Here is a 72,089-nt window from a genome sequence, read left to right as displayed (position 1 = left end):
GAAACTTTTTTTAATGATATACCTGACATGCTTGTCTCAGGACCGGTCAGCTGACATCATTACATCCAGCAGGCAGAAGGACTCCACACACTCAACTGGGTGGTCCTTTACAACAACCGCTGGTTGAGAGGCCCTGTCAGCATGTTGACTGACTTCCTGTGGTTTAGAAACATCCTCAATAGCATGTTGACTGACTTCCTGTGGTTTAGAAACATCCTCAATAGCATGTCGACTAACTTTCTGTGGCTTAGAAACATCCTCAATAGCATGTTGACTAACTTTCTGTGGCTTAGAAACATCCTCAATAGCATGTTGACTAAGTTTCTGTGGCTTCGAAACATCCTCTATAACATGTTGACGAATTTTCTGTGGCTTAGATACATCCTCAATAGCATGTTCACTAAGTTTCTGTGGCTTAGACACATCCTCAAACTTACTGTGGCTTAGACACATCCTCAATAGCATGTTGATTAAGTTTCTGTGGCTTAGAAACATCCTCAATAGCATGTTGACTAAGTTTCTGTGGCTTAGAAACATCCTCAATAGCATGTTGATTAAGTTTCTGTGGCTTAGAAACATCCTCAATAGCATGTTGATTAAGTTTCTGTGGCTTAGAAACATCCTCAATAGCATGTTGATTAAGTTTCTGTGGCTTAGAAACATCCTCAATAGCATGTTGACTAAGTTTCTGTGGCTTAGACACATCCTCAATACACTTAGTTCTGTGGCTTAGAAACATCCTCAATAGCATGTTGATTAAGTTTCTGTGGCTTAGAAACATCCTCTATAGCATGTTGACTAAGTTTCTGTGGCTTAGAAACATCCTCAATAGCAGTTTCAAGGATTACTAAATGTAAAGACTTTTCTTTTCAGTTGATTGTTTTGAAAAAGGACAAAAAAACACCTGTTTGCTCCTTTACACCCCAAAAATGTTTTTTTTCTCTAATGCACCACAGGGCAATTGTTGCAGGTGTGTCTGGGTACAAGAATCTACCTCTAATATAATGTAATAATGCAGATTCCCACTTTAAATATACTTTTCTTCAATATTCTGTTCATGTAGAAGGAAATATAAGACCTGTTTGCATCTTCTCCCCCCAGAAAAACATGAGTTTATCTCGTGGTTTTTCATGTTGTTTGTCTGTAATTTTTTTTGTAATGACTCGCTGCTGCCTATCTTGGCCAGGATGCTCCTGAAAAATAGATTTTAAATCTCAATGAGCCCTTCCTGGTTAAATAAAGGTTAAATATATATATTTTTTTAAAACAGGTTGTTATATTGATGATGATGATGCTGTGTCCGTCAGGTAGTTGAATACAGGTTGTTATATTGATGATGATTGGCCTGCATGTCTATTGCACCGTCATAGTGTTCGTCCCAAATGGCACCCTATTCCCTATGAGGGCTATGGTCAAAAGTAGTGCACTACATAGGGAATAGGGTGCCATTTGGGGAATAGGGTGACATTTGGGACGTAACCACAGTGTATATTTAATATCTCTTTGTCCATCAAATGACAGGGTACCAATCAGATGGTCTGGCCCCTTGCTGAGACCTTTAGTGTGTGTGTGTGTGTGTGTGTGTGTGTGTGTGTGTGTGTGTGTGTGTGTGTGTGTGTGTGTGTGTGTGTGTGTGTGTGTGTGTGTGTGTGTGTGTGTGTGTGTGTGTGTGTGTGTGTGTGTGTGAGAGGCGTTCATTTTAATTTCACGGCCGACTGAGATGTGAAACTGACGAGGCTTCTGATTCTAACCAGACAGAGACCACGATGCAATGCTTGAGTTGTTACTATATCACACACACACACACACACACACACACACACACACACACACCACTGCACCCCTGATGCCACTGGCCTCTCTCTCTATCATCGCCATCATCTAGGTGCTGTAGTTAGCAAGGGGAAATGTATGCATCCTAAATGGTACAGTGTGTAGTACCACAGCCTTGTGCACTCCACACACACACACACACACACACACACACACACACACACACACACACACACACACACACACACACACACACACACAGGCTTTAAATGAGCAGCTCTCAGCTGGTGGTCTGAGATGATAGTTAGCAGGTCCAGATGATGCCGTGGTGTGTGTGTGTGTGTGTGTGTGTAGCAGAGTTCAGAACGTACCGTAAGCTCACTCCACAGCTAGCTTGAAATGTTTCCAATAAAACCTGCTGTATAGCTCTAACAGTAGGTATGTTGTCAAGGTGAACGGTCTGATGTCGATCAGAGGGTTACTGCTGTCAAGCCCAGTAGGGGTTAAGGGTTAGGGTTAGGGGTTATGGGTTAGGGGTTAGGGTCAGGGGTTAGGGGTTAGGGTTAGGGGTTAGGGTTAGGGGTTAGGGTTATGGGTTATGGGTTAGGGTTAGGGGTTATGGGTTAGGGTCATGGGTTAGGGGTTAGGGGTTATGGGTTATGGGTTAGGGGTTATGGAATAAGGGTTATGGGTTAGGGGTTAGGGTTATGGGTTATGGAATAGGGGTTAGGGTTATGGGTTATGGAATAGGGGTTATGGGTTATGGAATAGGGGTTATGGGTTATGGGTTATGGAATAGGGGTTATGGGTTATGGAATAGGGGTTATGGGTTATGGAATAGGGGTTATGGGTTATGGAATAGGGGTTATGGGTTATGGGTTATGGAATAGGGGTTATGGGTTATGGAATAGGGGTTATGGGTTAGGGGTTAGGGGTTATGGAATAGGGGTTATGGGTTATGGAATAGGGGTTATGGGTTATGGAATAGGGGTTATGGGTTATGGAATAGGGGTTATGGGTTATGGGTTATGGGTTAAGGGTTATGGAATAGGGGTTAGGGGTTATGGAATAGGGGTTATGGGTTATGGAATAGGGGTTATGGGTTATGGAATAGGGGTTATGGGTTATGGAATAGGGGTTATGGGTTATGGAATAGGGGTTATGGGTTATGGAATAGGGGTTATGGGTTATGGGTTATGGGTTATGGGTTATGGAATAGGGGTTATGGGTTATGGAATAGGGGTTATGGGTTATGGAATAGGGGTTATGGGTTATGGGTTATGGAATAGGGGTTATGGGTTATGGAATATGGGTTATGGAATAGGGGTTATGGGTTATGGAATAGGGGTTATGGGTTATGGAATAGGGGTTATGGGTTATGGAATAGGGGTTATGGGTTATGGAATAGGGGTTATGGGTTATGGAATAGGGGTTATGGGTTATGGGTTATGGAATTTGTATTTATTTATGTTATTTATTTATTTAACCTTTATTTAACCAGGTAGGCAAGTTGAGAACAAGTTCTCATTTACAACTGCGACCTGGCCAAGATAAAGCAAAGCAGTTCGACAACATACAACAACACAGAGTTACACATGGAGTAAAACAAACATACAGTCAATAATACAGTAGAAAAATAAGTCTATATACAATGTGAGCAAATGAGGTGAGATAAGGGAGGTAAAGGCAAAAAAGGCCATGGTGGCAAAGTAAATAGAATATAGCAAGTAAAACACTGGAATGGTAGATTTGTAGTTTGAAGAAAGTTCAAAGATAAAATATAAATAATATGGTGCAAAGGAGCAACATAATAAATAAATAAATACAGTAGGGGAAGAGGTAGTAGTTTGGGCTAAATTACAGATGGGCTATGTACAGGTGCAGTGATCTGGGAGCTGCTCTGACAGCTGGTGCTTAAAGCTAGTGAGGGAGATAAGTGTTTCCAGTTTCAGAGATTTTTGTAGTTCGTTCCAGTCATTGGCAGCAGAGAACTGGAAGGAGAGACGACCAAAGGAGGAGTTGGCTTTAGGGGTGACCAGAGAGATATACCTGCTGGAGCGCGTGCTACGGGTGGGTGCTGCTATGGTGACCAGTGAGCTGAGATAAGGGGGGACTTTACCTAGCAGGGTCTTGTAGATGACCTGGATGACCTGAATAGGGGTTATGGGTTATGGAATACGGGTTATGGAATAGGGGTTATGGGTTATGGAATAGGGATTATGGGTTATGAAATAGGGGTTATGGGTTATGGAATAGGGGTTATGGGTTATGGAATAGGGGTTATGGGTTATGGAATAGGGGTTATGGAATAGGGGTTATGGAATAGGGGTTATGGGTTATGGAATAGGGGTTATGGGTTATGGGTTATGGGTTAGGGGTTATGGAATAGGGGTTAGGGGTTATGGAATAGGGGTTATGGGTTAGTCCAGCCAGGTCACCCGTGATACTGGCCACTAGGTGTAACAGTGTGGATTGGCTTGATGGGCACTTCAGACGTAAAATATTGTTAATCCTCAGTTATACTAGAGACATGAGGGGTGCCATAGTCTGGTTTCTACACCAGACATGAATCGGTATCTGTATGAGGGATATATATGGTGGATGTACTTTAGCTTGGAATGTACTGAGTGAAGGAAAGACGATCACATGTTGGCAGGCAATGATAACAGATGTGGTTTAGTGAGGAACAGGGAGGGGGCCGAGGTCAGGTCAGGTCACGTTAAGGGAGAAGGAACAGTTTGTTGCCCACGTCACAGAAATTCCTGCCTAGCAACAGAGATGTAATGTTTAGAGAGAAGGAGGAGACTCCACCCCAAATTGGGGTGTATATTTTACCACTGGTGGAAATATGTCTTTGTCTTATGCAGCTGTATGACCTAATGGGTGAATAAACTCGGTCTAAGCTTTACTAATCGTCCGCGAGTTTGACTAGGTTCATTTAAAACCTAACACCAGTAAGCACTGATGAATATTTAAAGTGTAGCAGGAAGTGAGTTGGTTAGAGTTCCCCGAGGTTCCAGCTGTTGCATCATGGGAGATCAGTGATGTTGTGATGTAACAGAGCTGTTGATCATCTTTCGTCTACCTCCCAAATAGCACCCTATTCCCTATATAGTGCACCAGGGCCGGGAATAGGGAATAGGGTGCCTCTTGGGACTCGGGCCCTGTCTCCTGCTGGAGATGAAAGAGACACCTTGGGGAGGGGAGGTTCCCTGCGTGGTTCTGTCTCTGATGTCATCATCTGGTGTCCTCTTCCCAGCCAGATACTTTCTCTCTGTCTGTCTGTCTGTCTGTCTGTCTGTCTGTCTGTCTGTCTGTCTGTCTGTCTGTCTGTCTGTCTGTCTGTCTGTCTGTCTGTCTGTCTGTCTGTCTGTCTGTCTGTCTGTCTGTCTGTCTGTCTGTCTGTCTGTCTGTCTGTCTGTCTGTCTGTCTGTCTGTCTGTCTGGTCGGTGTAGGCCGTCATTGTAAATAAGAATTTGTTCTTAACTGACTTGCCTAGTTAAATAAAGGTTAAATAAATTTAAAAAAGTCAGTATGTATATTTACAGTGTTGTAACGATATTGTATTTACGGTTGTATTTACACTGGTGTGTAAATGAGGGAAATATGTGTCTCTAATATGGTCATACATTTGGCAGGAGGTTAGGAAGTGCAGCTCAGTTTCCACCTCATTTTGTGGGCAGTGTGCACATAGCCTGTCTTCTCTTTAAAGCCAGGTCTGCCTACGGCGGCCTTTCTCTAGCAAGGCTGGCTATGCTCACTGAGTCTGTACATAGTCAAAGCTTTCCTTAAGTTTGGGTTAGTCACAGTGGTCAGGTATTCTGCCGCTGTGTGCTCTCTGTTTAGGGCCAAATAGCATTCTAGTTTGCTCTGTTTTTTTGTTAATTCTTTCCAATGTGTCAAGTAATTTGTTTTCTCATGATTTGGTTGGGTCTAATTGTGTTGCTGTCCTGGGGCTCTGTGGGGTGTGTTTGTGTTTGTGAACAGAGCCCCAGGACCAGCTTGCTTAGGGGACTCTTCTCCAGGTTCATCTCTCTGTAGGTGATGGCTTTGTTATGGAAGGTTTGGGAATCGCTTCCTTTTAGGTGGTTGTAGAATTTAACGGCTCTTTTCTGGATTTTGATAATTAGCGGGTATCGGCCTAATTCTACTCTGCGTGCATTATTTGGTGTTTTACGTTGTACACAGAGGATATTTTTCAGAATTCTGCATGCAGAGTCTCAATTTGGTGTTTGTTCCATTTTGTGAATTCTTGATTGGTGAGCGGACCCCAGACCTCACAACCATAAAGGGCAATGGGTCAATAACTGATTCAAGTATTTTTATCCAGATCCTAAATGGTATGTTGAATTTGATGTTCCTTTTGATGGCATAGAATAGAAGGCCCTTCTTGCCTTGTCTCTCAGATTGTTTACAGCTTTGTGGAAGTTACCTGTGGTGCTGATGTTTAGGCCAAAGGATGTATCGTTTTTTGTGAGCTCTAGGGCAACGGTGTCTAGATGGAATTTGTATTTGTGGTCCTGGCGGCTGGACCTTTTATGGAACACCATTATTTTTGTCTTACTGAGATTTACTGTCAGGGCCCAGGTCTGACAGAATCTGTGAAGAATATCTAGGTGTTGCTGTAGGCCCTCCTTGGTTGGTGACAGAAGCACCAGATCATCAGAAAACAGTAGACATTTGACTTCAGATTCTAGTAGGGTGAGGCCGGGTGCTGCAGACTGTTCTAGTGCCCTCGCCAATTCATTGATATATATGTTGAAGAGGGTGGGGCTTAAGCTGCATCCCTGTCTCACCCCACGGCCCTGTGGGAAGATTTTTTTTTTTTTGACAATGTTGTTTGTGTACATGGATTTTATATTGTCGTATGTTTTTCTCAATTTGTTTAGCAAACCCTCATGCCAAGTTGAGTCGAAGGCTTTTTTTAAAAAATCAACAAAGCATGAGAAGACTTTGCCTTTGTTTTGGTTTGTTTGTTTTGTCAATTAGGGTGAATGCAGGGTGAATACGTGGTCTGTCTGTCACGACTTCCGCCAACGTCGGCTCCTCTCCTTGTTCGGGCGGCGATCGACGTCACCGGCTTTCTAGCCATCGCCGCTCTATTTTTCATATGTCCGTTTGTTTTGTCTTGTTCCATTACACACCTGGTTTTCGTTCCCCAATCAATCTACATGTATTTAGTCCTCTGTTCCCCATCATGTCTCTGTGTGTAATTGTTCATTGTTAATGGTGTATGTTCACGCGCGATACTTTTATAGTTTATATAAACTAATGTGTTTTTGGGCACTTTTTTGTGCCTATTGTTGAACGGAATAAAAGTGCGCCTGTTTACTCTAATCCGCTCTCCTGCCCCTGACTTTGCCTCCCTTGCACAGCCTTAACACTGTCATATGATAATTTGGTAAAAAACCCATTTGTAATTTGCTCAGTACATTGTTTTCACTGAGGAAATGTACTAGTCTGCTGTTAATGATAATGCAGAGGATTTTTCCAACGTTGCTGTTGACGCATTTCCCACGGTAGTTATTGGGGTCAAATTTGTCTCCTCTTTTGTGGATTGGGGTGATCAGTCCTTGGTTCCAAATATTGGGGAAGCTAAGGATGATGTTAAAGAGTTTAAGTATAGCCAATTGCAATTTGTTGTCTGTATATTTTATAATTTCATTGAGGATACCATCAACACCACAGGCCTTTTTGGGTTGGAGGGTTTGTATTTTGTCCTGTAGTTCATTCAATGTAATTGGAGAATCCAGTGGGTTCTGGTAGTCTTTAATAGTTGATTCTAAGATTTCTATTTGATCATGTACATGTTTTTGCTCTTTGTTCTTTGTTATAGAGCCAAACAGATTGGAGAAGTGGTTTATCCAGACATCTCCATTTTGGATAGATAATTCTTCGTGTTGTTGTTTGTTTAGTGTTTTCCAATTTTCCCAGAAGTGGTTAGATTCTATGGATTCTTCAATTACATTGAGCTGATTTCTGACGTGCTGTTCCTTCTTTTTCCGTAGTGTATTTCTGTATTGTTTCAGTGATTCACCATAGTGAAGGCGTAGACTCAGGTTTTCTGGGTCTGTGTTTTTGGTTGGACAGGTTTCTCCATTTCTTTCTTAGATTTTTACATTCTTCATCAAACCATTTGTCATTGTTGTTCATTTTCTTCAGTTTTCTATTTGAGATTTTTAGATTTGATAGGGAAGCTGAGAGATCAAATATACTGTTAAGATTTTCTACTGCCAAGTTTACACCTTCACTATTACAGTGGAACGTTTTATCCAGGAAGTTGTCTAAAAGGGATTGGATTTGTTGTTGTCTAATTGTTTTTTAGTAGGTTTCCACACTACATTCCTTCCATCTATAGCATTTCTTAATATTACTCAGTTCCTTTGGCTTTGATGCCTCATGATTGAGTATTGCTCTGTTCCAGTAGACTGTGATTTTACTGTGATCTGATAGGGCTGTCAGTGGGCTGACTGTGAACGCTCTGAGAGACTCTGGGTTGAGGTCAGTGATAAAGTAGTCTACAGTACTACTGCCAAGAGATGAGCTAGGGGTGTACCTACCATAGGAGTCCCAGTGAAACCTACCATTGACTATATACATTCCCAGCGTGCGCCAGAGTTGCAGGAGCTGTGACCCATTTTTGTTGGTTATGTTGTCATGGTTGTGCCCAGGGGGCCACATTGGGGAGGGAATGCTGTCACCTCCAGGCAGGTGTTTGTCCCCCTGTGTGCTGAGGGTGTCAGGTTCTTGTCCAGTTCTGGCATTTAGGTCACCACAGTCAAGTACATGTCCCTGGGCCTGGGAATGATTGATTTCCCCCTCCAGGATGGAGAAGCTGTCTTCATTAAAGTATGGGGATTCTATTGGGGACATATAGGTAGCACACAGGAGGACATTTATCTCTGTTAAAGATCATTTCATTTTGAATTTCTAGCCAAATGTAAAATGTTCCTGTTTTGATTAATTTAATAGAGTGAGTTAGGTCTGATCTGTACCAAATTAACATACCCCCTGAGGCCCTTCCCTGTTTCACACCTGGTAGTTTGGTGGATGGGACTACCAGCTCTCTGTAACCTAGAGGGCAACCAGTGGGTCTGTCTCCTCTATACCAGGTTTCTTGTAGGATGACAATGTCTGTATTTCCAATTTCTTTGATGAAGTCCAGGTTCCTGCTCTTTAGTCCAAAGGCAGATAACCGCAGGCCTTGGATATTTCAGGATGAGATAGTGAAGGCTTTGTGTTCCATAAAGTGTCCAATGTTGTTGGTCGTGTGGTTAGGCCTCAGACCAGTATGTGTGAGCAGAGCTTGCTGAGCATCTGGTACATGCCATTGGCTTGGGCTAGTGTAAGAGTGGGGCCTGTTTGTCCGCTCACGGCCTGGGCGTATATGTGTGACTTACATGTTGAGGCCCTCTTTGCGGGGGTGGGGTGCATGGGGTGGGCAGGAGGGGCATAGGTCTGATCTGAGGGGACCTAAATGGGGTGTGGGCATGGTTGACTTGGGGGGTGTTGATTGGTTGGTTGGGGTGTGTATGTGGCTGGTGGTGTTGTGGTCTGGATGTAGGTCCTCTCGGCGTGGGTCCTCTATGTGTAGGTCCAGGGGGGGTCCCGCAGGTCTGGGAGAGTGTCTATTGATCTGTTGCTCCTGTGTGAATTGTTGGTGCTGCGTTTGAGAGCGATGTCCTTTAGGGTTCAGGCGAAGGTGGGCACTGCTGCCTTGTATAGGTGGACCTGGTCATAAAGGCTGTTCAAGTCCATGGTTCCATGTCATTGGATTTAGGTAAACATTTGGGTGGAAAAAAAGACTAAATTCCCTTACGTTAATGACTTTTTGCAATATCCAATCAGTTTTCCACTTTGATTCAACGTCGTGACATGATGTGGAAACAACTTTGATTCAACCAGCTTTTGCCCTGTCTCTTCCCACAATCCTCTTTTTTTTTGTAGAATAATACACCTGTAGTGTAACCTATTGTAGAATATTTGTTGGACTTGGTTGACTCCTGGCTGACTCCTGGCTGACTCCTGGCTGACTCCTGGCTGACTCCTGGTTGACTCCTGACTGACTCCTGGCTGACTCCTGACTGATGTTCTGAAAGAGCTGCAAAATCTGGATCCCTACAAATCAGCTGGGCTAGACAATCTGGACCATCTCTTTCTAAAATTATCTGCCGAAATTGTTGCAACCCCTATTACTAGCCTGTTCAACCTCTCTTTCATATCGTCTGAGACCCCCAAAGATTGGAAAGCTGCCACCTTCTTCAAAGGGGCAAAAGTCGCACTGCTTTGCTTTATTCTTGGCCAGGTCGCAGTTGTAAAATGAGAACTTGTTCTCAACTAGCCTACCTGGTTAAACAAAGGTGAAGTAAATAAAATATAAAATAAAAAGGGGCAGGATTAGAAGGGCAAATGTCTTTGATGGATTTCAGTATGGGGCAGTATTCACCTTTAGCCACACGGTAACCTAACCTTATGATGATGTCATATAGCCCGCTTGTCTTTCATTGGCTACTTACGGTACAGTACTGCATATGCCTCAATATTATTTTGTGATTGGCAGAAATAAGAAAAAGGGGATGAAGGGTATCACTTAGTGAACAGAAAATGCAGAAACATTGAAGGTTGAGCTCGTTGTTCTGTTATTATCTGGAAGCCGTAATAGCCAGAGTACAGTGTGTTGTCAACCAATCAATGTTGCTCTTAGTGTGTATTCTGTGAAAACACTGGAAACTATTTGTTCGAAAGATGTTAAAACCGAGTACACGTACAGTATAAAATATGATTAGATGTAGATATTGGCTACTCATATTGCGTGTCTCATTATTCTGTTACTATTATGATTTACTGTAGTATTCAGAGCATAATGTGTAGAAGTCTCAATGTGTCCTGACTGTATAAATAATGGGAAGTATTTGTTTGAAAACGTTAAAGAGACGTCCTCAACAGTACACGGCTAACTACCAGGAAGTTTGAAAAGACAGGCTGAGTGGGCGGGGAGCTTATATTCATGAGCTCGCCTTGAAAACGCCGAGGTCGAGTAACTTGGTTGCAGTAAAATCATCTCAAGCTAATTTGGTGAAACACAAAATGAACTCAAACAACATTGAAATTGCATAAATTATATATGTATACTTCTCCTGTTTGGTATGTGTCTTGTGATACAGCAGCACTGACGGATGTGTTGACATGACAACTGCGTCAGAGTTTTGAACGACCCTTCTCCACCTTTTGTTCCATGCTGGCTGAAGACCTAGCTAGCCAGTAACTAGCTAACACCAGACACAGATGAAGACCTAGCTAGCCAGTAACTAGCTAACACCAGACTCAGATGAAGACCTAGCTTGCCAGTAACTAGCTAATACCAGACAAATGAAGACCTAGCTAGCCAGTAACTAGCTAACACCAGACACAGATGAAGACCTAGCTAGCCAGTAACTAGCTAACACCAGACAGATGAAGACCTAGCTAGCCAGTAACTAGCTAGCCAGTAACTAGCTAACACCAGACTCAGATGAAGACCTAGCTAGCCAGTAACTAGCTAACACCAGACAGATGAAGACCTAGCTAGCCAGTAACTAGCTAGCCAGTAACTAGCTAACACCAGACTCAGATGAAGACCTAGCTAGCCAGTAACTAGCTAACACCAGACTCAGATGAAGACCTAGCTTGCCAGTAACTAGCTAATACCAGACAAATGAAGACCTAGCTAGCCAGTAACTAGCTAATACCAGACAGATGAAGACCTAGCTAACCAGTAACTAGCTAGCCAGTAACTAGCTAGTCAGTAACTAGCTAGCCAGTAACTAGCTAGCCAGTAACTAGCTAACACCAGACACAGATGAAAGGGGAAATCATATAAGTATCTTTGTCATAAATGAATAGGGTAAACTTTTAATTATATTTGCTGACACCCTACAGTTAAATGTTGGCACCAGTAGAGTAGCTATCTAGCTATATAAACCATGACCCTCTGCAAAACACGCCATCTCCGATGTTGGCAACAAGGAGATACTTATTTAAAGAGTGTAGCTAAGTAAAGTAAAATAACATTTGATTTGATTTAAGTAGTCTATGGCGTACAGTGTGTACTGTGCCTACTGCCCACAGTACAGGAAAACAATGTCTACTTTTGATTATGGTTTCATCTGCTATCTACTATGTTAAAACTTCATGAACAGTCAAATTCATGTTTTTCATGAAATTGGATTGTATTTAAAAAAATTTAAAACAGATCAAAATATGACCAAAGTATGAAAAATGACTATTGCTTCTACATTGATAAAGTGTGATCATAAAGTTACTGGTCCCCTCCCCCATGTCAAACACTTGGATGTATTATTCATGGGATAGGGTGACATCACCTTAACTCTCATTTTAATACACCAATGGTAACATGATTTTCTCTTACCTAATTTAAATAATGGTGCCATCTGGAACCTAAAAGGGTTCTTCAGGCTGTCCCCATAAGAGAACCCTGAAGAAACCAATTTGGTTCCAGGTAGAACCGTTTTGGGTTCCAGGTAAGAACCCTTTTGGGTTCCAGGTAAGAACCCTTTTGGATTCCATGTAAAACCTTTTCCACAGAGGGTTCTACATGGAACCCAAAAGGGTTCAACCTGGAAACAAAACGTTTTTTTTTTTTAAACTGGAACCAAAAAGGTTATCCTATGGGGTTAGCCGAATAACCCTAAAAATATAGCTGTGTTTATTGTGAGCGTGGGCGAACACACCACACACACACACACACACACACGCACTCTGAATCAATGCGATGCCAAAAAAAAAGTGGCTGATCATTTTCAGCATGGATCACTACGTGTTGATTTTTGAATGAGGGTCAGATAGTCCCGCAGTGTGCGTATGTTTGTCCAATCAATGCCAAGTTAAAGTGATACAGTAGCCTGTGTCCAGAGCAGTGCTGGCGTACCAGGAGACTGGACCAAGTGAGCTCTAATAGGTGATGATTACAATATGGAATAAACAGAATGACATATACGTACGCTATATATTTACATTGTCGTGGCAATTGTGCGTAAGTAACGAAAACATACATGATTACAAATGAGGTTTTGAAGTTTTTCCAGTAGGTGCTCTGCGTTGCTCTCTCGCAGCCTTGATGAGGAGTGATGTTGTCCCGCACGCGCGTCTCATTGGCGTTTATTAATCTGATGCGCGCCGTGTGTGTGTGTGTGTGTGTGTGTGTGTGTGTGTGGCCTCTATCTACGTCCAACTAGGAGAAGCCTTTTCAGCGTTTTCATCCATTGGATCCATCTGTCTGTTTGTTTTACATAGCTAGATTAGATTACAAGAGGATGCTTTAGTGCTGTCATATGTATGACCCCTGACCCCCCCAGTAACCCCACACCAGAACCCCCTTAGTAACCCCACACCAGAACCCCCTAGTAACCCCACACCAGAACCCCCTAGTAACCCCACACCAGAACCCCCCCAGTAACCCCACACCAGAACCCCCTTAGTAACCCCACACCAGAACCCCCTTAGTAACCCCACACCAGAACCCCCTAGTAACCCCACACCAGAACCCCCTAGTAACCCCACACCAGAACCCCCCAGTAACCCCACACCAGAACCCCCCAGTAACCCCACACCAGAACCCCCCAGTAACCCCACACCAGAACCCCCTAGTAACCCCACACCAGAACCCCCTAGTAACCCCACACCAGAACCCCCTAGTAACCCCACACCAGAACCCCCTAGTAACCCCACACCAGAACCCCCTTAGTAACCCCACACCAGAACCCCTAGTAACCCCACACCAGAACCCTCAGTAACCCCACACCAGAACCCCCTAGTAACCCCACACCAGAACCCCTAGTAACCCCACACCAGAACCCTCTAGTAACCCCACACCAGAACCCCCTAGTAACCCCACACCAGAACCCCCTAGTAACCCCACACCAGAACCCCCCTAGTAACCCCACACCAGAACCCCCTAGTAACCCCACACCAGAACCCTCAGTAACCCCACACCAGAACCCCCAGTAACCCCACACCAGAACCCCCAGTAACCCCACACCAGAACCCCTAGTAACCCCACACCAGAACCCTCTAGTAACCCCACACCAGAACCCTCTAGTAACCCCACACCAGAACCCCCAGTAACCCCACACCAGAACCCCTAGTAACCCCACACCAGAACCCCCCAGTAACCCCACACCAGAACCCCTAGTAACCCCACACCAGAACCCCCTAGTAACCCCACACCAGAACCCCCTAGTAACCCCACACCAGAACCCCCTAGTAACCCCACACCAGAACCCCCAGTAACCCCACACCAGAACCCCCCTAGTAACCCCACACCAGAACCCCTAGTAACCTAGTAACCCCACACCAGAACCCCCTAGTAACCCCACACCAGAACCCCCTAGTAACCCCACACCAGAACCCCCAGTAACCCCACACCAGAACCCCCCTAGTAACCCCACACCAGAACCCCTAGTAACCTAGTAACCCCACACCAGAACCCCCTAGTAACCCCACACCAGAACCCCTAGTAACCTAGTAACCCCACACCAGAACCCTCTAGTAACCCCACACCAGAACCCTCTAGTAACCCCACACCAGAACCCCCCCTAGTAACCCCACACCAGAACCCCCTAGTAACCCCACACCAGAACCCCCTAGTAACCCCACACCAGAACCCCCTAGTAACCCCACACCAGAACCCCCCCAGTAACCCCACACCAGAACCCCTAGTAACCTAGTAACCCCACACCAGAACCCCCTAGTAACCCCACACCAGAGTCATATATAAATAGGTATAGATACAGTATATGGCATACACACAGCCTAGATAGTTTGTGTGTATGCATTGATATGTAGGCTTCATGTGCCTTTTTATAAAAATCTATGTAGTTCTGTCCTTGAGCTATTCCTGTCTATTGATGTTCTGTATTATGTCATGTTTCATGTTTTTGTGTGGAACCCCGGGAAGAGTATCTGCTGCTTTAGGAACAGCTAATGGGGATCCCTAATAAAATACCACAACCGTTCCATTCTGTGTTCTTAGAATCTTTTGACCAGTGAACAGAACATCATTAGTGCTTCTAAGAGTTCTTTTGAGGAAAATGATGAAATGAATGAAACATTTGGCCTGTATCCTCTCATCCTTTCTTGCTACGGGGGACAGGTTTAAGCGACGGACAATCACTGTGCTCTGCTGCTCAGGCACGTAAACGTCATGTTGAATCAGTGTCTGAAGCAGTGAGGCAGTGGAGCCACGCAGAGCCACACAGAGCCATAGGCGGCAATTACAGCACTGGTAGTAGAACAATGTCCGAATATACAGTGACGGAGGCCTATTCTCAACTCTTAAAGCAGTGGTTCCCAACCAGGGGTACAAGGACCCCTGGGGGGACTCGGCCTATCCACAGGGGGTACTTGAGAAGATTCATGAGACCACAGTTACTGGTAAAATGTACAAGAGGGGGTACATCAGGGGTACTCCGGGCAGAGCAATATTCAGTTAGTGGAACCGTAACGGAAAAAGGTTGGGAACCATTGGTGTACAGTACCCTAACACGTGGGTCATCTACCCTAACACATGGGTCATCTACCCTAACACGTGGGTCATCTACCCTAACACGTGGGTCATCTACCCTAACACGTGGGTCATCTACCCTAACACATGGGTCATCTACCCTAACACATGGGTCATCTACCCCAACACATGGGTCATCTACCCTAACACATGGGTCATCTACCCTAACACGTGGGTCATCTACCCTAACACGTGGGTCATCTACCCTAACACGTGGGTCATCTACCCTAACACGTGGGTCATCTACCCTAACACGTGGGTCATCTACCCTAACACGTGGGTCGTCTACCCTAACACGTGGGTCATCTACCCTAACACGTGGGTCATCTACCCTAACACGTGGGTCATCTACCCTAACACGTGGGTCGTCTACCCTAACACGTGGGTCGTCTACCCTAACACGTGGGTCGTCTACCCTAACACGTGGGTCATCTACCCTAACACGTGGGTCATCTACCATAACACGTGGGTCATCTACCCTAACACGTGGGTCATCTACCCCAACACGTGGGTCATCTACCCTAACACGTGGGTCATCTACCCTAACACGTGGGTAATCTACCCTAACACATGGGTCATCTACCCTAACACGTGGGTAATCTACCCTAACACATGGGTCATCTACCCCATGGGTCATCTACCCTAACACGTGGGTCATCTACCCTAACACGTGGGTCATCTACCCTAACACGTGGGTTATCTACCCTAACACGTGGGTCATCTACCCTAACACATGGGTCATCTACCCCATGGGTCATCTACCCTAACACGTGGGTCATCTACCCTAACACATGGGTCATCTACCCTAACACATGGGTCATCTACCCTAACACATGGGTCATCTACCCTAACACATGGGTCATCTACCCTAACACATGGGTCATCTACCCTAACACGTGGGTCATCTACCCTAACACATGGGTCATCTACCCTAACACGTTGGTCATCTACCCTATGGATCATCTACTGAGGGGACACCATGCAGTAATGTTGCCTTGTTCAACCCCTATCTTAGTGTACAGTGTTACCTGTTTTAAAAAGTCCAAGTGTAATGTTTTATAACTTGTTACAAGCATTTCGCTACACTCGCAATAACATCTGCTAACCATGTGTATGTGACTAATAAACTTTTATTGGTCACATAAAATGCAAACATTTCTAAAAACTTGTTTTCGCCTCCCGAGTGGCGCAGCGGTCTAAGGCACTGCACCGCAGTGCTTTAGGCGTCACTACAGACCCGGAATGTGTCGCAGCTGGCCGCGACCGGGAGATCAACGAGGCGGTGCACAATTGGCCCAGCGCCGTCCGGCTTAGGGGAGGGTTTGGCCGGCCGGGATGTTCTTGTCCCATCGTGCTTTAGCGACTCCTGTGGCGGGCCGGGCTCATGCACGCTGACACGGGCGCCAGTTGTACGGTGTTTCCTCCGACACGTTGGTGCGGCTGGCTTTCGGGTTAAGAGAGAAGTGTGTCACGAAACAATGCAGCTTGGCAGGTCTGTGTTTCGGAGGACTCATGGCTCTCTACCTTCGCCTTTCCCGAGTCCGTACGGGAGTTGCAGCGATGGGACAAGACTGTAACTACCAATTGGCTATCAAGAAATTGGGGAGAAGTAAATTATTATTAAAAAAAATTTTTTGCAAATACCTGTTTTTGTTTTGTCATTATGGGGTATTCTGTGTAGATTGATGAGGGGAAAAAAGTAATTGAATCAATTTTAGAATAAGGCTGGAATGTAACAAAATGTGGAAAAAGGGAAGGGGTCTGAATACTTTCAGAATGTGCTGTATGTTGTGAGTGGATGACCGTGGGAAGGTAGCCTAACAAAGGAGACCTTTGAAGTGATTTGTTTGACAATCAGATGAAAACATAATGACTGTTTGTCACGTTCACTGTCCTCAAACTCCCTGTCATAGATCAGCCAAGGCGCAGCGTGCCGGTAATTCCACATATTTCATTGAAGAAAAACCGAACAAAACAATAAACAGGTAAAACAGAAAGAAACGTGACGCTCTGGGGCTGCTCAAAGGCAGCTGCACAAAAACAAGATCCCACAACTCAAGGAGGGAAAAAAGAGCTGCCTAAGTATGGTTCCCAATCAGAGACAACGATGGACAGCTGCCTCTGATTGGAAACCACACTCGGCCAAAACAAAGAAATAGAAAAACTAGATTGCCCACCCCACATCACACCCTGACCTAACCAAACTAGAGGAAAATAAACGTCTCTAAGGTTAGGGCGTGACACTGTTTGTGTTTATGCCACAATAAAAGGTCTTACATTGTAAAAGTGAAATGACAAATCTTTATGACAAGACCCACAGAGATCCTATTGAATTAAATGGGATTGTGTATGTAATTCTATGATTAGGCACATCAAATATTTTGGTACATATTGGAGGTCCCGTACCAGGAAGAAATGAATTTTACCCCTGGTTTTTATACGTTATATTTGAGTTACAGGAGAGATAGATGGGACACACACAAAACGGACATTAGCAGATAGATAGAAGCACAAACCTAGGTTACCACATTTACATATTGTGTTTCTCCTTTCTGCTACTCAATATTTAGTCTACTGCTTGTCTCTCCTTTCTGCCACTCAATATGTAGTCTACTGCTTGTCTCTCCTTTCTGCCACTCAATATGTAGTCTACTGCTTGTCTCGCCTTTCTGCCACTCAATATGTAGTCTACTGCTTGTCTCTCCTTTCTGCCACTCAATATGTAGTCTACTGCTTGTCTCGCCTTTCTGCCACTCAATATGTAGTCTACTGCTTGTCTCGCCTTTCTGCCACTCAATATGTAGTCTACTGCTTGTCTCTCCTTTCTGCCACTCAATATGTAGTCTACTGCTTGTCTCGCCTTTCTGCCACTCAATATGTAGTCTACTGCTTGTCTCGCCTTTCTGCTACTCAATATGTAGTCTACTGCTTGTCTCTCCTTTCTGCTACTCAATATGTAGTCTACTGCTTGTCTCTCCTTTCTGCCACTCAATATGTAGTCTACTGCTTGTCTCTCCTTTCTGCCACTCAATATGTAGTCTACTGCTTGTCTCTCCTTTCTGCCACTCAATATGTAGTCTACTGCTTGTCTCTCCTTTCTGCCACTCAATATGTAGTCTACTGCTTGTCTCGCCTTTCTGCCACTCAATATGTAGTCTACTGCTTGTCTCTCCTTTCTGCCACTCAATATGTAGTCTACTGCTTGTCTCTCCTTTCTGCCACTCAATATGTAGTCTACTGCTTGTCTCTCCTTTCTGCCACTCAATATGTAGTCTACTGCTTGTCTCGCCTTTCTGCCACTCAATATGTAGTCTACTGCTTGTCTCTCCTTTCTGCCACTCAATATGTAGTCTACTGCTTGTCTCGCCTTTCTGCCACTCAATATGTAGTCTACTGCTTGTCTCGCCTTTCTGCTACTCAATATGTAGTCTACTGCTTGTCTCTCCTTTCTGCCACTCAATATGTAGTCTACTGCTTGTCTCTCCTTTCTGCCACTCAATATGTAGTCTACTGCTTGTCTCTCCTTTCTGCCACTCAATATGTAGTCTACTGCTTGTCTCTCCTTTCTGCCACTCAATATGTAGTCTACTGCTTGTCTCTCCTTTCTGCCACTCAATATGTAGTCTACTGCTTGTCTCGCCTTTCTGCCACTCAATATGTAGTCTACTGCTTGTCTCTCCTTTCTGCCACTCAATATGTAGTCTACTGCTTGTCTCTCCTTTCTGCCACTCAATATGTAGTCTACTGCTTGTCTCGCCTTTCTGCCACTCAATATGTAGTCTACTGCTTGTCTCGCCTTTCTGCCACTCAATATGTAGTCTACTGCTTGTCTCGCCTTTCTGCCACTCAATATGTAGTCTACTGCTTGTCTCGCCTTTCTGCCACTCAATATGTAGTCTACTGCTTGTCTCTCCTTTCTGCCACTCAATATGTAGTCTACTGCTTGTCTCTCCTTTCTGCCACTCAATATTTAGTCTACTGCTTGTCTCTCCTTTCTGCCACTCAATATTTAGTCTACTGCTTGTCTCGCCTTTCTGCCACTCAATATGTAGTCTACTGCTTGTCTCGCCTTTCTGCCACTCAATATGTAGTCTACTGCTTGTCTCTCCTTTCTGCCACTCAATATTTAGTCTACTGCTTGTCTCGCCTTTCTGCCACTCAATATGTAGTCTACTGCTTGTCTCGCCTTTCTGCCACTCAATATGTAGTCTACTGCTTGTCTCGCCTTTCTGCCACTCAATATGTAGTCTACTGCTTGTCTCGCCTTTCTGCCACTCAATATGTAGTCTACTGCTTGTCTCGCCTTTCTGCCACTCAATATGTAGTCTACTGCTTGTCTCGCCTTTCTGCCACTCAATATGTAGTCTACTGCTTGTCTCGCCTTTCTGCCACTCAATATGTAGTCTACTGCTTGTCTCTCCTTTCTGCTACTCAATATGTAGTCTACTGCTTGTCTCTCCTTTCTGCCACTCAATATGTAGTCTACTGCTTGTCTCTCCAATATGTCAACATGTTTAACTGTCTATGCAGAAATAGAAGATGAAAGCATTTATGTTTGTGTAACTAATAAATTAATCCTCAAGATTTGAATCCGGTGTGTAAGAAACGTCACAGAAACGTACTTAAACATGTACATTGACATGCCACTACTAATGTATATCATTTAAATATTTAAATGATATGCCACTACTAATGCATATCATTTAAATGATATGCCACTGCTACTGTATATCATTTAAATATTTAAATGATATGCCACTGCTACTGTGTATCATTTAAATATTTAAATGATATGCCACTGCTACTGTATATCATTTAAATATTTAAATGATATGCCACTACTACTGTATATAATTTAAATGCCTTTTCTTATGTTCAGTCAATAGACGTAGAATGACAGAATATTGACTTGAATGGGGATTTGTGTTCTAGTAACTCAATTTCTATGCTCCAGACAGCCCTATGTGATTTCTTCATCCATAGGACAGTGTGACTGGCTCCATAGAAATATAATTACCTAGAGCTGGTTAAAAGCCCTACAGACCACAGCAATGTATGGCAGTGCAGTTGATCGATTGACTTGAATGGGAATTGTCTGTTCTAGTAATTTAATTTATATGCTTCTACAGTACCAGTACTACATCAGCATGACTACCACAGCATTCTGCAGTGATACGCCACCCCATCTGGTTCGCGCTTAGAACAATGACCCACAATACACCTCCAGGCTGTGTAAGGGCTATTTGATCAATAAGGAGAGTGATGGATTGCTGCATCAGATGACCTGGCCTCCACAAATCACCCGATCTCAACCCAATTGAGATGGTTTGGGATGAGCCGGACCGCAGAGTGAAGGAAAAGCAGCCAACAAGTGCTCAGCATATGTGGGAGCTTCTCTCTCTTCATGTATTCCCAGACAGACTCGATGATGTTGAGATCAAGGCTCTGTAGGGGGCCATACCATCACTTCCAGGACTCCTTGGTCTTCTTTACGCTGAAGATCGTTCTTAATGACTTTCGCTGTATGTTTGGGGTCGTTGTCATGCTGCAGAATACATTTGGTGCCAATCAGATGCCTCCCTGATGGTATTGCATGATGGATAAGTATCTGCCTGTACTTCTCAGCATTGAGTAGACCATTAATTCTGACCAAATCCCCAACTCCATTTGCAGAAAATGCAGCCCCAAACTTGCAAGGAACCTCCATCATGCTTCACTGTTGCCTGCAGACACTCATTCGTGTACCGCTCTCCAGCCCTTCGGCGAACAAACTGCCTACTGCTACAGCCAAATACTTACAATTTTAACTCATCAGTCCAGAGCACCTGCTGCCATTTTTCTGCACCCCCAGTTCCTGTGTTTTCATGCATAGTTGAGTCCCTTGGCCTTGCAAAAGAGCTTGGACAGCAAATTTTGAAAACCCCTGTCTGCCTTGACATTTCTGCCTGGGAGAGAACCTTGCTGATGTAGTATAACTATCGTGTGTCTTGTTGCTGTGCTCAGTCTTGACTTTTGACAGTAAACTGTCTTCAGCAACCTCACCTTGTTAGCTGAGTTTGGCTGTTCCTCATCCAGTTTTATTCCTCCTACACAGCTGTTTCTGGTTTCAGTTAGTGATCGCGTTTCAACCTACATATTGAATTGATGATTATTAGCATCTGTTTGGTATAGTTGTTTAATCATACACCTTGACTATATGCCTACAAAATCCCTGACTTTGTGCAAGTTTCCCTTTCAAGAATTGATGCTGTTTTGAAGGCGAAGGGTTGGTCACACCAAAATGTTTTTCTGTTCACACACTTTGCATTTTAGTTAATTGATAAAATATAATATATTAACATATCTATGTTTGAAAAACATTATTACTTTACAGAATTTTTTCACACCATGCCTAAAACTTTAGCACAGTACTGTAAAATATTATTATATCATATAAAATAGCAACAACAACAAAAATAAGAAGAATCCTTGAATGACGAGGTGTGACCAAACTTTTGACTGATACTGTACATCTGCTAGCCACAGTGTGACTCCCCCCCCAGATTCTGCACATACAAATAGAATGACTAGAGAGGACAAAACCCCGCTGACCACACCCAATGTCTTGTCAGTTGAGTATCTTCTATAGGCTCTATTTCTATGGCTGACATATAGGAATAGTAATGACTAAGGATATGAAAAGACCAATGCCAATATGTTGAGTTATGCCCCGTCTACAGATTGCATTCCCTTTGGCCCGTGGGCTGCTCATTCAAAAGCAGTTGACAGTACTATTAAACAGTGATTACATTACATGATGAAGACATTAATGGCATTACATACTCTGAGTGTACACACACACACACACACACACACACACACACACACACACACACACAGACACACACACACACAGACGATGTCATGACCACCGCTACATACTGAGTGCTTCTCCTAATGCTGTGGAATCCTAATGGAGGTCCCTGTTGACTCATGATTTATTCAACTCAATACAGTTATCCCGTGTCCCTAATGGCACCCTATTCCCTACACAGTGCACCTTATTAAACCCCTATGGGCCCTAGTGCACTATGTAGGCAATAGGGTGCAATTTGAGATGCATGATAAGGTTCACTTTGTCAAGGGCACTTACTGCATTACATTAGCACCTGGACAGGATGTAATGGAACCATTTCACCTAGATAGATCTTCTCTGTCTTCTACAGTATCTATTATCTAGCAGAGAATATGTCTTGCTGTTCCTGGTGGACAGACAGACGGACGGACGGACGGACGGACAGACAGACACAGACGGACGGAGAGACAGACAGACACAGACGGACGGAGAGACAGACAGACAGACGGACGGAGAGACAGACAGACAGACGGACGGACGGACGGACGGAGAGACAGACAGACGGACAGACGGACGGAGAGACACAGACGGACAGACGGACAGAGAGACCGACGACAGACAGACAGACAGACAGACAGACAGACAGACAGACAGACAGACAGACAGACAGACACAGAGGGACGGACGGACAGACGGAGAGACAGACAGACGGACAGAGAGACCGAGAGACCGACGGACAGAGAGACCGAGAGACCGACAGACCGACAGACAGACAGACAGACAGACAGACGGACAGGCTCTCTGTCCACGGCTCTTCACATCCACCCATTAGATCGTGCTGTCTTGTCTACTCCTACAATCGTGCTGTCTTGTCTACTCCTACAATCGTGCTGTCTTGTCTACGCCTACAATCGTGCTGTCTTGTCTACTCCTACAATCGTGCTGTCTTGTCTACTCCTACAATCGTGCTGTCTTGTCTACTCCTACAATCGTGCTCCTACAATCGTGCTGTCTTGTCTACTCCTACAATCGTGCTGTCTTGTCTACTCCTACAATCGTGCTGTCTTGCCAACACCTTCAATTGTCAGATCTTAATTTTTACCCCAACGGTTTCCTGTTTGCTTATGGCCGCGTACAGCTCATTGAGTGCGGTGTTAGTTACAGCATCGGTTTGCGGTGGTAAATAGACAGCTACGAAACTCTCTTGGTAAATCGTGTGGTCTACAGCTTGTCATGAGATACTCATTCGAGCAAAACCTTGAGACTTCCTTACTATTAGATTTCGTGCATCAGGTCGAATCCAGGTGAAAGCTATGATCCTTTATTGATGTCACTTTTTAAATCCACTTCAATTACTTCCTTCAGAAAGTATTCTCACCTAATTGTGTTGTGTATTAAATATTTTATACATGTAGATTTTTTGGGGGGGGTCACTGGCCTACACACAATACCCCATAATGTCAAAGTGTAATTATGGTTTTAAAAGAAAAAAAAAAAACGTTTTTATTACAAATGAAAAGTTGAAATGTCTTGAGTCAATAAGTATTCAACCCCTTTGATAAGGTAAACCGAAATAAGTTCAGGAGTAAAAATGTGCTTAACAAGTCACATAATAAGTTGCATGGACTCACTCTGTGTAATAATAGTGTTTAACATGATTTATGAATGACTACCTCATCTCTGTACCCCACACATACAATTATCTGTAAGGTCCCTCAGTCGAGCAGTGAATTTCAAACACAGATTCAACCACAAAGACAAATACCTCGCAAATAAGGGCACCTATTGGTAGATGTGTGAAAATTAAAAAAAAGTAGACACAGAATATCCCTTTCAGCATGGTGAAGTTATTAATTACACTTTGGATGGTGTATCAATACACCCAGTCACTACAAAGATACAGGCGTCCTTCCTAACTCAGTTGCCGGAGAGGAAGGAAACCGCTCAGGGATTTCACCATGAGGCCAATGGTGACTTTAAAAAAGTTATGGAGTTTAATGGCTGTGATAGGAGAAAACTGAAGATGGATCAACAACATTGTACTTAGTCCACAATTTTAAACTAAATGACAGAGTGAAAAAAAAAGCTTGTACAGAATAAAATATTTCAAAACATGAATCAGGTTTACAAAAAGGCGGTAAAGTAATACTGCAAAAAAAATTAAAATGTCAAGAAGTCACTGAGCGCCACTCTTCATATTTTCAAACATAGTGGGGTTACATCATGTTAGGGGGTATGCTTGTAATCGTTAAGGACTGTGTGTGGAGTGCTATCCTGCAGACTTAGTCAGGTGTCAAACTGCAGTCATCTGCATTCATCCACCCATAGGCTCTACCTGGGCGTTACCAGTCACAATGTGCATATAGCACAGATAGAAACTAAATGGCGCATCACAATCACTCTCACGTACCTAGAAAACCACTGGCCACCAACTTCCCTCGACGCTGATCTCTGTGCCAATAGAAATACTTCTAAAAGTCCCCATTAGCCTTTAAGTCAACTCTAGAAATCGTCTGGGGAAACAGTCAGTAGATCTTTCATTAAACAACAGAAGAGACCCCTGAGGGTTGATTTCTCTTTACAGAATAACTGCAGACGCTTCAGTTGATATAGTGCCTTTCTTTGGACATAATCTCTTTTTTAAATTCAGTTTTTATCAGGGTGGGGGGAGGTTTTGTTGTTACTCTTTTACATTATTATCACTATATAATCACTACATTTCAGAACGACTTTTGTTAGTTTTCTCATCAAATAACAAGCAGTGTAGCTAGTAGTAGAAAATAAATGGAAAATCCCAGCTAGCTGTTTCTTACGCTGTGAGCACAATGGAAAATCCTGCCGCCACTGGAGTGGAAAGAGACCCTGAGAATAAATAACTAGGTAATGCTAATGGTAGAGGGAGAGAACAGCTCAGAACGGCCATTAACCAACCTCACCTGATATTATCAACCCAAAGCATGCAGACACCTGGGTTCAAATGGAGGTTCAAAACATCGTTCAAATAGTTTGATTTGTTGTTTGAGTGCCTGACGGGGCAGGGTTTGGAATTTGGGGATTTTCTGTTGGTTCCATTGTGGCAGGCGAACTCAATGAAGCGTAGGATGAAGGATTTGAAATAATTTCCAATAGTATTTGAATGAGCCGAGCTGGGCATGGGACTGGGGGACAGGGGGTGGGGGACAGGTGGAGTGGGGGGACAGGGGGAGTGGGAGACAGGGGGACTGGGGGACAGAGGGACTGGGGGACAGAGGGACTGGGGGACAGAGGGACTGGGGGACAGGGGGACTGGGGGACAGGTGGAGTGGGGGACAGAGGGACTGGGGGACAGATGGACTGGGGGACTGAGGGGGTGGGGGACAGAGGGACTGGGGGACAGGTGGAGTGGGGGACAGACAGGTAGAGTGGGGGACAGTGGGACTGGGGGATGGGGTGGGATGGGGTGGGGTGGTGTGGGGTGGGGTGGGATGGGGTGGGGTGGGATGGGGTGGTATGGGGTGGGATGGGGTGGGAGTGGAGTGGGATGGGGTGGGATGGGGTGGGGTGGGATGGGGTGGGGTGGGATGGGGTGGGGTGGGATGCGCAAGCAAGACTTAACGTTTTAAAGATGAATTATGAAAACTCTTCAATGTACGGAGCACAACATTAAAAATGGACTACATAACAAAAAAACTTTATGTCGAAGAGCAAGTGAAGAATGTTGCACTGTCCTCTCAGAAACACCAGATTCCCATAGAAGAGGACTTCTGTAGCTCCAGTCATTTGTCTGTTTGGAGTAGCACAACTATATTTAATTTATATTTAATTACTATATGATAGACTTTAAAACAAATAAACATATATTTTTGGTTGTTGATGTGGAACGTTGATGCTAATACAGTGAGGGGAAAAAAAGTATTTGATCCCCTGCTGATTTTGTACGTTTGCCCACTGACAAAGAAATGATCAGTCTATAATTTTAATGGTAGGTTTATTTGAACAGTGAGAGACAGAATAGCAACAAATAAATCCATGAGGGAAATAAGTATTTGACCCCTCTGCAAAACATGACTTAGTACTTGGTGGCAAAACCCTTGTTGGCAATCACAGAGGTCAGACGTTTCTTGTAGTTGACCACCAGGTTTGCACACATCTCAGGAGGGATTTTGTCCCACTCCTCTTTGCAGATCTTCTCCAAGTCATTAAGGTTTCGAGGCTGACATTTGGCAACTCCCTCCACAGATTTTCTATGGGATTAATGGGCCGTGTGTTTTGGGTCATTGTCATGCTGGAATACCCATTCACGACCCATTTTCAATGCCCTGGCTGAGGTTAGGAGCACTCCCTTTAAGAGTGTGCTCCTAATCTCAGCTCGTTACCTGTATAAAAGACACCTGGGAGCCAGAAATCTTTGATTGAGAGGGGGTCAAATACTTATTTCCCTCATTAAAATGCAAATCAATTTATAACATTTCTGACATGTATTTTTCTGGATTTTTGTTGTTGTTATTCTGTCTCTCACTGTTCAAATAAATCTACCATTAAAATTATAGACTGATCATTTCTTTGTCAGTGGGCAAACGTACAAAATCAGCAGGGGATCAAATACTTTTTTCCCTCACTGTACACAACCTTTAAAAACTCCCACATATTGGTTGAGTGTTCTCACTAACAGTTCCTGGTGAATCGATATTAGTTTAGTGTTCTCACTAACGGTTCCTGGTGAATCATTCTCACCTCTTCTTCTAGGGGTTTTATCATGAGTTAGACGACTACACACTGCAGGTGATTTATCATCGGACACAACCACTCAACCATCCAACCACTCAACCAACCAACCAATCACTCAACCAACCATCCAACCACTCAACCAACCAACCACTCAACCATCCAACCACTCAACCAACCAACCACTCAACCAACCAACCACTCAACCAACCAACCAACCACTCAACCATCCTTCCACTCAACCAACCACTCAACCATCCAACCACTCAACCAACCAACCAATCACTCAACCAACAAACCACTCAACCATCCAACCAACCAACCACTCAACCAACCAACCAACCACTCAACCAACCAACCAACCAACCACTCAACCATCCAACCACTCAACCAACCAACCACTCAACCATCCAACCAACCACTCAACCAACCACTCAACCAACCAACCACTCAACCATCCAACCACTCAACCAACCAACCAACCAACCAATCACTCAACCAACAAACCACTCAACCATCCAACCAACCACTCAACCAACCAACCACTCAACCAACCAACCACTCAACCAACCAACCACTCAACCATCCAACCACTCAACCAACCACTCAACCAACCAACCAACCAACCAACCAACCAACCACTCAACCAACCAACCACTCAACCAACCAACCACTCAACCATCCAACCATCCAACCACTCAACCAACCAACCATCCAACCACTCAACCATCCAACCACTCAACCATCCAACCATCCAACCACTCAACCAACCAACCATCCAACCACTCAACCATCCAACCACTCAACCAACCAACCACTCAACCATCCAACCACTCAACCAACCAACCACTCAACCAACCAACCACTCAACCATCCAACCACTCAACCAACCAACCACGAGGTAAGATTTGTATTATCTGTTGTGTGTGTGTGTGTGTGTGTGTGTGTGTGTGTGTGTGTGTGTGTGTGTGTGTGTGTGTGTGTGTGTGTGTGTGTGTGTGTGTGTGATAACACCACAATGAGTGATAAGGTTGGGCTGGGGGAAGCCTTGTTCTCTGTGAGGTAGTTTATATCACCCCTCCATCGTTTCTCTCTCTCTCTCTCTCTCTCTCTCTGTCTCTCTGTCTCGCTCTGTCTCTCTGCTCTGTCTCTCTCTGTCTCTCTCGATCTCTCTGTCTCTCTCTCTCTCGCTCTGTCTCTCTCTCTCTATCTCTGTCTCTGTCTCTCTGTCTCTCTCGCTCTGTCTCTCTCTCTCTGTCTCCTCTGTCTCTCTCTGTCTCTCTCCTCTCTCTGTCTCTCTCTCTCTCTCCTCTCTCTGTCTCTCTCTCTCTCTCTGTCTTTCTCTCCTCTCTCTCTCTCTCTCCATCTGGATCCCAGCTCCCTCTTTTATGACCTGTTTGTTCAGGCTTGCTGCTAGGACATGTCTCAAACGACACCCTATTCCCTATATAGTGCACTACCCTTATTGGCCCTGGTCAAAAGTAGTGCACTATTGTGTGCATCCTCAATCACTGCTGTTTCTGCTGAAGAGAGCAGGACTGATTTCACTACCATCCCCCACAAGCATTTGTTTTATTTAAATGTTATTATCGTCACTTATCATCGCTGGTTCACCCCGACTGAACTCTAACTCACCATGTAGAGCTGTGAACCCCCCCTACCACCATGTAAAATATGGTCAAGAACTTAAAGAGCTGTGCAGTTTTGTCACACAACACAATGACACAGATGTCTCAAGTTTTGAGGGAGAGTGCAATTGGCATGCTGACTGCAGGAATGTCCACCAGAGCTGTTGCCAGAGATTTGAATGTTCATTTCTCTACCATAAGCCACCTCCAACTTCGTTTCAGAGGATTTGGCAGGACGTCTGTTAGGTTTTTATTTTTAATTTAATTTACTTTTCTTTTTTTTAAACTTTTATTTAACTAGGCAAGTCAGTTAAGAACAAATTCTTATTTACAATGACGGCCTAGGAACAGTGGGTTAACTGCCCTCTAGGGGCAGAACGACAGATTTGTACCTTGTCAGCTCGGGGATTTGATCTTGCAACCTTTCTGTTACTAGTCCAATGCTCTAACACCTAAGGTAGGTGAAGGAGTCAAGCGCAGGAGAGCAGAGATGTCCAAGGAGCGTCTTTTGATAGGCAAGTCCACAACAAGAAGGACAGATACAATACCAATAACAACACCCACGACAAAAAGAGAATACAGTTACTCACGGAAGGAAGAAAAAAAACAACGCTCCTCAAACTTATACACAATCGGTGAAATAAACTGAGGCACAACCTCAACGAGCAACCTGAAACAAATAATCCCACACAAACCTAAGCAGGAAACAGGGGTAAAATATACACACAGACATTAAAGCAAATGAAACCAGGTGTGAAAAAACCAAAAGGAATCACCCTCGGTGGAAGTCGTGACAATGTCCAACCAGCCTCACAACCGCAGACCACGTGTAACCATGCCAGCCCTCCACATCCTGCTTCTTCACCTGCGGGATCATCTGAGACCAGCCACCCTGGACAGCTGATGTAACTTTGGGTTTGTACAACCAAAGAATTTCTGCACAAACTGTCAGAAACCGTCTCAGGGAAGCTCATCTGCATGCTCGTCGTCCTCACCAGGGTCTTGACCTGACTGCAGTTTGGCGTTGTAGCTGACTTCAGTGGGCAAATGCTCACCTTCGATGGCCACTGGCACGCTGGAGAAGTGTGCTCTTCACGGATGAATCCCGGTTTCAACTGTACCAGGCAGATGGCAGATTTATGGACGAGCGGTTTGCTGATGTCAACGTTGTGAACAGAGTGCCCCATGGTGGTGGTGGGGTTATGGTATGGGGCAGGCATAAGCTACAGACAATGAACACAATTGCATTTTATCGATGGCAATTTGAATGCGCAGAGATACCATGACGAGATCATGAGGCCCATTGTAGTGCCATTCATCTGCCGCCATCACCTCATGTTTCAGCATGATAATACACAGCCCCATGTCACAAGGATCTGTACACAATTCCTGGAAACTGAACATGCCCCAGTTCTTCCATGGCCTGCATACTCACCAGACATGTCACCCATTGAGCATGTTTGGGATGCTCTGGATCAACGTGTATAACCTCTACGGGATAGGGGGCAGTATTGAGAAGTTTGAAAAAAATATGTGCCCATTTTTAACTGCCTCCTACACCAACTCAGAAGCTAGGATATGCATGTTATTAACAGATTTGGATAGAAAACACTCTGAACTTTCTAAAACTGTTTGAATGGTGTCTGTAAGTATAACAAAACTCATATGGCAGGCAAAAACCTGAGAAAAATACAACCAGGAAATTAGAATTTTGTGGCTGTACTATTTTCGAGTCATTGCTAATAGATCACACAGTGACAAAGGATTCATTTCGCACATCCTACGGCTTCCACTAGATGCCAACGATCTTTATAAAGTTGTTTGAAGCGTCTATGATGAACAGAGAACGAATGAGAAGGAAGAGAAGTTGACGTCCCTGGGATGTCGTCACTTCATTATTGCGCACCTGCGCGTTCATGTGAGTTCATGTGAGGCGAGACATTTTTCAACACGTTTTTCAAGACACAGGAGAGGTTATTACTGATGTTTCACGTTAAAAATGGCCCTAAAGATTGATGCTAAACATCGTTTGACATGTTTGAACGAACGTAAATAGATTGTGTTTTTTACTTTTCGTCGTGACGTCGGGGGAACCCCCCCCCCGCCCTACTTTTGAGGAGCCTACTGAACGCTAACAACATGGAACATCTTGGAGTTATTTGGACATAAATTATGAACTTTGTCGAAAGAAACCACATTTGTTGTGGACCTGGGATTCCTGGAAATGCCTTCTGATGAAGATAATCAAAGGTAAGGGGTTATTTACAATATTATTATTGATATTAGATGGTTACAAGATGGTGCTAACCTGTATATCCTAGCCTATTGTTCTTAGCTTAGCACCCCGTTTATTGCAAAGTGTGATTTCCAAGTAAAGTTATTTTGAAATCTGGCAATGTGGTAGCATTTATGAGATGTTAATCTATAATTCTTTGAATGACAATATTATAATTTACCAATGTTTTCGAATAGTAATTTTGTATATTGTAACGCTTATTCACCGGAAGCATTTGAGGGGAAAAAAAATCTGAATTTCACCGCTACTGTAAAATGCTGTTTTTGGATATAAATATGAACTTGATGGAACAAAAAATGCATGTATTGTATAACATAATGTCCTAGGAGTGTCATCTGATGAAGATTGTCAAAGGTTAGTGTTTAATTTTAGCTGGTTATCTGCTTTTGGTGACGCCTGTCTTTGAATTGACAAAACATTACACACAGCTATTTTCAATGTACTCTCCTAACATAACCTAACTTTATGCTTTCGCCGTAAAGCCTCTTTGAAATCGGACAATGTGGTTGGATTTAGGAGATGTTTATCTTTCAAATGGTGAAAAATAGTTGATTGTTTGAGAAATTGAAATTATTAGATTCTTGCAGTTTTGAATTTCCTGCCATGGTCTCTTGACAATAAATCCCAATACCGGGATCAGGTCCTCAACAGGATAACAGCGTGTTCCAGTTCCCGCCGATATCCAGCAACTTGGCACAGCCATTGAAGAGGTCTGGGACACCATTCCACAAGCCACAATCAACAGCCTGATCAACTCTATGTGAAGGAGATGTGTCGCGCTGCATGAGGCAAATGGTGGTCACACCAGATACTGACTGGTTTTCTGTACCACGCCCCTACCTTTTTGTTAAGGTATCTGTGACAAACGGATGCATATCTGTATTCCCAGTCATATGAAATCCATAGATTAGGACCTAATTACTTTATTTCAATTGCCTGATTTTCCTTATAATGAATTGTAACTCAGTAAAATCTTTTAAATTGTTGCATGTTGTGTTTTTATATTTTTGTTCAGTGTAGATTTAGAAATATGTTTTGAAAAATACAGAAGAATAGAACACAACTTCAATACAGAGTTAAACGTGAGGTGTTGTCATGGTAACTCTTCCTCTTCCTCCTTTGGTCATGTGACATGCTCTCTTGACTTCATGGTTTGATTGATTTGATTTTTTTATTTGACGGTTTAAAAAAAAAAAACACATATACACACAGGGTACAGGGATAACAGAGAGAAAACAAAAAAGTCAGATGCATTTCCTTTTTGCAATGTGTATCTTGAACAATCTTTTTGATGTTTGAAAGCCGGAGGGAAATCCAATCAAATGCATTTCTTTCAAAGTCTATCTGAGATTTCTGTATGGTTACATCCCAAATAGAATATATAGTGCACTCCAATGTAGGGCACTACTTTTGACCAGAGCCCTATGGGGTTTCATCAAAAGGTAGTGCACTTGTCACGTCCTGGCCAGTATAAGGGTTAATTGTCATTTTAGTTTGGTCAGGACGTGGCAGAGGGTATTTGTTTTATGTGGTTCAGGGCGGTGTGTTAGTTAGGAGGGCGTTTGATTTATTATTTCCGGGTTTTGAGTTATGGTCTATGTTGATGTATTTCTATGTGTAGTCTGGTTGATCTATTTCTATGTTGAGTTAATTGGGGTGGACTTCCAATTAAAGGCAGCTGTGTGGTGTTGCCTTTGATTGGAAGTCCTATATTAGTTGGGTGTGTTTGTCTGTGTATTTGTGGGAGATTGTTCTGTGTTTAGCCTTGTAAGACTGTCTGTTGATCGTTCGGTCTCTTGTTTGTTATTTTTGTACGTTCATTCTGCGTTAATAAACGTCAAGATGAGCTTACACATACCTGCTGCGTTTTGGTCCTCCATTACTACCAACGACAATCGTGACAGCACTACACTGTATATGAAATAGGGTGCCATTTGATCAGACTTCATAGATGTTGTAGACGCTAAAATTCAGCTGGAGACCACACCAAGGTTCACAGGTCGCCTCCAGAATAGAACGGACACACAGAACAGGAAGTGATGCGTGTGTACCTGGTACAACTGACGGGACATCTGGGAATGTAGACAGATCTCGCATCACGGATAAACGTTGTATCCAGAATGTTCAGCTGTATCGTTCATTTAGAACTCTGTAACAAAACAATCCCGTACCAAGCATTGTAACTCTGATAAAACTGTATCTTCAAAATCTATGGGGTTTTTCGTCACTGAAAAAATATCCTTGCATGCTACATCAGTTCTGGTGTTTTAAAAAACAACAACTAATTGTTCCGTAATTCCGATCCTTATTCACCACCTGCTGGATGGCATTTATAATGCTCTGGGACAGTTGTAATGCTCTGCGACAGTTGTCACGCTCTGGGACAGTTGTGATGCTGTGGGACAGTTGTAACGCTGTGGGACAGTTGTAACGCTCTGGGACAGTTGTGACGCTGTGGGACAGTTGTGATGTTGTGGGACATATGTAATGCTCTGGGACAGTGGTAATGCTCTGGGACAGTTGTAATGCTCTGGGACAGTTGTAATGCTCTGGGACAGTTGTAATGCTCTGGGACAGTTGTAATGCTCTGGGACAGTTGTAACGCTGTGGGACAGTTGTTATGCTGTGGGACAGTTGTTATGCTGTGGGACAGTTGTTATGCTGTGGGACAGTTGTAATGCTGTGGGACAGTTGTAACGCTCTGGGACAGTTGTAATGCTCTGGGACAGTTGTAACGCTCTGGGACAGTTGTAACGCTGTGGGACAGTTATATGCTGTGGGACAGTTGTAATGCTGTGGGACAGTCGTAATGCTCTGGGACAGTGGTAACGCTGTGGGACAGTTGTAACGCTGTGGGACAGTTGTAACGCTGTGGGACAGTTGTTATGCTGTGGGACAGTTGTCACGCTCTGGGACAGTTGTAATGCTCTGGGACAGTTGTAATGCTCTGGGACAGTTGAAACGCTCTGGGACAGTCGTAACGCTCTAGGACAATGGTAAAGCTCGGGAACGGTTGTAATGCTCTGGGACAGTTGTAATGCTCTGGGACAGTTGTAATGCTCTGGGACAGCTTTAACGCTCTGGGACAGTTGTAATGCTCTGGGACAGTTGTGATGCTGTGGGACAGTTGTAATGCTCGAGTTGTAAATATAGCTTCATGCTAACCTCTGTAAACTCCTCTATGTAGGTTAAATAGAGCTACATGCTATTATCTTTAAGCTACTCTATATAGGTGAAATAGAGCTACATGCTAACATCTTTAAGCTACTCTATATAGGTTAAATAGAGCTACATGCTAACATCTTTAAGCTACTCTATATAGGTTAAATAGAGCTACATGCTAACATCTTTAAGCTACTCTATATAGGTTAAATAGTGCTACATGCTAACATCTTAAAGCTACTCTATATAGGTTAAATAGAGCTACATGCTAACATCTTTAAGCTACTCTATATAGGTTAAATAGAGCTACATGCTAACATCTTTAAGCTACTCTATATAGGTTAAATAGTGCTACATGCTAACATCTTTAAGCTACTCTATATAGGTTAAATAGAGCTACATGCTAACATCTTTAAGCTACTCTATATAGGTTAAATAGAGCTACATGCTAACATCTTTAAGCTACTCTATATAGGTTAAATAGAGCTACATGCTAACATCTTTAAGCTACTCTATATAGGTTAAATAGAGCTACATGCTAACATCTTTAAGCTACTCTATATGGGTTAAATAGAGCTACATGCTAACATCTTTAAGCTACTCTATATGGGTTAAATAGAGCTACATGCTAACATCTTTAAGCTACTCTATATAGGTTAAATAGAGCTACATGCTAACATCTTTAAGCTACTCTATATAGGTTAAATTGAGCTATATGCTAACGTCTTTGTGTATTCAGGTATGAAAGGTTGTTCAGCCAGCTCTAACACTAGTCATGATGGTCATGGTCAGTAAACAATAACATCCAGGATGAAACCGGTCAGTAAACAACAACATCCAGGATGAAACCGGTCAGTAAACAACAACATCCAGGATGAAACCGGTCAGTAAACAACAACATCCAGGATGAAACCGGTCAGTAAACAATAACATCCAGGATGAAACCGGTCAGTAAACAATAACATCCAGGATGAAACCGGTCAGTAAACAATAACATCCAGGATGAAACCGGTCAGTAAACAACAACATCCAGGATGAAACCGGTCAGTAAACAACAACATCCAGGATGAAACCGGTCAGTAAACAATAACATCCAGGATGAAACCGGTCAGTAAACAACAACATCCAGGATGAAACCGGTCAGTAAACAATAACATCCAGGATGAAACCGGTCAGTAAACAATAACATCCAGGATGAAACCGGTCAGTAAACGATAACATCCAGGATGAAACCGGTCAGTAAACAATAACATCCAGGATGAAACCGGTCAGTAAACAATAACATCCAGGATGAAACCGGTCAGTAAACAATAACATCCAGGATGAAACCGGTCAGTAAACAACAACATCCGGGATGAAACCGGTCAGTAAACAATAACATCCAGGATGAAACCGGTCAGTAAACAATAACATCCAGGATGAAACCGGTCAGTAAACAATAACATCCGGGATGAAACCGGTCAGTAAACAACAACATCCGGGATGAAACCGGTCAGTAAACGATAACATCCAGGATGAAACCGGTCAGTAAACGATAACATCCAGGATGAAACCGGTCAGTAAACAACAACATCCAGGATGAAACCGGTCAGTAAACGATAACATCCAGGATGAAACCGGTCAGTAAACAACAACATCCAGGATGAAACCGGTCAGTAAACGATAACATCCAGGATGAAACCGGTCAGTAAACAACAACATCCAGGATGAAACCGGTCAGTAAACAATAACATCCAGGATGAAACCGGTCAGTAAACAACAACATCCAGGATGAAACCGGTCAGTAAACAACAACATCCAGGATGAAACCGGTCAGTAAACAATAACATCCAGGATGAAACCGGTCAGTAAACAATAACATCCAGGATGAAACCGGTCAGTAAACAATAACATCCAGGATGAAACCGGTCAGTAAACAATAACATCCTGGATGAAACCGGTCAGTAAACAATAACATCCGGGATGAAACCGGTCAGTAAACAACAACATCCGGGATGAAACCGGTCAGTAAACGATAACATCCAGGATGAAACCGGTCAGTAAACGATAACATCCAGGATGAAACCGGTCAGTAAACAATAACATCCAGGATGAAACCGGTCAGTAAACAACAACATCCAGGATGAAACCGGTCAGTAAACAACAACATCCAGGATGAAACCGGTGAGTAAACGATAACATCCAGGATGAAACCGGTCAGTAAACGATAACATCCAGGATGAAACCGGTCAGTAAACGATAACATCCAGGATGAAACCGGTCAGTAAACAACAACATCCAGGATGAAACCGGTCAGTAAACGATAACATCCAGGATGAAACCGGTCAGTAAACAACAACATCCAGGATGAAACCGGTCAGTAAACAACAACATCCAGGATGAAACCGGTCAGTAAACGATAACATCCGGGATGAAACCGGTCAGTAAACAATAACATCCAGGATGAAACCGGTCAGTAAACAACAACATCCAGGATGAAACCGGTCAGTAAACAACAACATCCAGGATGAAACCGGTCAGTAAACAATAACATCCAGGATGAAACCGGTCAGTAAACAATAACATCCAGGATGAAACCGGTCAGTAAACAATAACATCCAGGATGAAACCGGTCAGTAAACAATAACATCCTGGATGAAACCGGTCAGTAAACAATAACATCCGGGATGAAACCGGTCAGTAAACAACAACATCCGGGATGAAACCGGTCAGTAAACGATAACATCCAGGATGAAACCGGTCAGTAAACGATAACATCCAGGATGAAACCGGTCAGTAAACAATAACATCCAGGATGAAACCGGTCAGTAAACAACAACATCCAGGATGAAACCGGTCAGTAAACAACAACATCCAGGATGAAACCGGTGAGTAAACGATAACATCCAGGATGAAACCGGTCAGTAAACGATAACATCCAGGATGAAACCGGTCAGTAAACGATAACATCCAGGATGAAACCGGTCAGTAAACAACAACATCCAGGATGAAACCGGTCAGTAAACGATAACATCCAGGATGAAACCGGTCAGTAAACAACAACATCCAGGATGAAACCGGTCAGTAAACAACAACATCCAGGATGAAACCGGTCAGTAAACGATAACATCCGGGATGAAACCGGTCAGTAAACAATAACATCCAGGATGAAACCGGTCAGTAAACAACAACATCCAGGATGAAACCGGTCAGTAAACAACAACATCCAGGATGAAACCGGTCAGTGAACAATAACATCCAGGATGAAACCGGTCAGTAAACAATAACATCCAGGATGAAACCGGTCAGTAAACAATAACATTCAGGATGAAACCGGTCAGTAAACAACAACATCCAGGATGAAACCGGTCAGTAAACAACAACATCCAGGATGAAACCGGTCAGTAAACAATAACATCCAGGATGAAACCGGTCAGTAAACAATAACATCCAGGATGAAACCGGTCAGTAAACAACAACATCCAGGATGAAACCGGTCAGTAAACAACAACATCCAGGATGAAACCGGTCAGTAAACAATAACATCCAGGATGAAACCGGTCAGTAAACAACAACATCCAGGATGAAACCGGTCAGTAAACAATAACATCCAGGATGAAACCGGTCAGTAAACAATAACATCCAGGATGAAACCGGTCAGTAAACGATAACATCCAGGATGAAACCGGTCAGTAAACAATAACATCCAGGATGAAACCGGTCAGTAAACAATAACATCCAGGATGAAACCGGTCAGTAAACAATAACATCCAGGATGAAACCGGTCAGTAAACAACAACATCCGGGATGAAACCGGTCAGTAAACAATAACATCCAGGATGAAACCGGTCAGTAAACAATAACATCCAGGATGAAACCGGTCAGTAAACAATAACATCCGGGATGAAACCGGTCAGTAAACAACAACATCCGGGATGAAACCGGTCAGTAAACGATAACATCCAGGATGAAACCGGTCAGTAAACGATAACATCCAGGATGAAACCGGTCAGTAAACAACAACATCCAGGATGAAACCGGTCAGTAAACGATAACATCCAGGATGAAACCGGTCAGTAAACAACAACATCCAGGATGAAACCGGTCAGTAAACGATAACATCCAGGATGAAACCGGTCAGTAAACAACAACATCCAGGATGAAACCGGTCAGTAAACAATAACATCCAGGATGAAACCGGTCAGTAAACAACAACATCCAGGATGAAACCGGTCAGTAAACAACAACATCCAGGATGAAACCGGTCAGTAAACAATAACATCCAGGATGAAACCGGTCAGTAAACAATAACATCCAGGATGAAACCGGTCAGTAAACAATAACATCCAGGATGAAACCGGTCAGTAAACAATAACATCCTGGATGAAACCGGTCAGTAAACAATAACATCCGGGATGAAACCGGTCAGTAAACAACAACATCCGGGATGAAACCGGTCAGTAAACGATAACATCCAGGATGAAACCGGTCAGTAAACGATAACATCCAGGATGAAACCGGTCAGTAAACAATAACATCCAGGATGAAACCGGTCAGTAAACAACAACATCCAGGATGAAACCGGTCAGTAAACAACAACATCCAGGATGAAACCGGTGAGTAAACGATAACATCCAGGATGAAACCGGTCAGTAAACGATAACATCCAGGATGAAACCGGTCAGTAAACGATAACATCCAGGATGAAACCGGTCAGTAAACAACAACATCCAGGATGAAACCGGTCAGTAAACGATAACATCCAGGATGAAACCGGTCAGTAAACAACAACATCCAGGATGAAACCGGTCAGTAAACAACAACATCCAGGATGAAACCGGTCAGTAAACGATAACATCCGGGATGAAACCGGTCAGTAAACAATAACATCCAGGATGAAACCGGTCAGTAAACAACAACATCCAGGATGAAACCGGTCAGTAAACAACAACATCCAGGATGAAACCGGTCAGTGAACAATAACATCCAGGATGAAACCGGTCAGTAAACAATAACATCCAGGATGAAACCGGTCAGTAAACAATAACATTCAGGATGAAACCGGTCAGTAAACAACAACATCCAGGATGAAACCGGTCAGTAAACAATAACATCCAGGATGAAACCGGTCAGTAAACAACAACATCCAGGATGAAACCGGTCAGTAAACAATAACATCCAGGATGAAACCGGTCAGTAAACAATAACATCCAGGATGAAACCGGTCAGTAAACAACAACATCCAGGATGAAACCGGTCAGTAAACAACAACATCCAGGATGAAACCGGTCAGTAAACAATAACATCCAGGATGAAACCGGTCAGTAAACAACAACATCCAGGATGAAACCGGTCAGTAAACAATAACATCCAGGATGAAACCGGTGAGTAAACAATAACATCCAGGATGAAACCGGTCAGTAAACAACAACATCCAGGATGAAACCGGTCAGTAAACAATAACATCCAGGATGAAACCGGTCAGTAAACAATAACATCCAGGATGAAACCGGTGAGTAAACAACAACATCCAGGATGAAACCGGTCAGTAAACAATAACATCCAGGATGAAACCGGTCAGTAAACAACAACATCCAGGATGAAACCGGTCAGTAAACGTCCTATCGGTACTACAGCCTGACTACCTGCCTAGAGATCCTCTTCCTTTCTCCTGTACGTTTAGTGCCTGACTTGGCAAGAGCTCACCGGAGATGAGTTCTGGCAACTTAACATTTCTACTGCTTCCTGTTCCTCTTATATTATATTGGCTTAAAACTCTTGCAGAGTTCCTGCATCTAAATGTTACCAGTACCGGCACACAAATAATATTTACCAACACCTATTTCAGTCCAAGTCAAGCTCTGGGTATGTTTAATTAACATAATTGTATGACATCATTGTATGACATTGTAGGACATTGTATGACATCATTGGATGATATTGTATGACATCATTGTACGACATCATTGTACGACATCATTGTATGACATAGAACTAAGGAGTTAATGTGACAGATCTGCACTTTAATATCACCCATGTTCATATTGGTAGCTATGTGTTTCTGTAGGTGTGTAACTATAATATGGATCAGTATGTGTAGGAGTAGCTGTTTTATCTGGGCTGTAGGAGTAGCTGTTTTAACTAGGCTGTAGGAGTAGCTGTTTTAACTAGGCTGTAGGAGTAGCTGTTTTAACTAGGCTGTAAGAGTAGCTGTTTTATCCAGGCTGTAAGAGTAGCTGTTTAATCCAGGCTGTAAGAGTAGCTGTTTAATCCAGGCTGTAAGAGTAGCTGTTTTATCCAGGCTGTAAGAGTAGCTGTTTAATCCAGGCTGTAAGAGTAGCTGTTTTATCCAGGCTGTAAGAGTAGCTGTTTTATCCAGGCTGTAAGAGTAGCTGTTTTATCCAGGCTGTAAGAGTAGCTGTTTAATCCAGGCTGTAAGAGTAGCTGTTTAATCCAGGCTGTAAGAGTAGCTGTTTTATCCAGGCTGTAAGAGTAGCTGTTTTATCCAGGCTGTAAGAGTAGCTGTTTTATCCAGGCTGTAAGAGTAGCTGTTTTATCTAGGCTGTAAGAGTAGCTGTTTTATCCAGGCTGTAAGAGTAGCTGTTTTATCTAGGCCAGGGACGCTGGCTGGGTCATAGTTGCTGTGTTTTCCTCCATCTCCATAGTAACCCCACCATAGCTAATCTAGGTCAGGTTAAGGAGTTCTTATTAAAATACATGTTTTGTAGTCGTTTATAATTATTATTGGGTAGATATTGCATTATGAACACAGCATTTTGTCTAAGGAATGGTCCTTAGTGGCTTATAGGAACATATAATATACACTGACTGGACAAAACATTATGAATGATAACATCCCCTCCCCTCCCCTCCCCTCCTCTCCTCTGTTCTCCTCTTCTCCTCTCCCCTTCTCTGTTCTCTCCTCTTCTCTGTTCTCCTCTTTTCTCCTCTCCTCTATTCTCCTTTGTTTTCTCCTCGTCTCCTCTCCTCTGTTCTCCTCTTGTCTCCTCTCCTCTCCTCTCCTCTCCTCTCCTCTCCTCTCCTCTCCTCTCCTCTCCTCTCCTCTCCTCTCCTCTCCTCTCCTCTCCTCTCCTCTCCTCTCCTCTGTTCTCTTCTTCTCTGTTCTCTTCTTCTCCTCTCCTCTCCTCTGATATGTAGAAGACAGCAGCTCATCTATTCTAATCCTCCTACTCCTTCTGTTCACCTATCTGCATTTAAAAAAATGTTTAACCTTTTATTTAACTAGGCAAGTCAGTTAAGAACAAATTCTTATTTACAATGACGGCCTACCCCAGTCAAACCCTAACCCGGACGACGCTGGGCCAATTGTGCGTCGCCCTATGGGATTCTCAATCACGACCAGTTGTGATATCGAACCAGGGTCTTCAGGGACGCCTCTAGCACTGAGATGCAGTGCCTTAGACCGATGCGCCGCTCGGGAGCCCCCATCACTACTGAATCAATAGCCAACATTACCAAGCAGCAACTGTCTCTTCCTTCTGTTCTCTCCTTTGGTCTGTAGACGAGAACAGCTCTGACCTGTGGTGGGTTCACCCTGTCAGCGCAACCGGGCTATGGGCCTCTGCTGCCTGCATGGGAGAGAGAGGGAGGGAGAGAGATGGGGAGAGATGGGGAGGGAGAGAGGGGAGGGAGGGATGGGGAGGGAGGTAGGGAGGGAGGGATGGAGAGAGGGGAGGGATGGGGAGGGAGGGAGGGAGGGATGGAGATGGAGAGAGGGGAGGAAGGAGGGATGGAGAGAGGGGAGGGATGGGGAGGGAGGGAGAGAGGGATGGAGAGAGATGGGGAGTGAGAAAGGGATGGAGAGAGGGGAGGGATAGGGAGGGAGGGATGGGGAGGGAGGGAGAGAGGGATGCGGAGGGAGGGAGAGAGGGATGGAGAGAGGGGAGGGATGGAGAGAGATGGGGAGGGAGAGAGGGATGGAGAGAGGGGAGGGAGGGATGGAGAGAGAGAGAGAGAGAGAGATGGGGAGGGAGGGAGGGAGGGAGAGAGGGGGAGGCGGCATGGAGGGAGAGCGAGAGGATGGAGAGATAGTGAGAAAGAGATGGAGGGAGACAGAGAGAGTGAGAGAGAAGGAACTATATTAGAGAGAGGATGCCCTTGGTTTGACTGTGAAGCAGACAGCTCTGCAGTAACAGCAACAGCATCGATGGTGGGAGGCGGGAGAGAGGCAGGAGAGAGGTGGAGGGAGGGAGGGAGAGAGGGATGGGGAGGGAGAGAGGCAGGAGAGAGGTGGAGAGAGGGAGAGATGGATGGGGAGGGAGAGCGAGAGGCAGGAGAGAGGTGGAGAGAGGGATGGGGAGGGAGAGAGAGAGAGAGGCAGGAGAGAGGTGGAGAGAGGGAGAGAGGGATGGGGAGGGAGAGAGAGAGGCAGGAGAGAGGTGGAGAGAGGGAGAGAGGGATGGGGAGGGAGAGAGAGAGGCAGGAGAGAGGTGGAGAGAGGGAGAGAGGGATGGGGAGGGAGAGAGAGAGGCAGGAGAGAGGTGGGCTGCTACCTAGCAGCAAGGCAGTGTTGCGTCCCAGTACGAGCCGGTCTGTTTGCTCTGCTCTCCACGGCTCCACCAGGCAGGCAGGCAGGCAGGCAGAGAGAGAGAGAGAGACAGTATATGCCACTCACAGCGGCTAACAGCGCCACCAGTCTGCTCCCTAATCAACACACTACATTGTCATCTAGAGGAGAGGGGAGGGCAGAGGGAGGGAGGGAGGGGAGAGGAAATTAGGAGACTTAAGGAGGGAAGGGGAGGAGAGGAGGAGAGCGGAAAGGAGGAGAGGGAAGGAGAGGAGGAGAGGAAAGGAGGGGAGATTCCTCTCCTCTCTCCTCTGCTATCCTTTTCTCCCCTTCATAATACATACTGTATATAAGACATATAACCAACAGACTTGTCAGATTAATGTAAAACTTTCTTACTTTCATTACTGTAATCTTAAATGAGAAAGGAGAGAGAAGGGGAACAGAGAGTCAGAGAGAATTGACAGAGAGGACAGGAGAGGAACAGAGAGACAGAGAGAAAGGAGAGAGGACAGGAGAGGAACAGAGAGACAAGGAGAGAGGACAGGAGAGGAGAGGAGAGGAACAGAGAAACAGAGGACAGGAGAGGAACAGAGAAACAGAGAGAAAGGAGAGAGGACAGGAGAGGAACAGAGAGACAAGGAGAGAGGACAGGAGAGGAGAGGAGAGGAACAGAGAAACAGAGGACAGGAGAGGAACAGAGAAACAGAGAGAAAGGACAGAGGACCGCAGAGGAGAGGAACAGAGACAGAGAGACAGAGAGTCGAGAGGAGAGGAGAGGAACAGGAACAGAGAGAAAGGACAGAGGACAGGAGAGGAGAGGAACAGAGACAGAGAGTCAGAGAGAGGAGAGGAGAGGAGAGGAGAGGAGAGGAGAGGAGAGGAGAGGAGAGGAGAGGAGAGGAGAGGAGAGGAGAGGAGAGGAGAGGAGAGTCAGAGAGAGGAGAGGAGAGGAACAGGAACAGAGAGAAAGGACAGAGGACAGGTGAGGAGAGGAGAGGAACAGAGACAGAGAGTCAGAGAGAGGAGAGGAGAGGAGAGGAGAGGAGAGGAGAGGAGAGGAGAGGAGAGGAACAGAGAGTCAGAGAGAAAGGACAGAGGACATGAGAGGAGAGGAGATGAACCGAGAGAAAGGAGAGAGAGGAGAGGAACAGAGAGACAGAGGACAGGAGAGGAGAGGAGATGAACCGAGAGAAAGGAGAGAGAGGAGAGGAACAGAGAGACCGAGAGAAAGGAGAGAGAGCAGAGGAACAGAGAGACAGAGGACAGGAGAGGAGAGGAGATGAACCGAGAGAAAGGAGAGAGAGGAGAGGAACAGAGAGACCGAGAGAAAGGAGAGAGAGCAGAGGAACAGAGAGACAGAGGACAGGAGAGGAGAGGAACCGGAACATAGAGTCAGAGAGAAAGGAGAGAAGAGTAGAGGAACCGAGAGAGAGGGGAGAGGGGAGAGGAACATGAACAGAGAGTTTCAGAACAGCCCACACACTGACCTGACAGAGATGCTGCTGTGAACAACAGACGTTCTTCTTAGCAAAGCAGGAACAAACGAATGCAGCTAAATATCCCTACATTCCATTTGCACATAAATTACATAGGCCAACATTCCATTTGTACATACAGTACCAGTCAAAAGTTTGGACACACCTACTCATTCAAGGGTTTTTCTTTATTTTTACTATTTTCTACATTGTAGAATAATAGTGAAGACATCAACACTATAAATGAACACTTATGGAATCATGTAGTAACCAAAATAATCTTAAACAAATCTAATATTTTATATTTGAGATTCTTCAAAGTAGCCACCCTTTGCCTTGATGACAGCTTTGCACACTCTTGGCATTCTCTCAACCAGCTTCACCTGGAATTATTTTACAACAGTCTTGAAGGAGTTCCCACATATGCTGAGAACTTGTTGGCAGCTTTTCCTTCACTCTGCAGTCCAACTCATCCCAAACCATCTCAATTGGGTTGAGTTCAGGTGATTGTGGAGGCCAGATCAGGCTAACCCAGTCCACATCCAGACAGGTTAACCCAGTCCACATCCAGACAGGTTAACCCAGTCCACGTCCAGACAGGTTAACCCAGTCCACGTCCAGACAGGTTAACCCAGTCCACATCCAGGTTAACCCAGTCCACGTCCAGACAGGTTAACCCAGTCCACATCCAGACAGGTTAACCCAGTCCACGTCCAGACAGGTTAACCCAGTCCACATCCAGGTTAACCCAGTCCACGTCCACGGCCAAAAACAAAGAAATAGACAACATAGAATGCCTACCCCACATCACACCCTGACCTAACCAAACAGAGAAATTAAACGGCTCTCGAAGGTCAGGGTGTGACAGGAGGTTTGAGGTCTTAGCTGATTTCTTTTGATTTTCCCATGATGTCAAGCAAAGAGGCACTGAGTTTGAAGGTAGGCCTTGAAATATATCCACAGGTACACCTCCAATTGACTCAAATTACGTCAATTAGCCTATCAGAAGCTTCTAAAGCCATGACATAATTTTCTGGTATTTTCCAAGCTGTTTAAAGGCACGTTCAATTTAATGTATGTAAACTTCTGACCCAATGGAATTGTGATACAGTGAAATAATCTGTCTGTAAACAATTGTTGGAAAAATGACTTGTGTCATGCACAAAGTAGATGTCCTAACCGACTAACCGACAAAGTAAGTCCTAACCGACTTGCCAAAGTAGAGTGGTTGAAAAACGAGTTTTAATGACTCCAACCTAAGTGTATGTTAACTTCCGACTTCAATTGTAGACCTGGGCCCTGACAGTAAATCTCAGTCAGACAAAAATAATGTTGTTCAAAAAAAGGTCTAGTTGCCAGGACCACGAACCCAAATTCCATCTAGACACCGTTGTCCTGGAGCACACAAAAAAACGATACATACCTTGGACTAAACATCAGCGCCACAGGTAACTTCCACAAAGCTGTGAACGATCTGAGAGACAAGGCAAGAAGGGCCTTCTATGCCATAAAAAGGAACATAAATTCAACATACAAATTAGGATCTGGCTAAAAATACTAGAATCAGTTATAGACCCATTGCCCTTTATGATTGTGAGGTCTGGGTTCCGCTCACCAACCAAGAATTCACAAAATGGGACAAACACCAAATTGAGACTCCGCATGCAGAATTCAGCAAAAATATCCTTTGTGTACAACGTAAAACACCAAATAATGCATGCAGAGCAGAATTAGGCCGATACCCGATAATGATCAAAATCCAGAAAAGAGCCGTTAAATTCTACAACCACCTAAAAGGAAGCGATTCCCAAACCTTCCTTAACAAAGCCATCACCTACAGAGAGATGAACCTGGAGAAGAGTCCCCTAAGCAAGCTGGTCCTGGGGCTCTATTCACAAACACAAACACACCCCACAGAGCCCCAGGACATACCCACATATATATATCAACGTGCATATATATATATATACACATACATATATACAGATATATACAGATATTTTTACAATATATTTTCCTATATTATTCCCCACAAACCCTACCACCCCTCCCCTAATTTGGAGTAAACTAATAAACAACAACACTTAGGCTTCTACTTCCAGGTTATACATACTGTACACATTTTACAGACACAATCTATTTTACAATAGTTATATTTAGTTTGTTTTTAGTCCTTCCTCTATTTCTGATGTCCATTCAGTTTGATTTCTATTTGTAACTGTGCTATTTCACAAACTTTCTGAACCTATATACATTTTACAGGCCCAGTATATTTTACATTTGTTATCTTGTTGTTACTAAGCCCACCCTTCAGCTCCATTCAACTCCCTCCCATCTATCTCTGAAGACCATCCAGTCCCATCCTTCAGCTCCACTCAACTCCCTCCCATCTATCTCTGAACACCATCCATATTGGATTTCTATTTGCCATATATATATTTTTCAACTTTGCTGTGATGTTTCACAAAAGTTCTGAACCTTTCTATTCTCATAGTTTCTACAGATTAAATTAAATTAATTATTATATTATTGATCGATTGACTATGACTTTTTTTTTAAATCACCAAGCAGTGCTATTTATAGAGTTAACTCCAGGTAAATGTTGCAGTTTTTCAGCCATTACTCAATCTGCGACCAAAAACAAGCTACATACGGACAGTACCAAAAGAAATGACTCTAATGACTCTGCCTCCTCGCAGAAAAAGCGTTTTACTGTTCATTTTTTTTATTGCTTATTTCACTTTTGTTTATTATCTACTTCACTTGCTTTGGCAATGTTAACATATGTTTTCCCATGCCAATGAAGCCCTTAAATTGAAATTGAATTGAGAGAGAGAAAGATGGGGGAGGGAGAAAGAGGGGGGGAGGGAGAGAGAGAGCTCCCAGGAGAAGGAGAAGCTTGTAGGCGTAGAATTAGAGCTAAAATAATGTAGCTGACATATTAGTTGATGCATCTTTTAGCTGGAGAAAAGACATGTACAATTAGCTGAAGCAGTTTCTGTGTGTGTGTATATGTAATGACGCCTGGTTGGAACATTACAAGTGATCAATGTGAAATGATTATACCATAACATGCCAGGGTCCAGACTCCATTATGTCCTGTTCGTTGGTACAATATTCAAACTACATGGTCTAATAACGATTGCCATTGTTAGCAATTACATTTAGCTATACATTTTAGCTATACATTTTAGCTATACATTTTAGCTATACATTTAGCTACATTTTAGTCATTTAGCAGACGCTCTTGTCCAGAGCAACTTACAGTAGTGAATGCATACATTTCATACATTTCTTTTCCATACTGGTCCCCTGTGGGAATCGAACCCACAACCCTGGCGTTGCAAACACCAGGCTCTACCAACTGAGCCACACGGGATACATTTTAGCTATACATTTTAGCTATACATTTTAGCTATACATTTTAGCTATACATTTAGCTATATATTTAGCTACATATTTAGCTATACATTTAGCTATACATTTAGCTATACATTTTAGCGATCAACAGATTTAGAGAACACTTTTTCCATCCATCTCCACTGGTTCCTTTTCACGTCATTTAATAATGTTTAGCTAGTAGTATTTTAGTATCTGTAATAATAATGTTTAGCTGGTAGTATTTTAGTATCTGTAATAATGATGTTCCCTGTTTAGCTAGTAGTATTTTAGTATCTGTAATAATAATGTTTAGCTAGTAGTATTTTAGTATCTGTAACAATGATGTTCCCTGTTTCACTAGAAGTATCTGACTCTATTATTCTCTAAGGGTAAATGGAGTAGGACATTAAAATAAGAATTTATCTCTGGTTTTGTTCTCTCTCTCTCTCTCTCCCTATATATATACACACACATATAGGGGAAACGTTTTTTGCTGAGTCGAGTGGCACTGAGCAACTGAGTTCTTTTTGTGGTCTGAGAAATTAGTTGGTTCCCCGAAGTGATCTGTTGGATTCAGAGGCTGTCAGTGATTCTTTGGTACCTATAGCTGGTTCTTTGGTTCCTTTAGCTGGTTCTTTGGTTCCTTTAGTTGAAATCTTTGGTTCCTTTAGCTGGTTCTTTGGTTCCTTTAGTTGATTCTTTGGTTCATTTAGCTGGTTCTTTGGTTCCTTTAGTTGATTCTTTGGTTCATTTAGCTGGTTCTTTGGTTCCTTTAGTTGATTCTTTGGTTCATTTAGCTGGTTCTTTGGTTCGTTTAGTGGGTTCTTTGGTTCCTTTAGTTGAAATCTTTGGTTCCTTTCGCTGGTTCTTTGGTTCCTTTAGCTGGTTCTTTGGTTCCTTTAGCTGGTTCTTTGGTTCCTTTAGTTGATTCTTTGGTTCATTTAGCTGATTCTTTGGTTCTTTTAGTTGATTCTTTGGATCATTTAGCTGGTTATTTGGTTCCTTTAGCTGGTTCTTTGGTTCCTTTAGTTGATTCTTTGGTTCCTTTAGCTGGTTCTTTGGTTCCTTTAGCTGGTTCTTTGGTTCCTTTAGCTGGTTCTTTGGTTCCTTTAGCTGGTTCTTTGGTTCCTTTAGCTGGTTCTTTGGTTCCTTTAGTTGATTCTTTGGTTCCTTTAGCTGGTTCTTTGGTTCCTCTTGTTTGCGGGTCAGGTGTTGATTTAGCTGACATGCTTCTCATTGAGCTATAAGGGTTGGAGATTTTTCCCAGTCATGTTGTGAGGTTAGAAGACCCGGTCTGTCTTGTGATGAGTATCAGATGCTTGAAGAAGCTTCTGGAAAATAAAAAGTATAAAAGTTAGAAAAATTCAGGAAAATAGATAAAAAAATGTTTGATGAGAGGAGGTCTTATGTGGTAGGTAATTTAGTGTTAGGACAAAGACTACCCAGGATACACTTCTACACTCCATCCATCAGGTGGCAGCACCTACCGGTTGAGGGCTGGAGTGATGAGGACCATGGAGGAAGCGGAAGTGTTGGTTGATTCGAGTGGTGCGAGGAGAATGAATGGAAGACAGTAACGATGGAAAATGGAGCAAAAATAGCAAAAGTTCTACTGGCCAATCAAGTCACTAGATAATAAGATGCATGACCTCCTATCGTGGATTTGCTCCCAACTGGACCCTCGAAACTGCAATTTTCTCTGCTTTTTTGAGACGTGGCTCTCGGACAAAATACCCTCCATGATGGATTCCAACTCGATGGATTCTCCATGAACCGTGCGTACGGGACGTTGCAGTCAGGGAAATCGAAAGGGGAAAGGGGTTCACCTCTTCATCAACAACAACTGGTGTGCTGACTGTGTCGACCCATTGTTTACCCTTCTTGAAATACCTGATGGTATAAAGCTGACCCTACGATCTCCCGAGGGAGTTCTCAGCTGTTATTGTGACTGTTGTATACATTCCACCTCAGGACAAGATAAAATAACAAACTGGAACTTAACGAACTGTACGAGGCTATAAACAAGCAGGAAAACGTACATCCAGAGGCTGCTTTTCTGGTTGCTGCTGATTTTAATTCCGCGTCATTAAGACGGGCGATGCTCATCTTCCATCAACTGCCGTCTCCCTCGCCACTAGTAAGAAGTAGCAAGAATCCGAAGTAGCAAGAATCCGAAGTAGCAAGAATCCGAAGTAGCAAGAATCCGAGCTGTACAGCAGGTCTGCTATTGAACCAGAGGAGTGCGCCTCTCCAACAGACATAGTTGAAGGATTAAAAGACATTCAACGCGAGTCAGGAAATACACTGAGCGCCCAAAACATTAGGAACACCTTCCTAATATAGTGTCACCCCCTTTTGCCCTCAGAACAGCCTCAATTCGTCGGGGGATGGACTCTACAAGTTGTCGAAAGCCGTTCCACAGGGATGCTGGCCCTTGTTGACTCCAATGTTTCCCACAGTTGTGTCAAGTTGGCTGGATGTCCTTTGGGTGGTGGACCATTCTTGATACACACAGGAAACTGTTGAGCGTGGAAAAACCTAGCAGCGTTGCAGTTCTTGACACACTCATACCGGTGTGCCTGGCACCTAGTACCATACCCCGTTAAAAGGCACTTAAATATTTTGTCTTGCCCCTTCACCCTCTGAATGATACACAATCCATGTCTCAATTATCTCAAAGCTCAAAATTCCTTCTTCAACCTGTCTCCTCCCCTTCATCTACACTGATTGAAGTTGATTTAACAAGTGACATAGCATTCACCTGGATTTAACAAGTGACATAGCAAGTGACATAGCATTCACCTGGATTCACCTGGTCAGTCTATCATGGAAAGAGCAGGTGTCCTTAATGTTTTGTAGACTCATTTCGGTATTTCAGTAACTTTTAAACAATCATTGTCCAGTTTTTTGCCACTTGTTTCTTCAAAGGTCTAAGCTTACATCTTTGTCCTAATACATTATGGAGTGGTGTTGAGCTCGTCATTTGCCTTGTCGCAACCGGACGCTGGGGTGACGTCTCATCACGCGAGCATGGTTCGACAAATGATCTCTGTTACCATGACTGAGCTGCTATTACAACTTCCTCCCCTCATTGCTCTCCACCTGTTCTTAGCTCCATAGTCAAGAGTTTGAGTGAGTTTGCTGCTCAGACAGAGCCTTGTAGAATGGTACAGCGTTCTGCTACTCCAACAGACAGCTAGCTCCAGCCTGGTACTGTAAAGGTGGTATTGAGTCAGGCAGCTAGCTCCAGTCTGGTACTGTAAAGGTGGTATTGAGTCAGACAGCTAGCTCCAGCCTGGTACTGTAAAGGTGGTATTGAGTCAGACAGCTAGCTCCAGCCTGGTACTGTAAAGGTGGTATTGAGTCAGACAGCTAGCTCTAGCCTGGTACTGTAAAGGTGGTATTGAGTCAGACAGCTAGCTCTAGCCTGGTACTGTAAAGGTGGTATTGAGTCAGACAGCTAGCTCTAGCCTGGTACTGTAAAGGTGGTATTGAGTCAGACAGCTAGCTCTAGCCTGGTACTGTAAAGGTGGTATTGAGTCAGACAGCTAGCTCCAGCCTGGTACTGTAAAGGTGGTATTGAGTCAGACAGACAGCTCCTGGTACTGTAAAGGTGGTATTGAGCCAGACAGACATCTCCTGGTACCTCTTATTTTATTTATTTTTTATTTCCCCTTTATTTAACCAGGTAGGCAAGTTGAGAACAAGTTCTCATTTACAATTGCGACCTGGCCAAGATAAAGCAAAGCAGTTCGACACATACAACAACACAGAGTTACACATGGAGTAAAACAAACATACAGTCAATAATACAGTAGAAAAATAAGTCTATATACAATTTGAGCAAATGAGGTGAGATAAGGGAGGTAAAGGCAAAAAAGTCCATGGTGGCAAAGTAAATACAATATAGCAAGTAAAACACTGGAATGGTAGATTTGCAGTGGAAGAAAGTGCAAAGTAGAAATATAAATAATGGGGTGCAAAGGAGCAAAATAAATAAATAAATACAGTAGGGGAAGAGGTAGTTGTATGGGCTAAATTATAGATGGGCTATGTACAGGTGCAGTGATCTGTGAGCTGCTCTGACAGCTGGTGCTTAAAGCTAGTGAGGGAGATAAGTGTTTCCATTTTCAGAGATTTTTGTAGTTCGTTCCAGTCATTGGCAGCAGAGAACTGGAAGGAGAGACGGCCAAAGGAGGAATTGGCTTTGGGGGTGACCAGAGAGATATACCTGCTGGAGCGCGTGCTACAGGTGGGTGCTGCTATGGTGACCAGTGAGCGGAGATAAGGGGGAACTTTACCTAGCAGGGTCTTGTAGATGACCTGGAGCCAGTGGGTTTGGCGACGAGTATGAAGCGAGAGCCAGCCAACGAGAGCGTACAAGCCGCAGTGGTGGGTAGTATATGGGGCTTTGGTGACAAAACGGATGGCACTGTGATAGACTGCATCCAGTTTATTGAGTAGAGTATTGGAGGCTATTTTGGCAGCATGAGTGAAGGATGCTTTGTTGCGAAATAGGAAGCCAAGTCTAGATTTAACTTTGGATTGGAGATGTTTGATGTGAGTCTGGAAGGAGAGCTTACAGTCTAACCAGACACCTAGGTATTTGTAGTTGTCCACATATTCTAAGTCAGAGCCGTCCAGAGCAGTGATGCTGGACGGGCGGGCAGGTGCGGGCAGCGATCGGTTGAAGAGCATGCATTTAGTTTTACTTGTATTTAAGAGCAGTTGAATTCCACGGAAGGAGAGTTGTATGGCATTGAAGCTCGTCTGGAGGGTTGTTAACACAGTGTCCAAAGAAGGGCCAGAAATATACAGAATGGTGTCGTCTGCGTAGAGGTGGATCAGAGAATCACCAGCAGCAAGAGCGACATCATTGATGTATATAGAGAAAAGAAGTGGCCCAAGAATTGAACCCTGTGGCACCCCCATAGAGACTGTCAGAGGTCCGGACAACAGGCCCTCCGATTTGACACACTGAACTCTATCAGAGAAGCAGTTGGTGAACCAGGCGAGGCAATCATTTGAGAAACCAAGGCTATTGAGTCTGCCGATGAGGATGTGGTGATTGACAGAGTCGAAAGCCTTGGCCAGGTCAATGAATACGGCAGCACAGTATTGTTTCTTATCGATGGCTGTTACGATATCGTTTAGGACCTTGAGCGTGGCTGAGGTGCACCCATGACCAGCTCTGAAACCAGATTGCATTGCGGAGAAGGTGCGGTGGGATTCGAATTGGTCGGTAATCTGTTTGTTGATTTGGCTTTCGAAGACCTTAGAAAGGCAGGGTAGGATAGATATAGGTCTGTAGCAGTTTGATCATTTTAGAAAGGGTCCAGATTGTCTAGCCCGCCTGATTTGTAGGGGTCCAGATTTTGCAGCTCTTTCAGAACATCAGCTGACTGGATTTGGGAGAAGGAGAAATGGGGAAGGCTTGGGCGAGTAACTGTGGGGGGTGCAGTGCTGTTGACTGCAGTAGGGGTAGCCAGGTGGAAAGCATGGCCAGCCGTAGAAAAATGCTTATTGAAATTCTCAATTATAGTGGATTTATCGGAGGTGACAGAGTTTCCTATCCTCAGTGCAGTGGGAAGCTGGGAGGAGGTGTTCTTCGTCTCCATGGACTTTACAGTGTCCCAGAACGTTTTTGAGTTTGTGTTGCAGGAAGCAAATTTCTGCTTGAAAAAGCTAGCCTTGGCTTTTCTAACTGCCTGTGTATATTGGTTTCTAACTTCCCTGAAAAGTTGCATATCACGGGGGCTGTTCGATGCTAATGCCACAGGATGTTTTTGTGTTGGTTAAGGGCAGTCAGGTCTGGAGAGAACCAAGGGCTATATCTGTTCCTGGTTCTAAATTTCTTGAATGGGGCATGCTTATTTAAGATGGTGAGGAAGGCATTTTTTTTTAAATAACCAGGCATCCTCTACTGACGGGATGAGGTCAATATCCTTCCAGGATACCCGGGCCAGGTCGATTAGAAAGGCTTGCTCATTGAAACGTTTCAGGGAGCGTTTGACAGTGATGAGTGGAGGTCGTTTGACCGCTGACCCATTACGGATGCAGGCAATGAGGCAGTGATCGCTGAGATCTTGGTTGAAAACAGCAGAGGTGTATTTAGAGGGCAAGTTGGTTAGGATGATATCTATGAGGGTGCCCGTGTTTACGGCTTTGGGGTGGTACCTGGTAGGTTCATTGATCATTTGCGTTAGCTTGAGGGCATCAAGCTTAGATTGTAGGATGGCTGGGGTGTTGAGCATGTCCCAGTTTACCTAGCAGCATGAGCTCTGAAGATAGATGGGGGGGCAATCAGTTCACATATGGTGTCCAGAGCACAGCTGGGGGCAGAGAGTGGTCTATAGCAGGCGGCAACGGTGAGAGACTTGTTTTTAGAGAGATGGATTTTTAAAAGTAGAAGTTCAAATTGTTTGGGTACAGACCTGGATAGTAGGACAGAACTCTGCAGGCTATCTCTGCAGTAGATTGCAACACCGCCCCCTTTGGCCGTTCTATCTTGTCTGAAAATGTTGTAGTTAGGGTTGAAGATTTCTGAGTTTTTGGTGGACTTCCTAAGCCAGGATTCAGACACGGCTAGGACATCCGGGTTGGCAGAGTGTGCTAAAGCAGTGAATAAAACAAACTTAGGGAGGAGGTTTCTAATGTTAACATGCATGACACCAAGGCTATTACGGTTACAGAAGTCATCAAAAGAGAGCGCCTCTACATCACCAGATGAACAGAGGAGGAGTAGGATAAGGGTACGGCTAAAAGCTATGAGAATTGGTCGTCTATGACGTCCAGAATAGAGAGTAAAAGGAGCATGTTTCTGGGGGCGATAAAATAGCTTCAAGGTATAATGTACAGACAAAGGTATGATAGGATGTGAATACAGTGGAGGTAAACCTAGGCATTGAGTGATGATGAGAGAGATATTGTCTCTAGAAACATCATTGAAACCAGAAGATGTCATAGCATGTGTAGGTGGTGGAACTGAAAGGTTGGATAAGGTATAATGAGCAGGGCTAGAGGCTCTACAGTGAAATAAGCCAATAAACACTAACCAGAACAGCAATGGACAAGGCATATTGACATTAAGGAGAGGCATGCTTAGCCGAGTGATCATAAGGGTCCCGTGAGATTCAGACAGCTAGCCGGGCCATAGGTAGCAAGCTGGCAGAAGATGGAGGGAGGTCTGTTTTTAGCCACCTCGTGCGTTTCCGTCTGTAGATTAGTGGGGTTCCGTGTGGTAGGGGGGACCAGTCCAATTGGCAAAATAGTTACCTGGTACCTCTAAAGGTGGTATTGAGCCAGACAGACAGCTCCTGGTACCTCTCTGTTTCAGCTGTTATGGTCAGTCTAGCTGTATGGAGATGGTACTGCTCTGTTTCAGCTGTTATGGTCAGTCTAGCTGTGTGGAGGAGGAGGTACTGCTCTGTTTCAGCTGTTATGGTCAGTCTAGCTGTATGGAGCAGAAGGTACTGCTCTGTTTCAGCTGTTATGCTCAGTCTAGCTGTATGGAGGAGAAGGTACTGCTCTGTTTCAGCTGTTATGGTCAGTCTAGCTGTATGGAGGAGGTACTGCTCTGTTTCAGCTGTTATGGTCAGTCTAGCTGTATGGAGGAGGAGGTACTGCTCTGTTTCAGCTGTTATGGTCAGTCTAGCTGTATGGAGGAGGAGGTACTGCTCTGTTTCAGCTGTTATGGTCAGTCTAGCTGTATGGAGGAGAAGGTACTGCTCTGTTTCAGCTGTTATGGTCAGTCTAGCTGTATGGAGGAGAAGGTACTGCTCTGTTTCAGCTGTTATGGTCAGTCTAGCTGTATGGAGGAGGAGGTACTGCTCTGTTTCAGCTGTTATGGTCAGTCTAGCTGTATGGAGGAGGAGGTACTGCTCTGTTTCAGCTGTTATGGTCAGTCTAGCTGTATGGAGGAGGAGGTACTGCTCTGTTTCAGCTGTTATGGTCAGTCTAGCTGTATGGAGAAGGTACTGCTCTGTTTCAGCTGTTATGGTCAGTCTAGCTGTATGGAGGAGGTACTGCTCTGTTTCAGCTGTTATGGTCAGTCTAGCTGTATGGAGGAGAAGGTACTGCTCTGTTTCAGCTGTTATGGTCAGTCTAGCTGTATGGAGGAGAAGGTACTGCTCTGTTTCAGCTGTTATGGTCAGTCTAGCTGTATGGAGGAGGAGGTACTGCTCTGTTCCAGCTGTTATGGTCAGTCTAGCTGTATGGAGGAGAAGGTACTGCTCTGTTTCAGCTGTTATGGTCAGTCTAGCTGTATGGAGGAGAAGGTACTGCTCTGTTTCAGCTGTTATGGTCAGTCTAGCTGTATGGAGGAGGAGGTACTGCTCTGTTTCAGCTGTTATGGTCAGTCTAGCTGTATGGAGGAGGAGGTACTGCTCTGTTTCAGCTGTTATGGTCAGTCTAGCTGTATGGAGGAGGTACTGCTCTGTTTCAGCTGTTATGGTCAGTCTAGCTGTATGGAGGAGGAGGTACTGCTCTGTTTCAGCTGTTATGGTCAGTCTAGCTGTATGGAGGAGGTACTGCTCTGTTTCAGCTGTTATGGTCAGTCTAGCTGTATGGAGGAGAAGGTACTGCTCTGTTTCAGCTGTTATGGTCAGTCTAGCTGTATGGAGGAGGAGGTACTGCTCTGTTTCAGCTGTTATGGTCAGTCTAGCTGTATGGAGGAGGTACTGCTCTGTTTCAGCTGTTATGGTCAGTCTAGCTGTATGGAGGAGAAGGTACTGCTCTGTTTCAGCTGTTATGGTCAGTCTAGCTGTATGGAGGAGAAGGTACTGTTCTGTTTCAGCTGTTATGGTCAGTCTAGCTGTATGGAGAAGGTACTGCTCTGTTTCAGCTGTTATGGTCAGTCTAGCTGTATGGAGGAGAAGGTACTGCTCTGTTTCAGCTGTTATGGTCAGTCTAGCTGTAAAGGTGGTATTGAGCCAGACAGATAGCTACTGATACCTCTAAAGGTGGTATTGAGCCAGACAGACAGCTCCTGATACCTCTAAAGGTGGTATTAAGCCAGACAGACAGCTCCTGATACCTATAAAGGTGGTATTGAGCCAGACAGACAGCTCCTGATACCTCTAAAGGTGGTATTGATCCAGAGCTGAGCTGTCCGTTAAGGTGGTTTATATCCGTCCTTGTAGAAGGGAAATAGAGCACTGCATCATTCCATGGACAGCCCTTGGATCCTTGAGACGCACACACACACACACAGGAGGAGATGGCAAGACACAGCAGTCAAAAAGCAAAGGCTTCATAAAGCAAAACCAGATATTGATAATTTTGGCAGCAGAAAAATCTCCCAAATTTCACCCTATGTAGTGCGCACATTTTGACCAGGTGTCTCCAAGTTTTATGTGTACACATAAAATACGCCGTGATGAAATACCCATTATTGAGCTACATTTCGTGACCTTGGGGACTATCTGCGTAAAGCGTAGTTCTGACGTATTGAGCGTCAAAGTTTTCACATCCCAGATCTCAGAACTTTTTTTTTTTGGTAGTGAATTCTTCTTTTATAACCCATTAAAGTCCGAACCTTAAATGTACCTTAAAACGTACCTAAAGTATCAAAAAATCCCGAGACATTTGTAAATCAATCTAGATTCAGTCATAAGGTTGATACTTCTGAATTAGACATATTCAGTTCATAAGAATGTAGCTATTTGAATACATGTTAGAATAATACTAGCTATTATTCTAATACATGTTAGAATAATACTAGCTAGCTAATAATACTAGCTATTTGAAAAATGTTAGAATAATACTATTTTACCAAAGATATTCAGAAAACGTAAGATAATAAATGAAGACATGTATCATAATTACTGGCATCACTGAACAACGATGTGACATCATCAGTACCTATTAGATTTCTGACTGTGTCGTTATATTTTTTTTGCTTTGCGTGTCATTATTGCTGGCTAGACTAGAACATACTTAGATGGACATGGCAAAGACGTGTTCTGATTGGTCCGTCTGTATTTGTTCAGGCTTGTGATTGGATTGCAGATAGAACCTTGTAACGCCACAATGTACTTTTTCCTAAATATAACTTCCCAGATATATATATATAAACATTCAAAGATCTATTATATGTGACCCAATTTTTTTTAAATAAAAATGTCAGATTGACCCTTATAGTCCCAAGGTCTCGGTTTGGTATTTAAAAAAATAAATAAAATGACATATATCAGAATATGTAGTGTAGTAGGCCACCATAGACCTGCCGAAAACACGACGGACTGTGGTATATGTGATTAGATGGACTGTGGTATATGTGACTAGATGGACTGTGGTATATGTGACTAGATGGACTGTGGTATATGTGACTAGATGGACTGTGGTATATGTGATTAGCTGGACTGTGGTATATGTGACTAGAGGGATGGACTGTGGTATATGTGACTAGATGGACTGTGGTATATGTGACTAGATGGACTGTGGTATATGTGACTAGATGGACTGTGGTATATGTGATTAGATGGATGGACTGTGGTATATGTGACTAGAGGGATGGACTGTGGTATATGTGACTAGATGGACTGTGGTATATGTGACTAGAAGGACTGTGGTATATGTGACTAGATGGACTGTGGTTTATGTGATTAGATGGACTGTGGTATATGTGACTAGATGGACTGTGGTATATGTGATTAGATGGACTGTGGTATATGTGACTAGATGGATGGACTGTGGTATATGTGACTAGATGGACTGTGGTATATGTGACTAGATGGACTGTGGTATATGTGACTAGATGGACTGTGGTATATGTGACTAGATGGATGGACTGTGGTATATGTGACTAGATGGACTGTGGTATATGTGACTAGATGGACTGTGGTATATGTGATTAGAGGGATGGACTGTGGTATATGTGATTAGATGGACGGTGGTATATGTGACTAGATGGATGGACTGTGGTATATGTGACTAGATGGACTGTGGTATATGTGACTAGATGGACTGTGGTATATGTGATTAGAGGGACTGTGGTATATGTGACTAGATGGACTGTGGTATATGTGACTAGATGGACTGTGGTATATGTGACTAGATGGACTGTGGTATATGTGATTAGAGGGACGGTGGTATATGTGACTAGATGGACTGTGGTATATGTGACTAGATGGACTGTGGTATATGTGACTAGATGGACTGTGGTATATGTGACTAGATGGACTGTGGTATATGTGACTAGATGGACTGTGGTATATGTGATTAGATGGATGGACTGTGGTATATGTGATTAGATGGACTGTGGTATATGTGACTAGATGGATGGACTGTGGTATATGTGACTAGATGGACTGTGGTATATGTGACTAGATGGACTGTGGTATATGTGACTAGATGGACTGTGGTATATGTGACTAGATGGATGGACTGTGGTATATGTGACTAGATGGACTGTGGTATATGTGATTAGATGGACTGTGGTATATGTGATTAGATGGACTGTGGTATATGTGACTAGATGGATGGACTGTGGTATATGTGACTAGATGGACTGTGGTATATGTGACTAGATGGACTGTGGTATATGTGACTAGATGGACTGTGGTATATGTGACTAGAGGGATGGACTGTGGTATATGTGATTAGATGGACGGTGGTATATGTGACTAGATGGATGGACTGTGGTATATGTGACTAGATGGACTGTGGTATATGTGACTAGATGGACTGTGGTATATGTGATTAGAGGGACTGTGGTATATGTGACTAGATGGACTGTGGTATATGTGACTAGATGGACTGTGGTATATGTGACTAGATGGACTGTGGTATATGTGACTAGATGGACTGTGGTATATGTGATTAGAGGGACGGTGGTATATGTGACTAGATGGACTGTGGTATATGTGACTAGATGGACTGTGGTATATGTGACTAGAGGGATGGACGGTGGTATATGTGACTAGATGGACTGTGGTATATGTGACTAGATGGACTGTGGTATATGTGACTAGATGGACTGTGGTATATGTGACTAGATGGACTGTGGTATATGTGACTAGATGGACTGTGGTATATGTGACTAGATGGATGGACTGTGGTATATGTGACTAGATGGACTGTGGTATATGTGACTAGATGGACTGTGGTATATGTGACTAGATGGACTGTGGTATATGTGATTAGATGGATGGACTGTGGTATATGTGATTAGATGGACTGTGGTATATGTGACTAGATGGATGGACTGTGGTATATGTGACTAGATGGACTGTGGTATATGTGACTAGATGGATGGACTGTGGTATATGTGATTAGATGGACTGTGGTATATGTGACTAGAGGGATGGACTGTGGTATATGTGATTAGATGGACTGTGGTATATGTGACTAGATGGACTGTGGTATATGTGACTAGATGGATGGACTGTGGTATATGTGACTAGATGGACTGTGGTATATGTGACTAGATGGACTGTGGTATATGTGACTAGATGGACTGTGGTATATGTGACTAGATGGATGGACTGTGGTATATGTGACTAGATGGACTGTGGTATATGTGACTAGAGGGATGGACTGTGGTATATGTGACTAGATGGACTGTGGTAAATGTGACTAGATGGATGGACTGTGGTATATGTGACTAGATGGACTGTGGTATATGTGACTAGATGGACTGTGGTATATGTGACTAGATGGACTGTGGTATATATGATTAGATGGACTGTGGTATATGTGACTAGATGGACTGTGGTATATGTGACTAGAGAGACTGTGGGATATGTGACTAGATGGACTGTGGTATATGTGACTAGATGGACTGTGGTAAATGTGACTAGATGGACTGTGGTATATGTGACTAGATGGACTGTGGTAAATGTGACTAGATGGATGGACTGTGGTATATGTGACTAGATGGACTGTGGTATATGTGACTAGATGGACTGTGGTAAATGTGACTAGATGGATGGACTGTGGTATATGTGACTAGATGGACTGTGGTATATGTGACTAGAGGGATGGACTGTGGTATATGTGACTAGATGGACTGTGGTATATGTGACTAGATGGATGGACTGTGGTATATGTGATTAGATGGACTGTGGTATATGTGATTAGAGGGATGGACTGTGGTATATGTGATTAGATGGACTGTGGTATATGTGACTAGAGGGATGGACTGTGGTATATGTGATTAGATGGACTGTGGTATATGTGATTAGATGGACTGTGGTATATGTGACTAGATGGACTGTGGTATATGTGACTAGATGGACTGTGGTATATGTGATTAGATGGACTGTGGTATATGTGACTAGATGGATGGACTGTGGTATATGTGACTAGATGGATGGACTGTGGTATATGTGACTAGAGGGATGGACTGTGGTATATGTGATTAGATGGACTGTGGTATATGTGATTAGATGGACTGTGGTATATGTGACTAGATGGACTGTGGTATATGTGATTAGAGGGATGGACTGTGGTATATGTGACTAGATGGACTGTGGTATATGTGACTAGATGGATGGACTGTGGTATATGTGACTAGAAGGACTGTGGTATATGTGACTAGATGGACTGTGGTATATGTGACTAGATGGATGGACTGTGGTATATGTGACTAGATGGACTGTGGTATATGTGACTAGAGGGATGGACTGTGGTATATGTGACTAGATGGACTGTGGTATATGTGACTAGATGGACTGTGGTATATGTGATTAGATGGACTGTGGTATATGTGACTAGATGGAATGTGGTATATGTGACTAGATGGACTGTGGTATATGTGACTAGATGGACTGTGGTATATGTGATTAGCTGGACTGTGGTATATGTGACTAGAGGGATGGACTGTGGTATATGTGACTAGATGGACTGTGGTATATGTGACTAGATGGACTGTGGTATATGTGACTAGATGGACTGTGGTATATGTGACTAGATGGATGGACTGTGGTATATGTGACTAGATGGACTGTGGTATATGTGATTAGATGGACTGTGGTATATGTGACTAGATGGACTGTGGTATATGTGACTAGATGGACTGTGGTATATGTGACTAGATGGACTGTGGTATATGTGATTAGCTGGACTGTGGTATATGTGACTAGAGGGATGGACTGTGGTATATGTGACTAGATGGACTGTGGTATATGTGACTAGATGGACTGTGGTATATGTGACTAGATGGACTGTGGTATATGTGACTAGATGGACTGTGGTATATGTGACTAGAGGGACTGTGGTATATGTGACTAGAGGGATGGACTGTGGTATATGTGACTAGATGGACTGTGGTATATGTGACTAGATGGACTGTGGTATATGTGATTAGATGGACTGTGGTATATTTTACTAGATGGACTGTGGTATATGTGACTAGATGGGACTGATGGTCTGTGTGTGTGTGTGAGGAGACTGATGGTCTGTGTGTGTGTGTGAGGAGACTGATGGTCTGTGTGTGTGTGTGTGTGAGGAGACTGATGGTCTGTGTGTGTGTGTGAGGAGACTGATGGTCTGTGTGTGTGTGTGGTGGGACTGATGGTCTGTGTGTGTGTGTGATGGGACTGATGGTCTGTGTGTGTGTGTGATGGGACTGATGGTCTGTGTGTGTGTGTGAGGAGACTGATGGTCTGTGTGTGTGTGTGATGGGACTGATGGTCTGTGTGTGATGGGACTGATGGTCTGTGTGTGTGTGTGAGGAGACTGATGGTCTGTGTGTGTGTGTGATGGGACTGATGGTCTGTGTGTGTGTGTGAGGAGACTGATGGTCTGTGTGTGTGTGTGAGGAGACTGATGGTCTGTGTGTGTGTGTGAGGAGACTGATGGTCTGTGTGTGTGTGTGATGGGACTGATGGTCTGTGTGTGTGTGTGAGGAGACTGATGGTCTGTGTGTGTGTGTGAGGAGACTGATGGTCTGTGTGTGTGTGTGATGGGACTGATGGTCTGTGTGTGTGTGTGATGGGACTGATGGTCTGTGTGAGGATCCAGAGCAACAGGTTAAAGCGCCCTTGGACCCAACCAATTAACGGAGATACCTAGTCAGTTGTCCAACTGAACAGTTTCTTCTGCATTGAACCCAACCCCTCTGAATCAGAGAGATGCGGGGGGCTGCCTTAATCAACCTCCACGTCTTTGGAGCCCAGGGAACAGTGGGTTAACTGTTGGTCTACCAGGGAACAGTGGGTTAACTGTTGGTCTACCGGGGAACAGTGGGTTAACTGTCGGTCTACCGGGGAACAGTGGGTTAACTGTCAGCCTACCAGGGAACAGTGGGTTAACTGTCAGCCTACCAGGGAACAGTGGGTTAACTGTTGGTCTACCAGGGAACAGTGGGTTAACTGTTGGTCTACCGGGGAACAGTGGGTTAACTGTCGGTCTACCGGGGAACAGTGGGTTAACTGTCAGCCTACCAGGGAACAGTGGGTTAACTGTCAGCCTACCAGGGAACAGTGGGTTAACTGTTGGTCTACCAGGGAACAGTGGGTTAACTGTTGGTCTACCAGGGAACAGTGGGTTAACTGTTGGTCTACCGGGGAACAGTGGATTAACTGCTAGCCTACCGGGGAACAGTGGGTTAACTGTTGGTCTACCGGGGAACAGTGGATTAACTGCTAGCCTACCGGGGAACAGTGGGTTAACTGTTGGTCTACCGGGGAACAGTGGCTTAACTGCCAGCCTACCGGGGAACAGTGGGTTAACTGTCAGCCTTACCGGGGAACAGTGGGTTAACTGTCAGCCTACCAGGGAACAGTGGGTTAACTGTTGGTCTACCAGGGAACAGTGGGTTAACTGTTGGTCTACCGGGGAACAGTGGATTAACTGCTAGCCTACCGGGGAACAGTGGGTTAACTGCCAGCCTACCGGGGAACAGTGGGTTAACTGTCAGCCTTACCGGGGAACAGTGGGTTAACTGTCAGCCTACCGGGGAACAGTGGGTTAACTGTCAGCCTTACCGGGGAACAGTGGGTTAACTGTCAGCCTACCGGGGAACAGTGGGTTAACTGTTAGTCTACCGGGGAACAGTGGGTTAACTGTCAGCCTACCGGGGAACAGTGGGTTAACTGTCAGCCTACCGGGGAACAGTGGGTTAACTGTCAGCCTACCTGGGAACAGTGGGTTAACTGTCAGCCTTACCGGGGAACAGTGGGTTAACTGTCAGCCTACCGGGGAACAGTGGGTTAACTGTTAGTCTACCGGGGAACAGTGGGTTAACTGTCAGCCTACCGGGGAACAGTGGGTTAACTGTCAGCCTACCGGGGAACAGTGGGTTAACTGTTAGTCTACCGGGGAACAGTGGGTTAACTGTCAGCCTACCAGGGAACAGTGGGTTAACTGTTAGTCTACCGGGGAACAGTGGGTTAACTGTCAGTCTACCGGGGAACAGTGGGTTAACTGTCAGTCTACCGGGGAATAGTGGGTTAACTGTCGGCGTACCGGGGAACAGTGGGTTAACTGTCAGCCTACCGGGGAACAGTGGGTTAACTGTCAGCCTACCGGTGAACAGTGGGTTAACTGTTAGCCTACCGGGGAACAGTGGGTTAACTGTCTTGTTCAGGGGCAGAATGACATATTTTTACCTTGTCAGCTCGGGGATTCAATCCAGCAACCTTCCGGTTACTAGTCCAACGCTCTAACCACTAGGCTACCTGCCGCCCCGATTAACTCAAAGATAACATGTCCATACACACACCAATTAACTATTTTTATTACATGATTCACTTCCTGGAGATGTGTTCCGGCTTCACTGTCATTAATAAGCTTAATGGCTTTTGTCTGAGAGCTACTGACCACGCTATGACACAAGGCATGATTCGTCTGTTAAGGACTCCATCACAAATGGCGAGAGGGAGAGAGGGACAGAGTGGGAGAGGGGGAGGGAGAGAGAGAAGGAGAGAGAGGGATGTGGAGAGGGAGGGGGGGGGGTTGGCCATGTCTGAGACACCTGCTGAGGTGTGTGTGTGTGTGTGTGTGTAGGACAGATGTGTGTGTGTGTGTGTGTGTGTAGGACAGGTGTGTGTGTGTGTGTAGGACAGGTATGTGTGTGTGTAGGACAGGTTTGTGTGTGTGTAGGACAGGTTTGTGTGTGTGTCCTTGAAAATTGCTCTCCCTCCCAACCTTACTTTTTCTCCCTCTCTCCGACACACCACACACACACACACACACACACACACACACACACACACACACACACACACACACACACACACACACACACACACACACACACACACACACACACACACACACACACACACACACACACACACACACACACACAGAGAGAGAGAGTGACTGACTGTCCCTGTCTGTGTGGTGAGTTCCAGTTTATCACTTCTACTGCTCCCACACCACCCCCCAACTCAGCCCCCCACCCTCTCTGTCACTTCTACTGCTCCCACACCACCCCCCAACACAGCCCCCACCCTCTCTGTCACTTCTACTGCTCCCACACAGCCCCCAACACAGCCCCCACCCTCTCTGTCACTTCTACTGCTCCCACACAGCCCCCAACACAGCCCCCACCCTCTCTGTCACTTCTACTGCTCCCACACCACCCCCCAACACAGCCCCCACCCTCTCTGTCACTTCTACTGCTCCCACACCACCCTCCAACACAGCCCCCAACACAGCCCCCCACCCTCTATGTCACTTCTATTGCTCCCACACAGCCCCCCAACACAGCCCCCACCCTCTATGTCACTTCTATTGCTCCCACACAGCCCCCCAACACAGCCCCCACCCTCTCTGTCACTTCTACTGCTCCCACACCACCCCCCAACACAGCCCCCATCCTCTCTGTCACTTCTACTGCTCCCACACAGCCCCCAACACAGCCCCCACCCTCTCTGTCACTTCTACTGCTCCCACACAGCCCCCAACACAGCCCCCACCCTCTCTGTCACTTCTACTGCTCCCACACAGCCCCCAACACAGCCCCCACCCTCTCTGTCACTTCTACTGCTCCCACACCACCCCCCAACACAGCCCCCACCCTCTCTGTCACTTCTACTGCTCCCACACAGCCCCCAACACAGCCCCCACCCTCTCTGTCACTTCTACTGCTCCCACACAGCCCCCAACACAGCCCCCCACCCTCTCTGTCACTTCTACTGCACCCACACAGCCCCCAACACAGCCCCCACCCTCTCTGTCACTTCTACTGCTCCCACACCACCCCCCAACACAGCCCCCACCCTCTCTGTCACTTCTACTGCTCCCACACCACCCCCCAACACAGCCCCCAACACAGCCCCCACCCTCTCTGTCACTTCTACTGCTCCCACACAGCCCCCAACACAGCCCCCCACCCTCTCTGTCACTTCTACTGCTCCCACACAGCCCCCAACACAGCCCCCACCCTCTCTGTCACTTCTACTGCTCCCACACCACCCCCCAACACAGCCCCCACCCTCTCTGTCAATTCTACTGCTCCCACACCACCCCCCAACACAGCCCCCCACCCTCTCTGTCACTTCTACTGCTCCCACACAGCCCCCACCTTCTATGTCACTTCTATTGCTCCCACACCACCCCCCAACACAGCCCCCACCCTCTCTGTCACTTCTACTGCTCCCACACAGCCCCCAACACAGCCCCCACCCTCTCTGTCACTTCTACTGCTCCCACACCACCCCCCAACACAGCCCCCACCCTCTCTGTCACTTCTACTGCTCCCACACAGCCCCCACCCTCTCTGTCATTTCTACTGCTCCCACATAGCCCCCACCCTCTCTGTCACTTCTACTGCTCCCACACAGCCCCCAACACAGCCCCCACCCTCTCTGTCACTTCTACTGCTCCCACACAGCCCCCACCCTCTCTGTCACTTCTACTGCTCCCACACAGCCCCCAACACAGCCCCCCACCCTCTCTGTCACTTCTACTGCTCCCACACAGCCCCCAACACAGCCCCCACCCTCTCTGTCACTTCTACTGCTCCCACACAGCCCACAACACAGCCCCCACCCTCTCTGTCAGTTCTACTGCTCCCACACCACTCCCCAACACAGCCCCCACCCTCTCTGTCACTTCTACTGCTCCCACACCACCCCCCAACACAGCCCCCACCCTCTCTGTCACTTCTACTGCTCCCACACAGCCCCCAACACAGCCCCCCACCCTCTCTGTCACTTCTACTGCTCCCACACCACCCCCCAACACAGCCCCCACCCTCTCTGTCACTTCTACTGCTCCCACACCACCCCCCAACACAGCCCCCACCCTCTCTGTCACTTCTACTGCTCCCACACTGCCCCAACACAGCCCCACCCTCTATGTCACTTCTATTGCTCCCACACCACCCCCCAACACAGCCCCACCCTCTCTGTCACTTCTACTGCTCCCACACCACCCCCCAACACAGCCTCCGCCCTCTCTGTCACTTCTACTGCTCCCACACAGCCCCCAACACAGCCCCCACCCTCTCTGTCACTTCTACTGCTCCCACACCACCCCCCAACACAGCCCCCCACCCTCTCTGTCATTTCTACTGCTCCCACACCACCCCCCAACACAGCCCCCCACCCTCTCTGTCACTTCTACTGCTCCCACACAGCCCCCACCCTCTCTGTCACTTCTACTGCTCCCACACAGCCCCCCAACACAGCCCCCACCCTCTCTGTCACTTCTACTGCTCCCACACCACCCCCCAACACAGCCCCCACCCTCTCTGTCACTTCTACTGCTCCCACACAGCCCCCAACACAGCCCCCACCCTCTATGTCACTTCTATTGCTCCCACACCACCCCCCAACACAGCCCCCACCCTCTCTGTCACTTCTACTGCTCCCACACCACCCCCCAACACAGCCCCCCACCCTCTCTGTCACTTCTACTGCTCCCACACCACCCCCCAACACAGCCTCCACCCTCTCTGTCACTTCTACTGCTCCCACACAGCCCCCAACACAGCCCCCACCCTCTCTGTCACTTCTACTGCTCCCACACCACCCCCCAACACAGCCTCCACCCTCTCTGTCACTTCTACTGCTCCCACACAGCCCCCAACACAGCCCCCACCCTCTCTGTCACTTCTACTGCTCCCACACAGCCCCCAACACAGCCCCCACCCTTTCTGTCATTTCTACTGCTCCCACACCACCCCCCAACACAGCCCCCACCCTCTCTGTCACTTCTACTGCTCCCACACCACCACCCCAACACAGCCCCCACCCTGTCTGTGCCTTGACGTGATCCAGATTGTATGTGCGGTAGCAGCAGGCTAGCTGGGCTTATCAAGTCTCCACAGATACCTGATGATCACTGCTACGCTGCTGTGTAATTGAAATCCTTTTTTGGATTTGAGATGATATCGTAGCATCGCTAGCTAGCTAGCCAGGTAAGTCATGCTATATTGTCACTGCTGTTGCTGCTTTCTGTATGGTACTTAACACAGACATATTTAATACACTATAGTAGGGTTCTGTCTGTCTGTGGGTTTTAGTAATCGTGATTATTTATGGCTAGCGGGTAACGGAGGCTTAGCTCCTGTGCTCAGTGGATGCAGAGAGAGAGAGAGTGGGAAGGAGAGAGGGAACGGGGAGAGGGAACAGAAAGAGGGAACAGAGAAAGGGAACAGAGAGAGGGAAGGAGAGGGAAGGGGAGAGGGAACAGAGAGAGGGAAGGAGAGATAGGGAGAGGGAAGGAGAGATGGGAACAGGGAGAGGGAACAGAGAGAGGGAAGGAGAGATAGGGAACAGGGAGAGGGAAGGAGAGAAAGAACAGGGAGAGGGAAGGAGAGATGGGAACAGAGAGTGAGAACAGAGAGTGGGAACAGAGAGTGGGAACAGGGAGAGGGAACAGAGAGTGGGAACAGAGAGTGGAAACAGAGAGTGGGAATAGAGAGTGGGAACAGAGAGTGGGAAGGAGAGATGGAACAGGGAGAGGGAAGGAGAGATGGAACAGGGAGAGGGAAGGAGAGAGGGAACAGGGAGAGGGAAGGAGAGAGGGAACAGGGAGAGGGAAGGAGAGAGGGAAGGAGAAAGGGAAGGAGAGAGGGAAGGAGAGAGGGAACAGGGAGAGGGAAGGAGAGAGGGAAGGAGAGAGGGAACAGGGAGAGGGAAGGAGAGAGGGAAGGAGAGAGGGAACAGGGAGAGGGAAGGAGAGAGGGAAGGAGAAAGGGAAGGAGAGAGGGAAGGAGAGAGGGAACAGGGAGAGGGAAGGAGAGAGGGAAGGAGAGAGGGAACAGGGAGAGGGAACAGAGAGAGGGAACAGAGAGAAGGAAGGAGAGATGGGAAGGAGAGAGGGAACAGGGGCTGAATGGTGCAGGTTGCACATTGGCAGGTCCTGGGAATGTGGGGCTGTACCCCAGCAGGCACGAACTCATATTTACAGGCTGGTACGCTGGTTACCGGGTAGGCTGGTTACTGGGCAGGTTGGAGAGGGACATGTTGGCATGTGGGGAGACAGAAATCCTATGAGGAATGTATTGTACTCTGCAATGGACTGTCTGGATGCTCCAGCCCTGGTCTCTCTGTAGTGGACTGTCTGGTTGCTCCAGCTCTGGTCTCTCTGTAGTGGACTGTCTGGTTGCTCCAGCTCTGGTCTCTCTGTAGTGGACTGTCTGGTTGCTCCATGTAGTGGACTGTCTGGTTGCTCCAGCTCTGGTCTCTCTATAGTGGACTGTCTGGTTGCTCCAGCTCTGGTCTCTCTGTAGTGGACTGTCTGGTTGCTCCAGCTCTGGTCTCTCTGTAGTGGACTGTCTGGTTGCTCCAGCTCTGGTCTCTCTGTAGTGGACTGTCTGGTTGCTCCAGCTCTGGTCTCTCTGTAGTGGACTGTCTGGTTGCTCCAGCTCTGGTCCCTCTGTAGTGGACTGTCTGGTTGCTCCAGCTCTGGTGTCTCTGTAGTGGACTGTCTGGTTGCTCCAGCTCTGGTCTCTCTGTAGTGGACTGTCTGGTTGCTCCAGCTCTGGTCTCTCTGTAGTGGACTGTCTGGTTGCTCCAGCTCTGGTCTCTCTGTAGTGGACTGTCTGGTTGCTCCAGCTCTGGTCTCTCTGTAGTGGACTGTCTGGTTGCTCCAGCTCTGGTCTCTCTGTAGTGGACTGTCTGGTTGCTCCAGCTCTGGTCTCTCTGTAGTGGACTGTCTGGTTGCTCCAGCTCTGGTCTCTCTGTAGTGGACTGTCTGGTTGCTCCAGCTCTGGTCTCTCTGTAGTGGACTGTCTGGTTGCTCCAGCCCTGGTCTCTCTGTAGTGGACTGTCTGGTTGCTCCAGCTCTGGTCTCTCTGTAGTGGACTGTCTGGTTGCTCCATGTAGTGGACTGTCTGGTTGCTCCAGCTCTGGTCTCTCTATAGTGGACTGTCTGGTTGCTCCAGCTCTGGTCTCTCTGTAGTGGACTGTCTGGTTGCTCCAGCTCTGGTCTCTCTGTAGTGGACTGTCTGGTTGCTCCAGCTCTGGTCTCTCTGTAGTGGACTGTCTGGTTGCTCCAGCTCTGGTGTCTCTGTAGTGGACTGTCTGGTTGCTCCAGCTCTGGTCTCTCTGTAGTGGACTGTCTGGTTGCTCCAGCTCTGGTGTCTCTGTAGTGGACTGTCTGGTTGCTCCAGCTCTGGTCTCTCTGTAGTGGACTGTCTGGTTGCTCCAGCTCTGGTCTCTCTGTAGTGGACTGTCTGGTTGCTCCAGCTCTGGTCTCTCTGTAGTGGACTGTCTGGTTGCTCCAGCTCTGGTCTCTCTGTAGTGGACTGTCTGGTTGCTCCAGCTCTGGTCTCTCTGTAGTGGACTGTCTGGTTGCTCCAGCTCTGGTCTCTCTGTAGTGGACTGTCTGGTTGCTCCAGCTCTGGTCTCTCTGTAGTGGACTGTCTGGTTGCTCCAGCTCTGGTGTCTCTGTAGTGGACTGTCTGGTTGCTCCAGCTCTGGTCTCTCTGTAGTGGACTGTCTGGTTGCTCCAGCTCTGGTCTCTCTGTAGTGGACTGTCTGGTTGCTCCAGCTCTGGTCTCTCTGTAGTGGACTGTCTGGTTGCTCCAGCTCTGGTCTCTCTGTAGTGGACTGTCTGGTTGCTCCAGCTCTGGTCTCTCTGTAGTGGACTGTCTGGTTGCTCCAGCTCTGGTCTCTCTGTAGTGGACTGTCTGGTTGCTCCAGCTCTGGTCTCTCTGTAGTGGACTGTCTGGTTGCTCCAGCTCTGGTCTCTCTGTAGTGGACTGTCTGGTTGCTCCAGCTCTGGTCTCTCTGTAGTGGACTGTCTGGTTGCTCCAGCTCTGGTCTCTCTGTAGTGGACTGTCTGGTTGCTCCAGCTCTGGTCTCTCTGTAGTGGACTGTCTGGTTGCTCCAGCTCTGGTCTCTCTATAGTGGACTGTCTGGTTGCTCCAGCTCTGGTCTCTCTGTATCAGGTTTCAGCTCTTTTATCTTTGGTCAGATTGGTTGGTGCTCCTCTCTAAAAATACTACCCTTCAGGACCCTGTGTGGGAGAGATCACATAGATCAGAGAGATCAGAGAAATGGAGAGATGGAGAGAGAGAGATTCAGCCCCAAATACCCTCTTAGGCAGTTTATATGAAAGGGGACATGGGAGGGGTTATGGGAGGGGGCATGGGAGGGTACATGGGTGGGGTAATGGGTGGGGTCATGGGAGGGGAGATGGGAGGGGTTATGGTAGGGGACATGGGAGGGGACATGGGAGGGGTTATGGGAGGGGACATGGGAGGGGTTATGGTAGGGGACATGGGAGGGGACGTGGGAGGGGAAATGAAAGGGGACATGAGAGGGGTTATGGGAGCGGACATGGGAGGGGTTATGGGAGGGGTCATGGGAGGGGTTATGGGAGCGGACATGGGAGGGGACGTGGGATGGGTCATGGGAGGGGACATGGGAGGGGTCATGGGAGGGGTAATGGGTGGGGTCATGGGAGGGGACATGGGAGGGGTTATGGTAGGGGTCATGGGAGGGGACATGGGAGGGGTTATGGTAGGGGACATGGGAGGGGACATGGGAGGGGTTATGGGAGGGGACATGGGAGGGGACATGGGAGGGGTTATGGGAGGGGACATGGGAGGGGACATGGGAGAGGTTATGGGAGCGGACATGGGATGGGACATGGGAGGGATCATGGGAGGGGTCATGGGAGGGAACATGGGCGGGGTTATGGGAGGGGACATGGGAGGGGTCATGGGAGGGTTAGAGTTATGGGAGGGGACATGGGAGGGGTTATGGGAGGGGTCATGGGAGGGTTAGGGTTATGGGAGGGGACATGGGAGGGGGCATGGGAGGGGACATGGGAGGAGTTATGGGAGGGGTCATTGGAGGGTTAGGGTTATGGGAGGTGTCATGGGAGGGTTAGGGTTATGGGAGGGGACATGGGAGGGGGCATGGGAGGGGACATGGGGGGGGTCATGGGAGGGGTCATGGGAGGGTTAGGGTTATGGGAGGGGTCATGGGAGGGGTCATGGGAGGGGACATGGGAGGGTTAGGGTTATGGGAGGGGTCATGGGAGGGGTCATGGGAGGGTTAGGGTTATGGGAGGGGTCATGGGAGGGGTCATGGAAGGGGTTATGGGAGGGGTCATGGGAGGGGTCATGGGAGGGGTCATGGGAGGGTTAGGGTTATGGGAGGGGTCATGGGAGGGGACATGGGGGGGTCATGGGAGGGGTCATGGGAGGGTTAGGGTTATGGGAGGGGTCATGGGAGGGGTCATGGGAGGGGTCATGGGAGGGTTAGGGTTATGGGAGGGGTCATGGGAGGGGTCATGGGAGGGGTCATGGGAGGGGTCATGGGAGGGGACATGGGAGGGGTCATGGGAGGGGTCATGGGAGGGGACATGGGAGGGGTCATGGGAGGGGACATGGGAGGGGACATGGGGCAGTCA

The sequence above is a fragment of the Salmo salar genome, chromosome ssa22, assembly GCF_905237065.1.
Source record: "Salmo salar chromosome ssa22, Ssal_v3.1, whole genome shotgun sequence".
Lineage (NCBI taxonomy): Eukaryota > Metazoa > Chordata > Actinopteri > Salmoniformes > Salmonidae > Salmo > Salmo salar.
The sequence above is the reverse complement of the archived record's forward strand: the minus strand, read 5'-3'. Positions refer to the sequence as shown.